Source organism: Giraffa tippelskirchi, chromosome 4 (genome assembly GCF_054371585.1).
Source record: "Giraffa tippelskirchi isolate mGirTip1 chromosome 4, T2T-mGirTip1v1.2.pri, whole genome shotgun sequence".
Lineage (NCBI taxonomy): Eukaryota > Metazoa > Chordata > Mammalia > Artiodactyla > Giraffidae > Giraffa > Giraffa tippelskirchi.
The window spans coordinates 81,702,029-81,762,976 of NC_137278.1; the positions used below are offsets into that span (position 1 = coordinate 81,702,029).

General features: G+C 40.4%; 4 long non-coding RNA genes and 1 other non-coding gene across 6 annotated transcripts; 3 read left to right on the plus strand and 2 right to left on the minus strand.

Moving 5' to 3' along the window:
- Positions 1 to 11,746: 11,746 nt before the first annotated feature.
- LOC145547214 (uncharacterized) lies at positions 11,747 to 15,622 on the minus strand. The gene is made up of 2 exons (XR_014083644.1): positions 15,085 to 15,622; positions 11,747 to 13,647 (listed from the first exon to the last, which is right to left on the minus strand). It is a non-coding gene; the product is annotated as an uncharacterized LOC145547214 (long non-coding RNA).
- A 44-nt stretch (positions 15,623 to 15,666) lies between these two features.
- LOC145547215 (uncharacterized) lies at positions 15,667 to 16,963 on the plus strand. The gene is made up of 2 exons (XR_014083645.1): positions 15,667 to 15,811; positions 16,331 to 16,963. It is a non-coding gene; the product is annotated as an uncharacterized LOC145547215 (long non-coding RNA).
- A 6,851-nt stretch (positions 16,964 to 23,814) lies between these two features.
- LOC145547216 (uncharacterized) lies at positions 23,815 to 24,973 on the plus strand. Its single transcript, XR_014083646.1, has 2 exons — positions 23,815 to 23,884; positions 24,074 to 24,973. It is a non-coding gene; the product is annotated as an uncharacterized LOC145547216 (long non-coding RNA).
- Positions 24,974 to 39,355: 14,382 nt separating this feature from the next.
- Positions 39,356 to 51,685, minus strand: LOC145547217 (uncharacterized). 2 transcript variants are annotated; one of them, XR_014083648.1, is made up of 5 exons: positions 51,462 to 51,685; positions 47,917 to 48,112; positions 43,235 to 43,391; positions 41,096 to 41,161; positions 39,356 to 39,610 (listed from the first exon to the last, which is right to left on the minus strand). It is a non-coding gene; the product is annotated as an uncharacterized LOC145547217 (long non-coding RNA). The 2 variants fall into 2 exon arrangements; XR_014083647.1 differs by lacking the exon at positions 41,096 to 41,161 and adding an exon at positions 49,030 to 49,202.
- TRNAG-CCC (transfer RNA glycine (anticodon CCC)) lies at positions 48,283 to 48,355 on the plus strand. Its single transcript has one exon. It is a non-coding gene; the product is annotated as a tRNA-Gly (tRNA).
- Positions 51,686 to 60,948: the final 9,263 nt, after the last annotated feature.

The following is a 60,948-nucleotide window of genomic DNA, read 5'->3' on the forward strand; positions in this document are numbered from 1 at the left end:
ATTCATCTTCATAACAAAATTTTATGAGGTAGGTAAATTTCATCCCTATTTTACAGAATTTTCATCCCTATTTTACAGATGAAATAGTCAAGATTAAGTTTACTTACCCAAGATCAGCTCATTGGTATGTACTTCACGGAGCTGGAATCCATGAACTATGTCACTGTATTACGTTTCCTCAGCTAAAATATAGTTTTCTATATTAAAATCTCTAAAAAGCACGTAAAATGAACTATGGGAGCCAGTAGGAGACACAGAGAGGAAGATTGAGAAGTGCTTCCTAGAGGAGAAGGTGTTTGAACATTTTCTTTATCTAGTTCCTGAGTTCCAATCTCCCCTTTCTCCCCGTAGACTCACACGACAGACCTCTCTGCCGCACAGAGGCAGTCCATAGGAGGGCACAAAGTGACCGGTAGGACAAAATGCTAGAAATCCATGTGGGCAAGAACTACCCTGAGAACTTGGACCGTATCTCTGTGTCCTATCCCTTGGGTACAACTGGTGGGGGGGGCACCTAAGACCTCCAGGAATAAATACACAAGTTCTGTCTCCATCATTCCTACAAAGAGAACCCATAATCAGTGGACAGGAGCTTTAGAGACATTGATTTCAAGTGTAATAAATGGAGTTATTCAATTCAGTGCTTGCTGGACTTCAGTCTGGATTTGGAGAAGTAGGGTGTACAGAGAAGTGCATGATCCATTTCTGTGGTGATTACTATATGTACCAAGGAGCGACTACCTTCCCCAGCATTATCCTCACACGTACAGGAAGTTTTCAAGCCAGCTTCACATCCAACATCCCTTAAATAAAGGTGACTATATATCTTACTTGCCTAATTCAAATCTTAGTTTATGTTTGTTCTGACAGTATAAGCATCAGTATCTCTGTTTTCATTTCATTCTCCAAGAGTCCTAGTTTAGATGATAAATTCTCCAGTCACATGACTTACAAGTGTTGGGGAGTATGATGTCCTAGCATGCCTGAGTTAAAATCCTACTTCTGCTACTTATTAGCTCCACAATCTAGACAAATTACCTAAATTTTCCCTTCCCTGGATTCTTCATCTATAAACTGGGGTGCTAATAACAATACATACCCCACAGGATTGTTATGAAAATTAAATGAACCACTACAAATAAAATTCTCAGAATGGTACCTAGCAGAGTAAGGAACGACTGTGCATTTACTATCAGTATTGGCTTGCATTGATTGCTGTATTTATTTGCTGGTTGATTATAATACTTTAGTGCTTCATTATATTCCTTGTCTCTTGTATGAGTTCTGGTGGTAGGAAAGAAATGCATATTCTTTTCCCCAGTTTACATCTCAGGAAATTGAGATTATGAAGGGGGTAAATTATATACTTAACATTAAACAGCTAACAAATGGCAGAGTGGGATTCAAGACCAGGAATTCCAGTATACACAGTCATTGCTCAATGTTCAAGTATGTGTTGCAAAGAATTCTCCGTTGCCAGGAGAAGTTTTAGTCTAGATTAGCATTTCTCAACAGACAGATAGTAAAACCTCCAAGATTGGTATTGCTGTTTCAGGATGTCAACATCATTAATGGTAGATGTGGGATCTGTTTCCATAGTTTTGTTTGTTTTAATTAGCAAGATAACTTTTAATAAGGTAACTTGACCTTTCATTGAAATGGGTCAGAGTGTCCACATAAATGTCAAGAGGCCCTAGCCGGTGGCTGATGGGCATCAAGGAAGGATGTTTACAATTTAGCTTTCCTCTGGTGCCCAGCTCAACTCACTAGCCATCTTCAAGATAGGTTTGACAGTCAAACACAGTTTACAGTGGTATTTATTCTTAGTCTCATGTAAGTATAACATAATAGATGGTTGGCCAAATACGGGAAGCATAATGAGCTCTCATGTTAAAAACAAGTTAATGAAAGCATAAATGTAATCATTCATGCTATAACTTTGCCTCATGATGCTATTTACTGGATTTGTTGATTGTATTCATCTTTGTATAATTCTCATCAAGAAGTCTGCACTACTTCACACTAATATACACACACAGGACTCCAAAGGTTAATGTCAGCAAAACCCAGAGAGGCAAGGTAGTTAACAGGATTGGATGCCATTGAACGGGGATAGCCAAAATATGGCCTACGGTTCATCACCTGTTTTTGTAGATAAAGTTTTATTGGAACACACACACATACACAAAAGAAATCTGCAGTACTTTAAAAACAAATTCTGAAAAAAGAAGCTATAGACACTGCATCTGATTTAGCTTATCTGGAGGAATACTATTAATACTGTTATGGCTGAAATGTGTCCCCCCCAAATTCTTATGTTGAAGTCTTAACCGCAGATACCAAAGAATATGACTGTATTTGGAGAGACGATCTTTAAAGAGGTAATTAAGATAAGAAGAGGTCATTTCAGTTTTGTTTAGTCGCTCAGTCATGTCTGACTCTTTGTGACCTCATGGAATGTAACCCACCAGGATCCTGTGTCCATAGGGTTTCTCAGGCAAGAATACTGGGGTGGGTTGCCATTTCCTTATCCAGGGGATCTTCTTGACCTGGGGATCGAACCCACGTCTGCACAGGAGGTGGATTCCTTATTGCTAAGCCACCAGGGAAGCCCTAAGATGAGGTCATTAGAGTAAGACCTAATCCAAAATGGCTAGCTATGTCCTTATAAGAAGAAGAAATAAACGCAAATGGATACAGAGGGAAACTGTGTGAAGACCCAGGTTAAGGATGACCATTTTAAGCCAAGGAGAGAAGCTTCAGGAGAAATCAACCCTTGCCCATACTGTGATCTTGAACTTCCAGCCTCCAAACTGGGAGAATATAAATTTTTGTTGTTTAAGACACCCAGTCTGTGGTACTTTGGTATGACAGCCCCAGCAAACAAAAACAAGTACATAAAATAATGCAATGTTTACTGTTCCAGGCACTTTGACAATGTTTACCACACATTTTCTCACTGAAACTTCACGACGACTCTCTGAGGGATGTTACTGCTGTCTTCTGATTGTTCAGCTGAGAAAACTAAGCATAAGCAAGGTATATAGTTTGCTCACTATCACACAGCAAGTAAACAACTGTTGGATTTGAACCCAGGTTGTCTATCTCATAGACCATGCTTGTAATCAGGAGTAAGCCTATTCCTAACAACCACATGTCATTTACAAAGAAGAATTTACAAATCTTAGCCTGAAAATCTCTCTCTGGTCTTCCTATTTAAAAACAAAATGCAAATTATTAAGAGAAACTAGCTTTTATAATAATAATAGGAAAAGTATTTCAAATATGTCATAAAATTTTTGATGACATAAAGTTAAATTCCAATTTTAATATGCTTTTGTGACTCAAATCATGTTTTCTTATATAATCAAACTTCAATTAAAAGATGAGAAAGTAAGAATAAATGAGTTAAAAAAGTTTTATATATTATACATATATACATAAACATACATATAATATTAAAGTGACTAAAAATAACATCATCATAGAAATTTGCACATTATATATCTGCCAAATAAAAAGTGACATGCTGCTGTGACATGCATTGCATCTTTATTACATCCAGATTAAACTCATTCACTTATTCATTCATTTATTACACAAATACTTACTGAGCTTAACTATGTTTTAGGCAATAAACTAGATGATGGGGATAAAAGATAACAAGAAAGACATGATCCTATCCCTTGTGGAGCTTACAGTCCCAAAGCAAATAAATACAAGTGAGAAAACCAAGCCAACCATTATAAACCGTGGAAAGACTAAATTAGGATAGAGAGCACACTTGGGAATTTTCCTCTAGATGCGGTGGACAGGAAAATCTTTCTGACATGTAAACTAACAACTAAAGGAAGAAATGGAGCTGAACTGAAGGCAAGAGCCTTTTGGGTGGGAAATGAGTGGTTTTGAGCAACTGAAGGCAGAGTGAAGAACAGTGAGAGATGAGGGTGGAGAGGTGCTGGTGTCCAGGTCACGTGGGCCCTCAGGGGATTTTGTGAGTAGTTCTGATTACAAGCTCAATGCAGTGGAAAGCCAAGACAGGCTTTAAGTGGGGGCATAATGAGTGGTGTAATCGGATGATGGGTTTTAAGGAATTACTTCTGTAGCTACATGGAGATGGATTGTAGGAAGCAAAACACCTGTGGAGAGACCTAGTAAGAGACTCTTGTAATGTTCTAGTTGGTACTGAGTTCACTACGGAGGTGGCAGCATAGATGAAAAATAGATGAATTTGAGATATACTGCGCTGGCAGAGTTCATAGATTTGATACTAGATTGAATATGGAGGAGTGGAAGAGGGGGCAAGGGAAAGGAAAGAGTCAAGGATGACTCCCAAAACTATTGGGAGGGTGGTGGTTCCCGTTCCCGAAATGGACAAGTGTGAGTGTGTGTGTGTGTGTGTGTGTGTGTGTGTGTGTATGGTAGGGGTTGTTACAAAAGGATGCAGTAGTGCTGGCAATCCATGACATCAAGTCTCAGGCTCCTTCCATCTTCCTGCTTTGCCATCTTAATGCATGATTTTCATTCTTCTGGTCTCAAGATGGCGGCTATACTCCCAGCCCCATATCCATGTTTAGAACAGGAAGATGTACTTCCCTAGTGGCCCAGTGGTTAAGAATCTGCCTGCCCATTCAGGGCACAGGGGTTCGATTCCTGCTATGGGAAGATACAACATGCCAAGGAGCAACTAAGCCTGTGTGCCACAACTACTGAGTCCACCTCCTAGAGACTGAGAGCTGCAACTACTGAAGCCCGTGCACCTGAAGACTGTGCTCCACAACAAAAGAAGCCACTGCAATGGGAAGCCTGTGCATGGCAATGAAGAGTAACCCCCGCGTGCCACATCTAGAGAAAGCCCATGTGCAGCAATGAAGACCCAGAGCAGCCAAAAATAAATAAATAAATCCTTTTTACAAAAGAAACAGGAAGATTAAAAAGGAAGCAACATGTAAGAAAGAGTGAACTTTATCTGAAAAAAAAAAAACCAAACTTTCTCTGACATTCCCACAAACTGAGGCTTATATCTCCTTGACCAAAATTATATGACGAGTTTAGTCCTTGTTACAAGGGATGCTTGGAGAAGGAAATGGCAACCCACTCCAGTATTCTTGCCTGGATAATCCCATGGAGAGAGGAGCCTGGTAGGTTACAGTCCACGGGGTCGCAGAAGAGTCGGACACAACTGAGTGACTTCACTTCACAAGGGATGCTGGGAAATGTAGCTTTACAATTGCATCCATTAAGCCCTTAATAAAATCAAGCTTCTCTGATTAGGATATTGGGTAGACAACGAGCAGTTTTTGATAGGCCATCCTCTGCCTGAGTTAGCCTATGAATCCAAGTAGACTGTAGCACTACTTATTAAATTATTTTTTAATTTAGTTGAATCTTAGTTCTTCCTGAGTGAGCACAATGCATAAATGCTGGCAAATCTGGGGCTGCCCTAGTTCTGATTTTAAAGAAACTTTTATTTATGAGAAGGAGAACCCAATCTTCTGTCACTGACTGCCAAACATCTCCCAGTGGCATCCCTTGGTGCCGAACTTTTCTCTTTTCACATTGATTATGTCACACAGAAGCACTGCCATCAGGTTTGGTGTTCTGCCACCAGTATGCTCACACCAAATGTCCTAAGAGGATGACTTAGCCAAGTTGAATGTTAGCACTTTTATCTTACATACTGCCTTCAGGTTCTTGGAAGATATTACCAGATTTAGCCATAGGACAGTCTCCTCGTCATAGTTGCCCAGGCAATTTAAATGACCCAGGTATACCAGCCAGCCCTTCCCAGTGTGTCTCTGGGATGCTGAAGCCCTTATTCTCTGTGCGTTACAGGGCCCCTTATACCCAAACCAAGAAGAGAATTCTCTGGCAGAAAGCAGAGGCCTGTCTAGAAGCTGTAGCCCATTACCCGTGCACAAAGATAGACTGTGCTCTGCTGGAATCTAATCTGGAAACGTTTAATACATTTGCAGCACAAGTGCCAGCTACTTTACTCAAGAGGAGGCGTGGTATTTTTTTCCTCTTAAAGAGAAACTTCAAACTGAATAGAAATCAACCTTTTCAATATGCCCATCATACCTGATAATGAAAGCATTCTACAGTGAGGGGAAGAACTTTGGCCAAGAAAGAAGAGACCAAAAAAAAAAAAAAAAAGGAAGAAACAAGCTTTTATTGTGTTGAATCAGAAATCAATTTCTCTGGAAGAAATTCAGTAAGTGAGTGTCTTGTCAAGTAACTCTAATGAAAACAGGACAATTAAGACAGCAAAAACCATCCCCAAATGCTCGAGGTTGGGATTTGTTGAACGTCGAAAGCTATTTTCCAAATGTTTGGGGTTTGGCACGGTCCAGGCTCACGGTTGGGAAGTTTTCCTGAAGGTCTGTCTAAATGCTCCTATTTTTATTCCATTTCCTTGTAGTTAATATCCGGCCAATTCATTGGTTCCAAAGTCTAAATTTGATACATGCTAGATATCATTAGACTTTGCACGTGCCTGCTCCCCTGCATGTGGTTGACAGAACTCCCAGAGTATTGCTTTCATGCCTGAGTAGGTTTCAGATCAGGGGCCCCAGATTCTCTTTGTCCACCATTTTTGGGGGACTGGGAAACTGTTTCAAGGTTGGAGTGGGGACCATCACATGAGGTATTGCACAAGGTTGTGGGAATGTTGGCTGCGAAAAACATCCCTCAAAAACTCAGGGAGATGTGATCACTGACCCCACCATTTGAAAGAATGGTGTATGGAGAGGGGTTAAACCTATTCTATCTGGCCCCAGAGGGGTGGAGCTGGGACCAGAGATACATGTTGGCTTAATACAAGAAAGACAGTCTCATTTTAGAGCAACCAGGAAGAGAAAGAGCTGCCTTACCTTCACCTAAAAGAGATGGGTCCTTATCAGAGGTTTGTAATGGTTCTCCATTAATCTTTGGAGCCCGAAAATGGATTAATGAAGCCATCCAAATATAGACTTAATAGTTGAGTTAGAAGACATTAAAGTCCTTTTCTTTAAAGTTGCATGCTACATACATAACACTTAGCATCATGCTTAGTACATAAAAGGTATCCAATAATGATTTGTTGAATGAACTAATGAGTAATTGAATGAAAACTAACACAGCTTTGGCAGTAACAAGCATGGTGACAACCTTGAAATATTTGGGTAGGTAGTAAGGAAGCTCTGGATGTAGTAAACATGGCCATCCTTGTCTCTGAGCAGGACCACTGTTTCCTGCCTCTGAGAGGCAAAGCCTGAAGTTTGAAGAAGACAGCCATCCTGACTCTATTCACTTCTTTATCATTTCTCCAAGCCTTGGTTGAAACTCTCCTCGTGCTGCCATGTCATGTGAAATCTGAACCTACAGCTGAGAGTATGGGGGACACACAGCCTCTAAGCCTGATTAGGCTTAAACGACACTGGTGTCCTACTGGGATTAACCAGATAATTAAGTAAAACTATGCCATGTTACAGAGCCCTCTTGAGAGGGTCCTGGGAAGTGCATTAACACTCCATCCAACCTAGCTTATTTATTCCATAACCATTTTTAAAGGCCTGCTCATTGCCAGTCCTGTGCACCCTGGGAAAGGGAGGAGATTGTATTAGGTGTGAGTGGGCACTGTTGGTGAAACAGTCTATCAGGGAAAGGCAAGGCTGAAGAAGTTAGAATGGGCCTCAGCTTTCCAGGAGGTATCAACTACATTTTCAGTCTTTAGAGCTCAAATCATCCTGGTTCAACAACAGCTTCTTCTGAGTCCCCTGGCATGGCCACATGCAGAATACGGGGGAATGAGGAAGAAGAGGAGTCAGTGTCCACTTTCCAGGGTTCATTATTGATGGTGTTGATGATGAGCACAAACTGGTTCTTACCTCCTGCAGAGGACCCGAATGCCAACCATCCTCATCACTGTGGCCAACAACACCAGCACTGAGTACTTATTAAATTCTGTGTGATATTTTAAGCACTTGTACATTTGGATCCTCATAAAAAAATCTGTGTAGGATATACTGTCATCCTGTTTACAGACCAGGAGAGGCACAGGTCATTAGCCCAGCTAGTAAGTAGAAGAGACAGTACCCCAAACCCCCTGGAGTTTGACTCCAGAGCTCATAGGATCCACTGCTATATTACATTGCTCTCACAAAACACAAATTGATTTTTAATATCTGATTCTAGAGTTTCTCTGGTGGCTCAGATGGTAAAGAATCCCCATGCAATGCAGGAGAGCCAGGTTCGATCCCTGGGTTGGGAAAATCTCCTGGAGAAGGAAATGGCTACTCCTCCGGTATTCTTGCCTGGAGTATTCTATGGACAGTGGAGCCTGGCGAGCTACAGTCCATGGGACCGCAGAGTCGGACATGACTGTGACTGACATACACACACATCTGATTCTATTTTTGCATTCTTAAAAAAAAAAACAAAACTTTTCCTTATTTAATGTAATACCCAGTAGAGCTGAGTCTTTGTTTATTACTATTATCATTATTATCATTCATTATTATTGTCATTGCCTTAGGAATTTCAGATATGATGTCAATTTGCTTTTGGAGCAGACTTTCTATATTTGGAGGGAAAGAACCAGAAAGGGCTCTTTAGTTGCATAAATAAAAAACACGTGCTCTTATTTTTCTTGGAAAAAAAGTGAAGCTATCATAAACCCGGATATAGATTGCAGCCCATCCTATTAAATTCTGTTTTGTAATAGAAATGGAATGTATTTTCAGGATGACTGTATCCTTACAGAACTAGAAAAAAATTTTGGTCCCTTAATATGGACAGGAATTGTGTGGCTGGAATAACCCACACAGTATTGTCAAGATTAGATAACCCACAACGTGGAGGGCGAACATCACTCTCTGGAGCTTCTCCTGAAGAAAACAGAGTTTCCAGTATCAGTTGTTCCATGTTAAGAAGGGAGCAGGAGAGCAGGGGAGAGACCTGGAGATATGAGCTGGGCTCTGAGCCTCTGGAACAAGGCTAGGATCTGGGGGTGGGGGGGTGGGGCAGTAGGAGTTCAGAGATTGCAGAGTGGCCTGGGAATTCCTAGTGCAACCCCTCATGGTATTAACTATGCTACTTTCTGTTATTCTTGGACTATCCCTAGGCTTTCACCTAATCTCCTGAACCTGGTTTTAACTATGCTTCGGACATTTGAAAAAAGGACCAGTGCTCACAATAAGAGCCAGAGTTGGCAGCCAGTGCCCTGGGAACTCACATGGCTATGCAGGAAGGGCTGTGGGCAATGCATGGATGTGTCAGCATGCCCCCTGGGGTCCCAGAACTGGCAAGAGGAGAGGCACCCAGCAAGAAAAGGATAACCATCTGAGAAAGAAAGAAGCTTCAGCTTTGGGAGTTTGGATATTGAGGGACATTTAGTCACAATTTAAAGAGGTCTGGAAATAAATCTGGTTTATGCTAATATAATTTCCACTCTGAACAATAGCAGAAAAACCAGCTTGATACGTAGGAGAAGATGTTCATTTTACTAGTCAGGAATAGTTCATTTTACTAGTCAGCTTCCTATAAGGAAACTTTGTTTTCTCATTCAGGAGAAGCAGACCTCCAATTTAATAATGATAATAATAATAATAGTAAATTCTGCCAATGAGCAATCCTCAAATGCCAATTTTGATGACCTACCACTTATTACCACATAAAGCTGTCTTATATGCTCAAAGATGAGGGAATCTAATACAACTATGATATGAATCGAACAGAGCATTTTCCATTGTGCATTTCATCCTCACTGACTGCAAGCTGGTATAAACAAAGAGGCTGTCTGAGTAATATATTTGCTCACTACCTATGTGAATACAGTACTCTCAGCACAATGCTGCTTCAACAAGGCTACAGGCTTTGGCATGTGCTAATTTAATTTCCCCACACCACCATTTTTTTTCTGTTGCAAAGCTTTCAGTGTGCCATGTCATTGTCCTCTATGTGATGCAAATATGAACAAAAAACAAAATTGCAAATCCATGCACTGAATGTAGCAATAACAGCATTTCATTATTATGAAGTCATTACAGACTAAATGTTCGTGTCTTCCATAAAATTCATACATTTACGCTATAACCCCCAATCTGATGGTATTTGGAGGTGATGCCTTATGAGATGACGAGGGTGGGGCCTCTATGATGTGATTAGTGTCCTCTTGAGGAGAGCCCAGAGCTTTCTCTCTCTCCACCAAGTAAGAACACAGAGAGGAGTCACTCCCTACAGCCCTGTAGAAGTGTTCTCACCAGGAACTAAATTGACCATATGTTGATCTTGAACTTTCCAGTCTCCAAAACTGTGAGAAATTTGTGTTGCTTAAGCCACCCAGTCTATAGCAGCTTGTTATGATGGCCCCAACTGATTAAGATGGTGGTCATCCAGATGATTCAGTAGAGATTTAATTTTATTAAAAGACTATCATTGAAATGATAACCCCCCCTCAACTAAACTCTTGAGCAGAATACAGAAATCCTCGGGAATTCATCTGCAGTCTCTAGTCTAAGAACCTGAGGGGTTGTGTGTGTGTGGCGGGGGGTGGGGAGTGGCAGAGGACTTAGGCTTCCGAGGCTGCTACAGCTTGGGTGTAAGAACAGGACAATGATAACAGCCATGGAGCAGTGGTCTTCTGTCCCTATCTCTACCTGCACTGGGAGGATTCTAGCCCTTTCTCAAATTCCTTGAAAATAATTCTGGGTATCCGCGGATGTCTCTCCTGGACTCTGAGAACTGGTTCTTACAGCCTTCATGTACTGTTGGCCCTGCCCCCACTTTGGCTATGGCAACACCTCTGGTCACTAAGAGGAAGACAAGCATCAGTTCTCTCCTTTGATATCCACTGAGGCCACCATCTAAGCTGTGTCTGCTTAGTAAGGGCCCCACTGCTCTATCTGCCATCATTGCTGTGTCAGTGCCAAAGCCGGAGCCTGAGTGTGAGTGGCTGAGCCGAGGGCACTGAGGTGGTGGGACACAAAAGTGTCTCTGCATTGTTGCCATCAGAGCTGATGATGCCTTCACCTCTCCGTATCCCATGCATGGGATATGGAAGGGGTGCCCATGAAGGCATAGCTTACCTTGTCATTCCAGGGCTCTCTAGAACTCTTCCCTGTGATCTTGAGTCTCCCCAGGCTCTAACTCTGTCTTCTCTATGCAGGGCCCTTCCCTGTGCTGTGGCCTGGACACTCTCTCAAGGAAACTGCTGGACAACTATAAGGCTCACCTGATTTCTTTCTCATTTCTTAGGGGTCACTGTCCTTCACTGTCTTATATTTAGTGTCTTAAAAAACATTATTCATTTAACTTATCAGATTTTTTTCAAAAAAATTTTTTACACATGCAGGCAATCTCAGTCATTATTGCTCTGTCTTGGCCAGAAGTAGAAACTCCTAAACTGTTTTAGAAAGTAGTCGTAATCTATACTTTTAATCACATTGTACAGGCATTGTTATTGTTCTACATCCTCATGAACTCTTGATATTTTCAGACTTTCTAATTGTGTTAAGGATTAAATCAGTTCACATAAGGGATTTAATGTGGTTCTTCTTACAAAGAATGTAAAATTTAAAAGAGAAGGGACAATGTTTAATGTAAAGGAATGAATCTCTCTAATCATGAAATTTCAGGCAGTAAGGGTACTGGGTGGGGGTGGGTTATGCCAGCACCAGGGAAATTTTGTCCTATACTGTTTACCATTAGAGTATTTCTATTTGTTTATTTAAGGTAAGCAAAATTGTTAACTCATTAAAATTAATAGTTCTGTGACACAGTGGTAACATTTAATGCCTACTATAAATCATAGAAAATCATTGAATTCTGTAAACAAAGAGAACCTTACAGATTCTTGATAAAAATGTCCTACTTAGAGTCCAGAGGAAGACATAAAGATTAAGTGTACACACACACACACGCACACACACACACACACACACACGGGTTGTGCTGGGTCAGAGGAACGTCATCAGCTGGCCACTTCAGTCACTTTGTAAGCGCTCCTCCCTCTCCGGAGACTGTGTGGCCACTGTAAAAAGCAGTTATAATTGTTTCCTTGAAAATGACCATATTCTCCAGAGAAACTCTGAAGGAAGAAATCTAGTTATCTTGAAGTGATTGAATTCTCTTGGTAACAGAGTCTTTTATTTCATTTTAAGAAAGGTTGTTTGGTATTATTCATAATGGACTGCTCATCCTCCCCTCTCCCACCACCGTTTGGAGGGAGAAGCAGTGGAATTCTTCAATTCTTGCTCTGCACCTGGACCTCATCAAATTCTGCAAACACCCAACACTGTGTAGAAACATTTGGTTTAAAAAAAAAGAAACGGCCAAAGCTTTGATAGTAAGCACACTCATTGAACTATAAAAAAAATGTCTATAATCTTCATTTTATTTCGTTTTTAGTATTTCTCCATCCATAGTCTCCATTCTGAAATAACATTTGTTTTGTGGTTGCTGACGAATGTGATGAAACAGTCCAAAATCTGCATTCCACAGTTCTTTACAACAGACCAAAATAGCATTCTTGTTCACGCTAGGATACCCCAGTGTTGGCATACATTCTGGCCAACTAGCAGAGGGTGAACAGAAAGTATTTAATTCCTTGGTGCTAGAATATTCTCTTGGTAGTAACAAAATTACTTCCTCCAAGGAAGAAACAAAGCTGCTTTATGCTACTTGTCTCCTTGGTCTAACTCAGGGGGTACAAGAAGTGGGAGACAAGGGTGATCACAGGCATTCATTTCTGGAAATTAAATGTTCTTACTTCCTGATAAATGTGAGCTCTAGGAGTTCACCGATGAAAATTAAGAAAATGTTTTCCAGTAAAGAACTGTATTTTGGAGGCTGTAAGACTCAAACTGCCAACAAGTCTTCCACATAATAAGCCCTATTTTGAAGTTTCTCAGATTTTTTAAGAACGGTAAACTATGTCCTTTGTGTACTCCTCAAGAAACTCTTGCAGCAGAAAGCAGTAGGTCAGAGTTGGCTGGCAGTAGTGGAGTTCTGTCTCCCACTCACTACTGATTAGGCAGGAGGAGCCAGGGAGGGGGCCCAGGGGATAGTTGAAGCAACCATTCATTCCTATTCTGGATCCTCCCAAATCCAAAATCAAGAAAGATCTTAAAAATGAATCCTCTAATCATGGCATTTCCTTTCTTCATGAGAATCCAGCACATTCCAAACTTAACTGCAGAGTCCTTTATTAGAATGAAACCACTCATTCTAAAATCTACAAGAAACATTCTTGTCAAATGGATCTGGGAGCTTAAATATTACTTATGTCTCACAGCTGCTGGAAGGAATAGCTCTCAGTGTATCCTTCCCTTCTTCCTACGTTCAGTCACCAACAACCTTGCCTTAGCACTGTCCTGTGCTCATTTCCATCTTGATCTGCTTTCCTCGGGCCCCATCATCTCTTGTGTGAATATAGGTCCCGGATGGGTTCCCCTACTTCCGGTCTCTCTTTACTCCCAGCAGTGTTGCCAGATTGACCTTTCAGACCTGCAAACAGCACTGGATTCCTTCTGTGCACAGGGATTTCTTCCTTTGTCTTACAGCTTGGCTTTGTAGGGAGCACTGACGGCTGTGCAGACTGAGCCCCAAATCTCCATCCGTCCACATCACAGGAGCTGCTCTTCATCTATCTCTTTTGTCTTCTGCAGCCTGGATGAAAGATTTCATCGAAAAGGGAGCATGTTCCTTGAACAAACAAGCAAACCAAAACACTCTACAAACCCCTGACCTTAAGATAAAACCCCAATTCATTTTCGTGGCATTAGAAAGCCCTCCATGGAGAGTCCTTACCTTTCCAGGATCCTCAACTCCTCTCATTTCTCCCCATAACCTCAGCTCTAAGCCCTCATCAAAGGCATAGCCTCTGACATGTCACGGTTCCCATGCCTATCTTTCTGAACTCATCTCTCCCATAAAGGACTTGTACACAATCTTGAAGACATGGCTCATTTGTTACTTCCTCATTGACTCTTCCTCAGTTTCCCCAGATAATTATTCCCATCTCATGCTCCCACAGTATTATGATCCTTTTGTCATCATCATCATCTACATTTTCACAGTCATTTTATTTTTCTTTCTGGAACCATGTCCCACTGACCTCAGCACCGAGAAAAGCTTTCTTGGCAGATAGGCATTCTCCAGGTAATTAATGCTCTCATGCTGTATAAAACCAAATATTTCCACCACCAATTTTATTAACGCCTGCATATGAAACCTAAATTCAGCCCTTAAAAGCAAATAACCAAACAAAAAACAATCTGCTACAATATACTAGAGAAAGAAAAGAACTTTGAAGAGTGGGGGAAATGTGGGGTAATTGAACTAAGCTAAGAATCATAGCTGATTAACTGAGTTCTGAGTTTTGCAAAGATCTGCTATTTGTGCATATGTGGAAACTCCTGGAACTTGTAGGCACCAGGGTGAGCTGGTTTTGGAGGATGAGACTAACACTTTCCCCTTCATTTTATGTACAGTTGAGTCTCACTGTGTGTGTGCTCAGTCGCTCAGTTGTTTCCGACTCTTTAAGAACCCCTGAACTATAGCTCACTAGGCATCTCTGTCCGTGGAATTTTCCAGGCAAGAATACTGGAGTGGGTTGCTATTTCCTCCTCCAGGGGATTTTTCTGACCCAGGGATCGAACCCTTGTCTCCTGCATTGCAGGCAGATTCTTTACTACTGAGCCTCTAGGGAAGCCCCCAACTAATTCAGGCTAAAGTGTGAGATAAATGAATTAATTAAATCTGTATCATAAGATGCTTTCAAAGTCACTGCTTTTTTAACACATTAGACTTAGTTTAATAAAAGCACAGGATCATTTCAATGTACACATTCATCATACACAGTAAATTGTTGATTACTTAAGTTTAGTGTTTGTATCATCAAGTCCATTACAAACATTATTTTTCAAATATAAGTCAAAGGGAAACCTCATGACACTTGGTCAGATGATCACAATTCTGCAATAGGTTCAGATGAATTATTATCATTTCAACATCATGTCACTCATCAGCAATTATGCATTAATGCATTGTATTCCCAAGACTGGAATGAAGAGCTAGGCTAGGGAGGGGCCATTCTGTACTCACTGCATGTTTCCAAATTATTTTCATGGTGAATTTAGCCAGTTTTCCATGGCTCACAAAACTCCAGGCTGGCTTGAGTTTCCTGCTTCCTTCTTTGGCAAGACTACACCAAGCCTTTTCAAGAGATGTGTTCTTACTTAGAGGAAAGGAAATATCAGATCCAAGCCATTTTACATGCACAAACGCCAAGCACCAAACAAAGCAGCTCAGCCCTTCAAAGACTTGATATCGTAACTGCAGCAACTTGAGTAAAAGCTCAGTTCTGGAATGGCCAAGTTAAATAAGGCAGAATCAGGGCTAAATTGAACTCCATGTCTAGTCTTTGTAAATCTGCATGAAGAAGTTGTGAACCAAAGAAAATAAATTAGAAGTGTGTAATACTGGTTCATGTCCAGTGGATCTGTGTGTTTTGGTGTTGCTGTGAGAACTGTCTCTTCTCAGTGCACGTTGAGTTTGATTGTGGAGGTGAAACCAAGGAAATGTTGGATTCCAGAAGACAGCACTTCAGGAGATTGAACACTTGGAATCCTTGCCTCTCAATAAGGAGGAGGGAACAGATTTCATAGATTCCTTGAGAGTCATTGTGACATCAGAGTGGCTCTAAGAAAGGAAACACAAGAGATCCACTACTCCATCTATTACTGGATGTTCATCTTAGGCAAAGGAACTGTAAAGAATCTGATGTGTCATAGATCTGACATATTTGTGGGATTTCTGGCCCCAAGTAGAGGTAAAGAACCCGCCTGCCAATCAGGAGACACAGATTTGGTCACTGAGTTGGGAAGATCCCCTGGAGAAGGAAATGGTAACCCACTCCAGTATTCTTGCCTGGAAAACCCCATGGAAAGAGGAACCTGATGGGCTACAATCCTTGGTGTTGCAAAGAGTCAGACACAACTGAGCAACTGAGCATGCACATAGAGGGAAGTTATTAAGGTATAGAAAGTGGGAAGGTTTTATTAGCATAGACTTTGATTTTCTAGCAATTGTAGTTGGTTGGGTCTTTACAATAAGTGCCGTTTGACCATAGCTGAGGACTGCTCATTGCACACCGTCACTGGGCATCACACACATATATAACATAATGTGAGAAGTGTCTCCTAGAGTCGTGCAGTGCAGAATCCCTGCTCCACAGTAGCGTATGACCCAGCCTCTTTGGCTGCAGTTGGAATCACTGGACCAGGAATGAATGAATGCTTGGCCATGCTGAGCCAATCAGAGCAAACAAATTTTTTATTTTTTTTTTTAGGAATCTGGAATTTGAATTGAGACATTTTCAACAAATTTGTTTCCTTATATGAAGACAAGTAGACTTTCACTCAGTCGTGTCAGTCGTGTCCAATTCTTTCAAGATCCCATGGACTGTAGCCCGCCAGTGTCCTCTGTCCAAGAGATTTCCCAGGCAAGAATACTGAAGTGGGCTGCCATTTTCTTCTTCAGGGGATCTTCCTGACCCAGGGACCAAACCTGTGTCTCCTGATTGGCAGGCGAGTTCTTTACCACTGAGCCACCAGAGAAGCCTGGGCAAGTAAATTTTAACCTTCTGGAATAGGGTGTGTATATGTGTTGAGTGGTGCTTGGGAAGGAACAAGCTTCTATCTGAGGTTGCATATTCTGAAGAGAGCAAAGAATGGAGACAATAATTAGAAAGAAGTAGCAGCAAGAGATAGAGATGGGCCTCTGAAGTTTCCTGACATCTTCTCTGCTCCTGGCAGCAGACCTTTCTTGAGGCTCACCTACATTTCTGTTCTTGGGCTCCATGAGATATCTATATCCTTAAAACAAAGAGTGATACCAAAACTCACTTAAATTGGTGGTGGTTACCATAACCTAAAAGTCCCAATAAACATACTAAATAAAATAGTAACATGATAAAATCAAACCTTGTTTCTAGAAGAATCTGCACTTCTTTATAATCAATGCTAGGCTCAGCAAGAACTCTATGTAGTTCACCAAATCAAGCTTCATATTTTCAAGCCCTCCTTAAGGACCTCTAAGAGCAGCCAGATTAACTGTAGAATCTGGCTTGATAGTTAATATTTCTTTCTGTGGTGAAGTTCTTTAAATTCAGCCTGTGTGCCACTAGATGCAGTTTCAACCTGTGTTTCAGCCTCCTTCTTACTGGTTCTCATCTAAGTGGATTTGGAGAATAAATGACAACCAACCATTCTTGGAATAATAATATTAAGAGCTAGACATAGAAATAGGCAGTCATCTCAAGCTAACTTGATTCAACCCTCTAATTTGACAAATGAGGAGTATGAGACCACAGAGGCTTATGTGATTTGCCCAAGGTCACGTGTGGAATTGTGGCAGAGCAGGGACTGGCACCCAGATTACAAGCTTTCATCAGAGACAAATGCTGAAGGGAAAGGCAGTCAATTTTCTGGTCATTAATTTTAACTTCCCAGTTATATGGTCTGGATAGTTCCTAACTCTGGGACGCTTTCAATATGCAAAATTCCTTGGCAAATAATTGAATGATTTCTCCATTTAATTACTGACTCAAGAGTACATAGCTAAGTCATAGGGCTTTTAAGATCATCTTGACGATTTTATACTTGCTAGGAAAAAAAATCTTCTGTTGCCGAGATACCAGTCAAATTTCAGAAATGTATGTGCTACATGAAGTTAAGGTTGTTTTAAAATAGAAGAAGAGGAAAAGAAAGAAGGAAAAAGCATTCATACTTAACTATGTGTTAATGGTGTGCTTGTGAGTCATAATGAAGTCAATTTTCAGCATGAGTTATGAGTGTGAATGGTTCTTATTATTGCTATTAAACATGATGTAGGTTTCAGGTAAAGTACAGAAACACAAATATGAGGTCATCTAATCCTGCTAAGTCTATAATGCTTCTCTAACATTGCATTATTCAGATAAAATGTTAAATTCTAGTAGTTAAATATATTATTCTTTTTTTAAAGAAATGAATGGAGTATTTTGCACTTTTGAATAATTAAAATCCCCTTTGTTTCAAATCAATATGAATTATTACATTGAAGACCTTTTTAATCTAAGGAAAAGAAGAAAAAAGTATTTAACAGCATTCAGAATAGTAGGTGCAGTGTAAAATAAAGAGAAGAGACAGAATTACTGTCATGATCTATATGTGTGTGTGTGTGTCAAGCTGGGTCTTCCGTGCATGGTACCTACCATAAAACAAGTGCTTGAGCTAGCAGATCATGGCTCTAATTCAGTAGTAAAAGGTGGAATTTCTAGCATGAAGAGAAATGAAAAGGAAAATATTCCAAGTAAGACCTAGCATGGTAGAAGAGAGAGAGAGAGAAGAAGAAATAAAGAAACAAAGAAGGAAAATAGGACAGAGGAGAAGGAGGAAAGAAAGGAAGGAAGGTAGGTAGGTAAAGGAGGGTGAACAACAGACCAAAATTAAAAAAAAAAAAAGAACCTTACTTTTGCCACTCTGCTAAGAATTTACTGTGTGATCTCTAGCTACCCACTTCCCTTCTCTGGCGCCCTTCAGGAAAGTTGAGTAAGAAAACCTGAAATCTCTACCAGTTCTGCAATTCTATGATTCTGTAATGTATATCCTGAAAACAAAAAAAGATCAGTGTTTAAGAAAAGCCATCTGATAAAAAGAAGGCACTATCCCAAAATACAGTTGGAGTATTGTCCATGACATAGTAAACCATCTACCAGAATTACATGTATTACACTCAATGGACTTCAGTCTTTAACCAGACTCCTGGTCAATTTGACCCTTACTTTCAAAATGGATAATAGGAAATGAATACAAGTCAAAACCTGAAGCTTTCCCTTGAGTTGTTTTTTTTTATGAGAAACTCGTGGCAAAGAAATCCTCAGTGATGTACAGCAGTGGGTGTCCAGAGAGAGTGCACTCAAGCACACTGCTGGATGTGGGGCTCTCCTCTCTTCAGGAGAGTGACCAGCAAGGTCATTGGCGCTTTCACCTGCTCTAGCCAAGATGCTCACTACTTGTGGCTCAGAAAGCAAGCTGAGCTCTCTAGGACCTCCATCCCTTCCATCAGCCCTTCCTTCTGTCTCTCTCTCTCTACTGTCACCCCAAGCCCTCCCCTTCCCTAACTCATAGCTCCATCATCCTCCAGGTCTCAGCTCAGTCATCCTCATCTCTCAGGAGCCTCCTTGGGACATTCAAGCCTGGACTTGCAACCCTTCCTAGATTTGTCTTCTCTGGATCTGGTATACCAGTCACTTTTGACTGCACACACAAGTAATCAAACACAACAAAAAGCACTATTTCTCACCCATCCATTGGCAGGATGGCTGGGGCACTCCGTGCTCCATGTCTCCTGTGGACTGGCAGTGATTTACTGGGACCCATTTCCTTCACGGTCATGCATAAACTCAGAAACTCAAGCCCAACCAAAAAATTCCACTCTAAGCCTCTGCCTATGTCCTATTGGCCAAAACAAGGCACGGGGCCAAGCCCAGAATCAGGACCAGGGAAGTCCATTCCACCTATGACATCAGAGAAAGGATGAATATGTAATACTAATGCTACAGGGAAGTGAAGAACTGGAGCCAACAATTCAAGTGCCCCACCTATATTAATAGCACCTACTACAGTGTATTACCATTATCTGTGTGAAGTCTTCCCTAGACTGAATCTTCTTAAAAGCAGGGACTACATTTTTTTTCATCTTTGGATTGATAATATGGTATATAAAAGGCACCTGAAAACATTTACATGAATGAATAAATGGAAATAGGCAATACTATTCCAGGCTCTCTGGTCCTTCCCAATGCCTCTCCCGTGGGCCCGCTGAATATCCTTACTCTGGTCACCAAACTGCAAAGTTGCAAAGTGAAAGTTGCTCATTTGTGTCTGACTATTTGTGACCCCATGGACTATACAGTCCACAGAATTCTCCAGGTCAGAATACTGGAGTGGGTAGCTGTTCCCTTCTCCGTGGGATCTTCCCAAACCAGGGATCGAACCCAGGTCTCCCACATTGCAGGCGGATTCTTTACCAGCTGAGCCACCAGGGAAGCCCAGGAAAGCAAAATCAGTTCAGATGGGATCTGGTTCCTGCTGGAGTCGAGAGCAAGGGAAAGGGTCTCCCATTTTAAGTCCCTTGACCAACTTTGGTCCATGTCCTTGATGGTCATCGGCATCCTCCCTGGAAAGAGTTCTCATTGTGTCTGACCCAGTTGGGTCCTGATGTCCCACCAGATTGCAGAGTAAAGCAGTGGGTCTCTAGAACACATTTTTTAAAAGTATTTCAGAATATGATCTGCTACTTGGCAATCTGATTTAGAGCAAATGGAGGAAATGGAAACATTTCTAAGCAAATACTTCCCTGATTACTTACACATGCAAATTCATGGACTAAATTTAGAGGTGCAATTAAGCATCTAGTTATTTTGGAGTCCACACTTAGAGGCCAAATCAGATGCCCAAAGGAGGCACAAGGTTGGTTTATTCCTGTGTATTTGCTTGCAGCCTTAACTCTGGGCTCTCACCTGAAAAGAAGGCACTGGCTCATAGGTCTCAGTGAGCCAGGTGTGGGCCTAAAGGAACAAGGTGGCTGAAGGGCATGCCAAGTTTTGTGATTTTTAAAGGAGACAGCTGCTCAGAATGATGTGTCTTTGGGCAGAGAAATGAATGGTGATGCTCTCCTCTTAGAAAACTGGAAATAAGGACAGAATAGGCACCATCCTCAGCACCGCTGTCACTCTTGTAAAGAACAATTCATGTTCCACTAGCCAAAGCCAATATTGGTTTCCCATGTGGCAATTAGCATTTTACATACTTTCGTGATCCTTATGAAACTGTTAATGCCGCACAATTTTGTGCCAAATGTGCTCAGATGCCAGTTTTACACATGCAAAGCAGATGAGTGGTTTGGGAAGTTTGTACTTATTGTTACTTGCAAGCAAACGGCATCACCTCCTCAGCTCCTAGTTACAGTGACCAATGGTTCAACTTTCTTTTTGCCTTGCCTTTAAAAGCATTATTTGCTTAAGAGTTTCTTCACAGAGCATTCACAGAACACCATTTTCATTACAAGAAGGAATTCTTGACTGGGAACTTGTCAGTGATGGTCAGCACATGCCCATCTATGGGCACTGATGACCCACTTTGGCCTGACTTTCTGCATCAACATTCTGGAGAAAGACCTCCTTTGACAGGCACTAAGAGAATGGCCTGTGCTGTCTGCTCTGTTTTCAGCTCTCTACCCCAACCTCTTTGGCACCAGGGACCAGTTTTGGGAAAGACAATTTTCTATAGACTGAGGCGGGCCTGGTTTTGGGGTGATTCAACAGCATTACATTTATTGTGCATTTTATTACTATTATTATTACATCAGCTCCACCTCAGATCATCAGGCATTAGATCCTGGAGGCTGGGGACCCCTGCTCTATCCCACTTCCCCACAGCTTTTCCTGTTGTAAGCTGCCCATGGAGGATAGTTCTATCACCTAGTCTCTGCTAAGTAGGAAAAGAGGTCTTCTGTGCAGAGAGTGTGGAGTTAAGAGAGTGCGGAGCCCCTGTAGTATGCATGGGTGATTGTATAAATACCACTCAGTGAGAAACTACCACATGCCAGATACTGTTATTATAAATATTAGTGTATTTGCTCCTCAGGAACAACCCTAATGGCTCTACAAGATATACATTATTATCTCCATTTTTTGGATGAGCTGAAGCAGCTTTTTCAGGTCCCAAGTAAATAGAAAATCTGGGATTCAAACCCAAGCATCTCTAAATGTAAATCCCAGGCTCTTTACCAATTATTACAGGCTTCCCCTACTATCCTGTGGATACCACAATTCAGTTCAGTTCAGTCACTTAGTCATGTCTGACTCTTTGAGACCCCATGTACTGCAGCACACCAGGTTTCCCTGTCCATCACCAACTCCCAGAGCTTACTCAAACTCATGTCCATTAAGTTGGTGATGCCATCCAATCATCTCATCCCCTCCTGCCTTCAGTCTTTCCCAGCATCAGCATCTTTTCCAATGAGTCAGTTCTTCTCATCAGGTGGCCAAAGTATTGGAGCTTCAGCTTCAGCATCAATCCTTCCAACAAATATTCAGGACTGATTTCCTTTAGGATTGTCTAGTTTGATCTCCTTGCAGTCCAAGGGACTCTCAAGAGTCTTCTCCAACACCACAGTTCAAAAGCATCAATTCTTCGGCGCTCAGCTTTCTTTATGGTCCAACTTTCACATCCATACGTGAGTACTGGAAAAACCATAGCTTTGACTAGATGGACCTTTGTCAGTAATGTCTTTGTTTTTTAAAATGCTGTCTAGGTTTGTCATAGCTTTTCTTCCAAGGAGCAAGCGTCTTTTAATTTCATGGCTGCAGTCACCATCTGCAGTGACTCTGGAGCCCCCCAAAATAAAGTCTGTCACTGTTTCCATTGCTTCCCCATCTATTTGCCATGGAGTGATAGGACAAAATGCCATGATCTTAGTTTTTTGAATGTTGAGTTTTAAGTCAGCTTTTTCACTCTCTTCTTTCACCTTCATCAAGAGGCTCTTTAGTTCCTCTTCGCTTTCTGCCATAAGGGTGGTTTCATCTGCATATCTGAGGTTATTGATATTTCTCCCAGCAACCTTGATTCCAGTTTGTGCTTCATACAGTCCAGCATTTTGCAAGATGTACTCTGCATATAAATTAAATAAGCAGGTTGAAAATATACAGCCTTAACTTACACCTTTCCCAATTTGGAACCAGTCCATTGTTCCATGTCCAGCTCTAACTGTTGCTTCTTGACTTGCATACAGATTTCTGAGGAGGTAGGTCAGGTGGTCTGATAATCCCATCTCTTTAAGAATTTTACACAGTTTGTTGCGATCCACACAGTCAAAGGCTTTAGCATAGTCAATGAAGCAGAAGTAGATGTTTTTCTGAAATTCTCTTGTTTTTTCTACGATCCAATGGATACCTAGAGAAGCCTTATAAGGCCCCAGTCCAGTTCTGAATCAAAATAATACTTGCTAGTAATTCCCTTCCTTGCAAGACATTTAATTTCTTCATTGTGAATATCATGGCATCTGGAAAAGCAATATCCTCAGTTTGGCTGGGATATTTTCTGAATGTACTTTTTTCATTGAACACCAAAATCAGGATTGTAAACCCCTGCTTGCTTCTACTTTCCCCCAAGGTAAAATAGTATGGGACTTCCCAGGTGGTTCAGTGGTAAAGAATCTGCCTGCCAATGCAGGAAACGTGGGTTTGATCCCTGGGTTGGGAGCATCCCCCGGAGAAGGAATGGCAATGCACTCCAGTGTTCTTGCCTGGGAAATCCCATGGACAGAGGAGCTTGGCGGGCTACGGTCCACGGGATCTCAAAGAGTTAGACACAACTTAGGGACTGAGCATGCACACAGGAAAAAATAATATGACTATGTTGAAATCTTATGTTCTCTTATCTACCACATTTTTAGCAGGCAGAAGCAAGTACTGTGAGAACCATGGATTGTTGTCTCCACACGATATGGTGCATGAAGCTCAAAAACATCAACTAGTGTCTTAAATAAGCCTCTAGAGAGTTATTCCTAGTGAGTTGAGAATGAAGCAGAAGGACACAGAATTTGTGACTTTTCAAAACATGTCTTGTTTCAGACAAGAAGGTTCTGTGCTTGGTTTGCAGCTACTATCTCTGTGTCTTTTAGAGCATCCTTATCTAACATAAGGATTCCTTGGGTTCCCAGTGTGATGGAACAATGGGTGGGAGGGGCTAGCCGCATCCCATGGATGTGCCGGGAGGATTTACTAACAGATGGATGATGGAGACTGCTCCCCAGGAGCTTCCAGAGTTGCTAAGAGCCTGTACCCCATGCTTGTCAGGTAAAGAGTACACTGTGTACTTCTGTTGCATTGGGGGAGGGGAGAGGAGGTGGAGAGAGTCGGGTGCAAATGTCCAGTGAAAATGGAGACGAAGTGTTTGTGGCTGAAAGAGGCATCCAGATGACTTGGCAAGGATCACCGTGCTGCCTTTTGTCAGAGCTCTGCTTTCCCTTTGTCTCCCCCATTCAGGAGTTGCAAACAGGCCTGTCTGGCTGTGACTGTTCTCAGAACCCCTGGGAAGGCTCTAACTCCTAAGACCTTTTGCATTTCTCACATTAACAACTCCTCTTCTTGTTGAAGAGAAGTAGCTGAAACACTTCCTGGGTGAGTGGCTGCATGGCTTGGGTCTCTGCTGTCTCCAGTAAATGGAAAAGCTGTACCCCTCCAATATAAATGTGTGAGCAGCACAAACATGGTGCACAATGCTCTGCTTCTGAAGATAATGTAAAGAATTAAATTAATTTAGAGAATGAACTATAGACCAAGGTGGCCATTGCACAGCTTTTGGAGTTTAAAAAAATTTTTCCCCTTTATCTTTGTTACTTTAAGCTTATCTTTTAAGCCCAAATGTTCTGTGCTTCAAATTTTTATGTGTCCAAAATTTGGTAACTGAAATGTAAACGAGATTAGCTTGAGGCCCTCGCGGACAGCGAAATCAGCTGATACATCTGTTCTACGGCTCCAACCCAAAATACACCATACTGAGGCTTCTTGGACTCTGGGTTTTCTCACTTCCGCTTCCAGAAAAATTGTTCTGGGACACTGTCTGCTTCTCATCAGCAACATTTCCATCGTGGGTATTACAAGCTGATAAAAGGATGTGCTCGGGCTTGCCATCTCCCCTGACACCCCCTGGAATTTCTGTTGGCACCAAGGTGATGATGGTGAACATTATCTCCAGGGTGTTCAAAGGGAGGATCAGCATGACTGCCATCACACTTATTTTTTCATCATGAGCCTTTCTAGTTAACTTCCAGCTTTTTCAGGAATTTGCATAAGAAGAAAGGCATTGGGAAGAAAAAGCCTTCTGTGGAATATTATTTCTCATTTATTCTCATTCTGAAAAATAAAATCCTGCACAGTCTTCAAGGCCTAGTCTCAAATCTCACCTCCATCATGAAATTTTCACCAATATTAAAAGTCAGAAGTTTGCTCTTTTTCCCCAGGGTTTCCCCAGCCATTTGAGAGTAACTCACAGCACTCATTACATTGTGTCTAATCTTTTAGTTCTTAAACTATGAATCTGCCTCTAGGTTGTAAACCCCTGCTTGGTGATAGGTCCTGTTCTACTCTATATATTGTGTGTCCAGCATGATGCCTTACATGTAGTAAGTTTTCAAGATGTTTGTTGAAATGATTGAATCTATGAAAATGTCTTTGAAATATCCTTTTCTAGATATATTAAAATGAGCTGTTTTAGTGCATCTGAGACTTTATCATGCATCAGGATGACTTGGAGGGTTTATTAAACCCAGACTACATGGGTCCCACTTGCAGAAGTCTGTTGTAACGCTGGGTAATTTGCATTCCCAACAAGTTCCCAGGTGATGCTGATGATTTTGACCCAAAGACCACTCTTCAGAGAGTGCCAAACTATTTTTTTCATGTTTCGGTATCTGTGACATCAAGCTATGTTTTAAATTTGTTGGCATGTCAGTTTAATTGACAGAATTTTTTGCAGTAGTATATAAAATAATGGTCTCACAATCAACAGTATTTTACATTAAATGAAATCTAAATAAGTCTTCTCTAACAGGTCTGACTCTACATTATAAAGCATAGCAATGAAATGTTTAAAAACTGCAGCCCAATACTAGTTCTAGAGAGCACATTCTTAAGATTGTGGTGCTTAATCTTTATAATGGCAACAGAATAAATCATCTTTAGGGCCTTGTGTGAGAGCCATAGAATAACAAATTAGCTCAATCTAGCCAGAAGCATTGAGAAAGGTAGGCATTTTCACATAAATTTTTGGTGACTGTGAAGGCCAGTCTCCTTCTCTCAAGTAAGTTTCATGAGGTCAGAGTTAATATCTGGTTTTACTCATCATTGTAGCCCTAACTCTAAAAAACTTCCTGACACAGCACTCAATAAATATTTGTTGAATGAAAATGTTTATTTTAAAAAGCCAGAATTTCAGAGTTTCTTAGCTGCTGTAAACAAGATGAATTATGAGATACGCCATGGTTTATTGGTAGAATACTCACCAACCAATGCCTGTACCGTCGACTTTCTTCTAGGCAAACAATAACAACACAACAAATCAAGAGCTTAACAACCAAGATACACACTAAATTAAAAGTATTTCAGTTAAGCAAGTGTCCCAAGGTCACAGACCCAGACATGTTGTCCCAGCTGCAATTCTTGCAGGGGTGGGCCAGGTTTGCCATCTTCCGGAAATGCTGTTTGTTGGGAAGCGGTGGTAGCAGAGGGGAGAGTTCCTTCTATGGGGGGTTTTGTCAAGAAGAAGGTTCCAGCCCAGACTGATCACTATTCCCATAACCTTACTGGACTTAAGCCTAAAGGAACTTTGGCATTTCATGTCTGAGTCAATAAATATCATCATTTAATCCTTTTCATGAGTTCGGAACCAACTAAGAAATAGACACAGGAGTCAGATAGGAAATCTCAACACAGCAGCACCAGTGATAATACTGTTTGGAGGGTGCATTTTCAGCACAGAACATGAGCTTGGTAAATGAGCCACTTCCCCTGAATTAAGCAGACCTACCCACTGTGTCTCAGCTACTGGGTCACAGCCAGCCCTGGATAACTGCCACCTCCACAGCAGGGCTACAGCCCGCCCTACTCGGCTCATTCTGTGGCCCAGAAAGCAAACAGCAGACTTTCTGCAGGATCGCAGCTCTGAAAAAAGAGAACATGGAAGTGGCAGTATCACATATGTCTTGATTCTGCTGTGTCTCAAATGGGAAGGTGGGCCAGATTGTTTCTCTAACAGAGACTCCCCAGCGTGGAAACACAAACCGCAGGCAACAAGTGTCCTCTCCTAATGGACAATCTCTCTTCATATGCCATAGGTGCCTTAGAAATATACAACTGGCTGGTAGTTTTCAAATAGTGTTTCCTGATTTCTGCAAAGCATCATAAAAACTTCAATTTTTAAATTATTCCAGTGAATATTCCTTGAATGTCTACTACTACAAAGCACTGTATGGGACTTCCCTGGTGGTTTAGTGGCTAAGACTCCAAGCTCCCGACACAGGGAGCCCAGATTCAATCCCTGTTCGAGGAACTAGATCCCATGTGCAGCAACTAAGACCCAGTGCAGCCAAATAAGTATTAAAAACAAACAAATAAACAAAAAGAAAAACAAGGCACTGTAGTCTTTCCTAGCATAGTCTGTAAGGTTATCCCAGTCAGATGAGCCTATAATCAAACCTTGATGGAAGCATCATCAAGCACCAGGACAAGTTCTCCAGTAATATCCCTAGGGGGCTGCTGCAGTAGTGGACTGTGTGTTGGGAGGGACTTGGCACTTTCAGGGTTGATGACACTGTCGGGTATGAGATAGGGATGGGCCAGCATCAAAGAATTAGAGAAAGTGGGGAGAATGACAGATGGCTCCTCCACTTTAACTCTCTCTCCAAACTAATTATCGTACATGGACAAAAAGAACAGGAAAAAAAAATAAAGGAGGGAGAGAAGCTAATGAGAAAAAAGAAGGAACCAAAGAGACCAGGAAAGAAAGTATCAGTCATTCTCAGGAAAACAGCTGTCTCTGTGACTCGAAGCCTGCAACATTGAGATCAGACTTACTCAGGCCTCTGCTCTATAATGACCTTGTTACAAGGGATCACCACTCCAGAGGAGGATTGCTTTATCCAAGTTTTGGTATTTGTCCCTGAGGGAAGACTTTGGTTGTTGGTTTGAAAGGCACAGTCAAAGTTCATATTGGGTCCCCTCTGGCTCTCCTGCCATGGCTTTGCCCACCCCACAGCTTGCTGTCTGTGTGAGTCTGTGAACTCCTCTTGCTCAGCAGTGGGCCCTCCGAGGGCTCTGCCCAGGGCTTTGAGATAACACACACCTCTATGTGGTGACCCTGTTTTGATTGTGGTTCTGAAGTGAGTTGTGATCTTCTCTGTTGGTGGCAGCACTATTATTAAAGTATCTACCATAGGAGGCCTTTGCACTGCTTTACAACAGAAAATGAGGGAACATTTGGGCAGAAGGGTGCAAAAGTCTAATAAGCACCACACCGTGACAGAAGAAAACCTTGCTGAAGCAGCTTCTTGTAAGGGCTCTACTGTTCTTGTGGTGTTTCATCTATGGGCAAGACACTGTTGCTGGCAAATGTCATGCCAGAGCACCCGAAGCCCACACATCTGTGTCATTATGACATGGAAGGACCTGGAAGCTGGGAACTTATGAAAGCAATGGAAATGGATGGTAGAAAATGCCTTGGTCCATGGAATGAGAACTATGCATTATTTAGTTAAAGCCAGGCATGGTATTTTTGAGCAAACTATAAGTCATCAGTGGATTCCTTGTATGTACCTCCAATTTCCCATCGCTAAAAACTGGTGAAATACAAAGATTGTATCCATGCTGGCCTCTTCCTGGGATGCCCAAATCCTACTCTCCCTCTCCTGAATCTTCCACAAATTTCTTTTCTCACGACAGTCTGATACCTTTGCATCAGGGCCTTCATTACTATTTGTTAAACATTCTAATTTCAACTTTTGTCATGCTGTGACCTACTTCTCTGAGTTAGAAGGTGCAGAGGGCCAGTTTCCCTTTCACTGTATGTAGTTTGTCTACAGCTTTCTTTCTCGGTCTGCCTGAATATTTCCCATACGGCCTGCTGCTTCTGGGTTTTGTTCTGATGTGATGAGAAGGATATCTTCTGGATGATGTTATGACTAAGGAAGGTTCTACCACAGTACAGGAACAGGAACAGCGGCACACTGCCTGGTATGTGAGTAGATACCCTTCCTGGTCATAAGTACTCAGCAGAGCGCTGATGATTCTTATCTGTCCTCTCACCTGTGGACTGTACGAACTTTAGACAAAATGCAAAGGAAGCATAGAACTAAAGCATTTGGGTTGATCATTAAAAATCATTATGAGAAACTATTAAAAAATACAGCTCCATGTAGGGACTGAGCATGAAAGTGGAGCTTCAGAGAAAATTTAGAGGAGCAGCTGAGAACAACTTTAACGCATGAAAAGTGTGAGCCTGTCACTCTGGGTGGGTGGGATGTATTCCCAGAGTCCCATTTTAGAGGAGAGTCAGGCTTTGGGATGGAGAGATGCCAAAGGAGAATATTAGAAATCAGGTAGGAGGAACAAGGGAAAGTCTCCAACCTTGAGTGCACGTGTGTCACAAACAGTTGCAATTATTAGTGGAGTGCGGAAAACAGTGTATTCTCTATGAAAAATCTACTCTCAAATCCAAAAGATCTATGCACCCCAAGTAGGATAAGTGCAGGGATAACCAAACCTTGGCATATCATAGTCATGTTGCTGAAAACCAAGATAAACAGCAAATGTTAAAAGCATCCAGAATGAAAAAAAAAAACCACACATTAAAATGAAGGATGACTTCTCAGAGAAACAATGGTACCCAGAATACTGAATGCAGTTTTAAAATGTTGAAAGGATAAAACTATCAGCCTAGAATTCTACAAAACTACCCTTCAGAATTAAAGTAGGATAAAAGACATTTCAGAAAGACAAAAACTGAGAGTAATCGTCTTTATCAGATGTATGCTACAAGAAGTAATTAAGGGAAAAAATGAAAAATACCAGGGTAAACACCTGGGGAAATACAAAACAATCTTTTCCTTTTATAATGATGTAGATAGATAAATGATATTTCCTCCTAAAATCAGAAACAAGATAGAGAGGGAGATAGGTAAAGCTATATAGATACAGATGTATATAGACATTCATGTAGATATATATTATATATAAACCTTTAAAAGATTATTAACTGAAGCAAAAATAATACTATATTGTGGAGTTTATAGCATATTTGGAAGTCATATATAAGAAAACAACATCACAAAGGGTGTGAGGAATCTAAAGGAAATATGCAGTTGGAAGATTCTTATAGTGATTAAAAGTATATTATTGAAGATAAATTATGATAATATAAGGATATATGCTACTAAAACAACTCCAGAAAATTACAGAAATATTACAAAGAGGTAGAATTTAAATGTCAGTACAGGAGATTAAATGGAATATTTAAAAATAAGTAACTGATCTAAAGAAGGTAGAATAAAGAAACAAAAAGAGCTGGAAGAGAAAAAAATTGCTTTGAAATATATGAAGCAAAACCAGACAGAACATGGTATATAAATGGCAGAAAAAGACAAATCTGAGATCATCATCAAATATTTTAACATCACTTCCTCAGGAGCTGATTTAAAAAAAAAAACAGTAAAATTTTGAAAGTTTAAATAACATTATCAACCAACTTGACCTAATTGACATTTATTCACAACAACAGCAGAATATACATTCATTTTAACTGCACACAGATCATTAACCATTTAGAGAAATGAAATATGCTGAGCCATAGAGCAGGACTCATTAAAATTAAAAGGATTGAAATCAAAGAGTACTACATTTTATGACCTTAATGGTATTAATACAGAGATCAATAACAATGAGATATTTGAAAACAAACACCAACTATTTGAAAGGTAAACAATGTATATCTAAATAGACTGTGATCAAAAGAGAAATCACAAAAGATATTAGAAAATATTTTGAACTGAATGATTTTTTTCACTGTATCTGCTAATTATTTATTTATCAAGAGAACTATTCCTTAGCCCAGATGTTCAAAGTTCATAGTTTCATAGTTCAGGAACACAAGAACACATAGTTGAGGAATGCATACAAACATTTGGGCAATATAGATAAAGAAGTGTTTAGAGGCAAATGTATAGCTTCAGATTTTTCAGGGAAAAAAAGCCAGGGTATGGACTATGAAGTAAGCCTCCACATTAAGAAGCTAGAAAAAGGAGAACAAATTAAACCCAAAGTAGAAAAAAAGAAAAATAATGAAGTGAGAATGGCAATTGATGAAATAGAAAACTGACAAACAAAGTCAGCAAGATTAGTTTTTCCTTTTTTTAACAAGTTTTTTTTTTTCCCCCTCAAAACATTAATAAAACCTCAGACAAGACTGATTAAGTAAAACAGAAAATACTATTATCATCATTAGGAATGAAAAAAGGAAGCATGTCTACAGGTGCTACAATCAAGTAAAAGATAGTTTGGAAATATTATGAACAACTTTGTGTGTTGATAAATTAAACTATTTACATGAAATAGAAACATAATTTGAAAAATATATCATACCAAAATAGATACTAAAATAAATAAATATTACTATGCCAATTCAAATAGCTGAATTTATTTTTTAAAATCCTTATACAAAGAAAACTTGGGACCCAGGTGATTTTTTTAAAAAACTTTTAGCAGTTTTATTCATTTTTCATAGTTTTACAGTATTAGTAAAAACAATGGTCATTATAAATAAGTATAAAATGGAAGTTGATGGAAAAATAGCCCCAAGTCTTCCTTGACCCCCCTCAAAGAAACTAGCTAGTATATGGGAAATATCCTTTCACACGTTATCTTTAGGCATATATTCACTTTGTGGTAGTCTATGGTTTAGTCGCTAAGTCATGTCTGACTCTTGAGACCCCATGGACTGTAGCCTGCCAGGCTCCTCTGTCCCTGGGATTTCCCATGTAAGAATACTGGAGTGGGTTGCCATTTCCTTTTCCAATAGAGACCCAGGTGATTTTACTAGGGAAATATGTCATGATTTAAGAAAGAATTAGTACTGATTCAACAAGCTCTTTCAAAAATAGAAGAGGATAATTGTTCACAGCTCATTTTATAAAGCAAGCAAAATCCCAATATCAAATACTGACAAGAAACAACAAAAGAAAACTACAGACAATATTATTCATGAAGTAGATAAAAAATTCTTAGCAAACCATTAGAAAATTAATCCAGTTATATATTTTAAAAGAAAATACATCATGACTAAGTGATGTTTTCAAGGAATGCAAGGTTGATTCAAAATTGGAAAATTATTCAGTGAAATTAAAGAATAAAGGGAGGAAACTAGATGATCATTTCAAGAGATGCATTTGCAAAAAGTTTTTGACAATTCGTGAAAAAACTCTGAGAAAATTATGACTAGAAAATATTTCCTCAAATCATTTAAATGCTTCTCTGAAAATCTACAAACAATATAATACTTAATGATATTTCCTCCTAAGATCAGGAACAAGTCAAAGACATCTACTTTCATCCATTTTTCTGGAGGTTCTAGCCTATGTTAATAAGGCAAAGTAAAAAAAAATAAATAAAAGTATACAGATAAAAGACACAAAGAAGTAAAATTGCCATCCTTTGCAGATGATATGATTGTTTATGTAGGAAATGCTATGGAGTAGAGAAAACAACTATGAGAACTAATGAGTGAATTTAGCAGGGTCAAAATTTAATACAAAAATTAATTCTATTTCTTTATACTAGCAATAAACAATTAGGAAATAAAAAATTTTAAAAATAGCATTTGCAATAGTATCAAAAATATCAAATACTAAGAAAAACCTAATAAAAGATACACAATTACTGTACAATAAAAACTATAAAACATTGATATAATAAAGAAGATCAGACAAAATGGTTATGAATTTGAAGTCTCAATGTTGTTAAGACATTCATTCCCCTCAGATATATTTATGGATTTAATATAAGTCTTATTAAAATATCAGCAGGCTTTTTTAAAGAAATTGACAAGCTGAGTCTAAAACTGATATGGGAATGTCAAAATAATTTTTAAAAAGAATAAAGTTAAAAGGCTTATAATACTTTGTTTCAGGAATTCCCTGGTGGTCCATTGTTAGGATTCCATATTTTGACTGCAGGAGGCCCGGTTTCAATCCCTAGTCAGGGAACTGAGATACCACAAGCCGTGGGGCATGACCAAAAAAAAAAGCTAAACATAATACTAGATGAATCAAGACATTGTAGTGTTGACATTAGAATAGGCAAATAGCGATAGAACAGAATCCAGAAATAGACACACACACATAAAGAGTCAATCAACTTTTGACTAAAAGTCAAAATTATTATCTTGATTATCTAATCAAGATAGTTCAATGAATAAAGAAAGATTTAACAAATGGTGCCAGAACAATTGGATAACCATATGAAAAACAAAAATAAATTTGACTTCTATCTCACCTTATACAATAATATCAGTTTGAGATGGATCATAAAACAAAACATAACCTAAAACAAAATAGTTTCTAATAGAAAATATGAAATAGTATATTTGCAATATTGGGATAGGCAAAAAATACTTATAAAGACACAAAAAGGATTAATTATTAAAAAAACTAGCTTTCCCCAAAATAAAAACGTTTTGCATTTCAAAACATTTATTAAGAAAATAATTAGGAAAACCAGTTACATATATTTGACCAAAGGTTTCTTTCCAGCATATATAAAGAACTCCTCCAAATCAATAACAAGACTATAATATAATTTTTTAAGATGGGCAAGAGACTGGAGCAATCATTCCATAAAATAATGTGATAGTATGAACAACAAGCGCATGAAATATTTCAACATCATTAGTCATCATGATATGAAAATTACAACCACAATGAGATATTATTTTATACTTATTAAAATGTCTAAAATTTAAAATATGACAACGCCAAAAGTTGTTGGGGATGTGGAGAAAGGAACTCTCAAACATTGCCGGTAGGAATGCAGAGTGGTAGAATCACTTTGGCGAATAGTTTATTAGTTTCTTATAAAATTAACTTCTACATATAACTTATGATTCAGAAAGTTCATACTCTGTATTTCTCAAAAGAAATGAAAACATATATCTACAAAGAGATTTATACAAAAATATTCAAAGTTTATATATCCATAATAGCCCCAAACTAGAAATAGGCCAAATGTTGACCAACAGAAAAATAAATAAACATATTGTGCTTCTTTACAATTGTGCACATTCAGAAATTGCAATAATAATCAGAAATAAAAGGGAAAAATGACTGATGATGCAACAATATCAATAAATCATAAGACTTCCAGTTATGCTAAGTGAAAGAAGCTAACCAAAAAGCTGTGGAGACTTCCCTGGTGCTCCAGTGGCTAAGACTCCATGATCCCAAAGCAGGGGGCCCTGGTTCAATCCTTGGTCAGGGAACTGGATCCTGAATGCCACAACTGAGAGTTCACATGCCACAAGGAAGATAGAAGATCCCGTATGCCGCAACTAAGACCCAGTGCAGCCAAACAAATAAATAAATTTTTTAAAAAGAAGCTAACCAAAGGTATGTACTGTATGACTCTATTTTTGTGAAGTGCAAAACTAGGTAATATTCATCCATGGAGGAAAAAATACATAAATACCAGCTATCTCATTTGGTTTATTCAATTGTCATCATACATTCAATGGTCAGAATTATTGAACAAAATGTTTAACAGTTTTTGGTGGGTTACATATAAATGACACCTCAATTTAAAAAAAAACAACTACATTTGGTGGGTATTAACTATATAAATAACTGCATAAAGTTTGTTCATCCAACAAACATTGTCAGTAACTTATTATGTGTTAAGCACCATGCTAACCTCTGGGAATAGCAAACTCAATTAGACATGTTTCCAGCACTGAAGAATGCATGGATTTACGGGTGGGGAGTCAGACGATTTCAAAATGTTGGACCAGGTGCTTTAATACAGCCATCAATGAGGGTTGAATATGGGGCGCACAGAGCAGTGAGCAAGATATTACAGTACAGGAGAGTGGTCTCTTGTCTAACCATGGTGACTGAATCATGGCTTGAGAGAATAAGATGTTGCCTTTTATGTTTTGGCCTTTAGGACTTGAAGTGATAGTTTAGCAGAAGTAAGGACTCAAAATAACTGTTCTGTAAACCCTGGGAAGAAACGCCTCTTCGCAGTAGGAGAATGGAGAGACTTTTTCATCTTGAAGATTAACAGGAAAGGGCCAAACACTTCCCGAGTATGAGGTTCAGAGGCAAGCAGGACTCTTGAGCCAGGGTCCCTATGCCACGCTGCAGAGCAGCCCACAAAACACCCCAGAGGATGTGGCTTGCTGGCCACACCCCTTGGGTCATGACAGCCTTGCCAAAGAATGTAGGGCCCCAACAAAGAATGTCCTGAAAGCCAGTTAGGAGCCTTCCAGGAAAACCACAGCCGGCAATCTACCACTTGCAATGTGTGTGGGTGGGCTCCTTTTTCTCCCTCTGTTCCCTGGCATCCCTGAACTCCCACCAAATCCCAGGTCTGCTCAAAAGGAGGTGCAGGGCCAGTACAATTTGCTTGCTGATGGTGTGGAGGACAAAGCACCTGCCCTGGGGAGCCTGCCTTCAGATCTCCTTGCAAAGCTCCAGCTCCTGAAGGACTGGAGGTGTGACTCCACAGATGGACCACCCAGAGAGAGGTGGCTGTGGGGAAGCTCCTCCATGCCCTTTCCAACCACAACTGTATTAGTTTTCTATTGCTGCTATGACAAATTACTTCAAACTTTGAGTTTTAAAGCAACACCAATTTGTTATCTTTCTGTTCTGAAGGTCTCAAATCTGAAGCGGACCCATAGGACTGCATTCCTTCTGGAAGTTCCAGGGGAGACGCTGTTTCCTTGCCTTTGCAACTTTCAAAGGCAGCCTGCATTTTTTGGTTCATGGCCCCCTTCCTCCATCCTCAAAGCTAGCATCTTCAAATCTCTTTCTCTCTGTCCCTCTGCTTCTGTCATCACATCACCCTCTCTCTGACTTTGACTCCTTCTGCACACCTCTTATAAAGACCCACAAATTTGCATCAAGCCCCTTGGTAATCCAGGATAATCTTCTCATCTCAAAATCCTTAATTTGATCGCATCTGCAAAACCTCTTTTGCCTTATAAGGTAACATTCACACGCTCCAAGAATTAGGATGTGACCATCTTAAGAGGATCATCATTCAGTCTACTTTTGCAACTCTAAGGGCTTCCAAGGTGGCACTAGTGGTAAAGAATCCACCTGTCAATGCAGGAGATGCCAGAGATGCAGGTTCAATCTCTGGGTTGGGAAGATCCCCTGGAGTAGGAAATGGCAACCTACTCCAGTATTCTTGCCTGGAACATCCCATGGACAGAGGAGCCTGGTGGGCTACAGTCCACAGGGTCACAAAAGAGTCAGACACAACTTTAGTGACTAGACAACAACAGAAAGCAAATAAAATTATCCATTTCTGGGACTTCCCTGGTGGTCCAGTGGTTAGGACTCCATGCTTCCACTGCAGGGTCCCATCCCTGGTTGAAGATCTAAGATCCCGCATGCTGTACAACATGGCCAAAAAAAAAAAAAAATTACCCATTTCTCAATTGCTTTTCCATAGCATCTTGTTCTTTTTCTTGCATTGTTTTGCGTCATGTTTCTCCTTTTCCCTGTTGTTCTCAACCTCAACAGAGGATGCCTTTCCAAGCAGAACCATTCACCAACCTAAAATCTTCCCTTCATTTTTGGAAACTGTATCTCCAAATAACTCATCACAAATTATTCAGGCATCCTGAAAGGTGAAGTCCAGAAATACCACAGCAAAGGAAACAAAAGTGGTAGCTGAAGAGTATAAATACATCACTGTGGTTTAAAAATAAAACAGAAATCAGTATCCCTAAAACAGAAGTGAATGAGGAGTTACTTTAACAATATCAACCTGGACAGTACCCATTGCCAGTATTCTCCAGTGAGGTTTATTTTTAAGTATTTTAACGTGTGTATTAAATCAGAATCATTAAATTTTTAGAAGACAGAATCTCTTTCTCTGAGATAATCCTTAAATGGCAATAGCTGATCTGTCTGTGAGTCTGTCTCCGTGATAGTTAATATTGCTGCGTTGAGCCTTTTTTTGAGGACAAGAACGAAATATGTTCCTGATTTTTATATGCCTCCAACATTGCCAGATCATGTGCTTTGGGGATTCTGGCTCACATGGTATAGATTTTTTTTTTTATTACTGCCTTCTCAGCAAATGGTTCCTCAGTATTTATTGACAAGCATGGCCGTATTAAAATCTAGATCATGAATAAACGATGTCAAATGAAATTAGGCAAAGCAGAACAGGAGAAGCAGGAAGATAATGAATCAAGTGATGGAACTTTAACACCCAAGATGTTATCCTGGTCAGGTGAGTGTACCAATATCAGCCCTGCTGGGTACCTCCTGGTGTCTGACAGGTACCCCCTGCCCCTGGCTGCCCAGCCTTGCCTTGTCACTTGGACCTCTCCCCCACCACCTCCACAGCAAGGGCCAGAGCAGGACTGCCATGGGTTTGTGTCAAAAATAGTAGAAACGTCTGGTTTTGTGATGAATCATCATAATTGAGAAATAAGTTCTCCAGATTTTTATCTTAAATAATACTTGAAATAGATTAAATCATCAGAGGATTGGATGATAGGTGAACATTTTTAAGATTTTAAAAGGAATGTCTGTGTAGTTTCAAGATTATCAGACGCTGTTCATCCTCATGCAATACTATCTATTTTCACTTGAATCTTTTCATACTGGTCTCCCTGTAACATGTTCGCATTCCCCCAAAGTGTTCTTTCCCGGACCCTGATGCTGGGAAAGACTGAGGGCAGGAAAAGGAGGAGACGACAGAGAATGAGATGGTTGGATGGCATCACCAGCTCAATGGACATGAGTTTGAGCAAACTCCGGGAGACACTGCAGGACAGGGAAGCCTGGTGTGCTGCAGTCCATGGGGTTGCATAGAGTCGGACATGTCTGAGCGACTGCATAACAATGTGTTCTACTCTGAAGTCAAAATTATTGTTTCAAAATGCAAATGTGAGGCCTTCCCTGGTGCTCCAGTGACTAAGATTCTGTGCTCCCAAAGCAGGGGGCCTGAGTTTGACCTCTGATTGGGGGAACTAGATCCCACATACTGCAAGTAAGAGTTCACACGCCACAACTAAAGATCCCACACACATCAGAGATGGAAGTTCCTGTGTGTTTCAAATAAGACCTCACGCAGTCAAATAAATAAATAAAATAAATATTTTTAAAAATGCAAATCTGATCAGACCATCCCTTCCACCCCATGTCTCTCTCTCACACACACACACGCGCGCACACAGTTTACTGTTCACCTAGTTATCTCCACCTCCTCTTCATCTTTCTGACCTCAGTTTATATCAACACTTCCTCCAAGAAGCCTTCCATGATCCCCTAAACTGGGTCAGAATTCCAGACACAGGCTCACATTGCCGGGTGGTCCATAGTGTCTGGCATAGAGGAGGCATGTGAGAAATATTTTATCACTGGTAAGTTAGCAAACAAACTTCTTCATTGATGCCAATTTATCACGAGCAAGTCAGACAGAAGGCTGTGGTTTTGAGCCCTGTGAGTGAGTCGGGGAAAGGTGGAAGAGTGATGATTTCCCTGAGGTGGCCGTGAAAGAATGTTAGAGGAATTCAAAGGTAGATTTGGATTGGTGTAGAGGTTATCTGAGGTGAAAGTCACTCCCCGAACTTGGAATGACCCAGGAAAACATTGAAGGGGGGAGGTGGGGGCGGGGGAAAGTGTCTTTGGCTGTTATCAGCTTAAGAGTTTGCTTAGAAAAAGCAAAGCAATCAAGGGAAGGGAAGGGGGAAGCAGAAGCAACTGACATTTGATAAGTTTTTTCATGTATTTCAATCTTGCTCCCAAAGGTTTGAAAGAACACTTACAAAGTTGCATGCAATACAGTTAATAAAATGTAACTCAAATAAATGATAAAAAGGAGGAAAACAATTTATATGTATGAGATTTCCAAAGAATCTCTGCAGTAAAGTTATAAAGCCATAACCACTTCAGTCATTACCTTAATTTGGAAATACGGAAAATATTTCATTGACTTCTAAAGAAGCTGCTCACAAAGAGTATGGGAGTCCATATTCATAGATACCTTTTATGTGAATATGGTAAGTGTGTTTGAATGTGTTTTAAAAGTATGGAAATGATGTGGAAGGAACACATCAAATATAACTGTGGATACTTCTGGCGAGAGAGAGATGGCATGAGAATTGGGATGTGGAAAGATTTTAATTTTTAATTTTTGCCTTATATATGACCGAACTTTGTGCAGTTAGCTTACACCCAGGAGTGGCATTTGTAATTTGAAATAATGATGATGATGATAAAGTTTCTACAAAGAAGATGATATTATTTAACACTAGAATTTGAGAAATATTCCATTATATATATAGTCATTATATGACTATATATACCTAGTCATTCACTGAGATCAATTAACAACAACATTCAAGGACTTCCCTGGGGGTTCAGTGGCTAAAACTCTGAGCTCCCAATGCAGGAGGCTTGGGTTCGACCCCTCATCAGGAAACTAGATCCTGCCTGCTACAACTAAGACCTGGTTTAAAAACAACAACATTCACAGCACTGCTCTGTGTTCAGAATGTTTACATCTATTATTGTAGGGTATCTTCCCAATAGTCCTCTGAAGCAGGCAGGGCCAGGCAAGGTGGACCCATGTTACCATCCCCACTTTAAAAAATGAAGCAGAGGCAGGAGCAGAACGAGGCAACCGGTTCTGGGCATGAGATGAAAAGAAGCAGAGTTTGCAAAGGAACCCAGGCCTTCCAACTCTTTTCTTTTGTCCTTGGTTCACAGTGTGACTGGAAGTCTTAGCATTTCCAAGCTGAAATAAAGAAAAATCTTTTGACTGCTGCACTTGATGGCTCATAAAACTGTTTCATTGTAAATACTGTCCTATAACTTCTGAATTATGCTACATAAATGGTTTGAGCGTTTCTCATTATTACAGAAGAGGAAGATTTACTGCTTTCATTTAAAATCTGAGCACTCTCTAAAGAAAAGTTGCAGTAGCCAAATGTCTTTATTACACTATTGCCCTCAGAGCTCATGTCTTGGAAAAGCTTACTGGGTGCAGACAACAGTGTTCAGAAGAAGGCGTTTCTTGATTCGGAGACTTAAGGTGACAAAGCATATAGTTGCCTTACTGATGATAACCCAAATAAATCATATTTCAGCTTAGTTGCCTCCTTAGTAGTCTCTGACAGCTACGTTTACGTTCAAGATAGACACGTGCCTAGCTGGCAGCATTTCATGTATTTCCTGGTGCCTTAGTCAGTCAAGACACTGAACACAGCCTTTCTCCTCCCTGGGGCAGCTTGCCTGCAAAAGGACTTCAACCATTGCCCCATCCCTGTACCTGCACACCACCACGTCCACACAGAGCTGGAATCTATTTTCCCTCCCTTTGAGCTGGGCTGGACTGTGACTTGCTTTGATCAATAGAATGTGATAGAAGTGACACCTTGCCAGTTCCAAGCTTAGTCCTCAGGAGCTGGCAGTTCTGTCTTTGCCTTCTTGGGTCCAGCCACTATTTAAGACTAGTATTGGATGATTGAGGTCCCACTGAGAGAGGCCCTGGAGAATGACAGGCCACCTTGGGTGGAGCTCTCACTGAGCGCAGCCTTGTCAGTGGCCCCAACCAACATCATATGTAGCAGAAGGGCCACCTGACTGAGCCCAGTCAACCCACAAGATAAGGAGAAACAACCACTTATTGTTGTTTTAATAAGTGAGTTTTGAGGTCATTTGTTACACAGCAATAGAGAATTAAAGCATGAAACATTCTCTCTTTTCACTCCCCTGCCTTCCCCTGACCAACTTAGTACATCCCTGACCATCTCTTACGTTCCTTTTCTCTACCATCATTTCTATCTGAGGAAAAAGGAGCATTCTTCTCAAGTCCTCACTCTGAGCTGGGCACTGTGTGAGCCTTTGGCAACAGGAAAATGACTAAGCATAGGCCCCTCTTCGTGTGACCCTTACATCAGTGGTGGAGATGTGTGAGAAAAATAAATAAATAAACCTTCTAACTCACACCTGCCCCTCCCAGCCTGTGACCCCACAATTTCCTCAGAGTTAACTCTTGAGTCTCCAAGGCTCATACAAGTGGGCAGTACAGAGAGTAGCCAAGCCAACCATTTTCAGCTCATTCAAAAATGTTACAGTTTATCTCTATTAGACAATTATAAGGGTATCTGTTATCAGGAAACTAATATACGAAAATTAAATTTTACAAAACAGATAAAGGGATAATTATTCACTTCATAAAACTTGACCTTTCATTTATAGATAAATTCCTTTAAATTACCTGTTGCTTAATTTATAAGACATTGGGTGGTAGAGGGGAAGCATTTTCAACTGGAAAGCAGGAAACCTGAACACAAACAATAATTCCATTCCTAAGTGATTATCATTTAGGTAAATCACTTAACTTTTCTCTCTATTTTAAAATATCAAGAATTTTGACTCAATGATCTCTAAAATGCTTTCTAGTCCAAAAGTCTCTGATTATGAGGAGGCTTAAAGAAATGGAGCTTACCTGGTAGCTCAGATGGTAAAGCATCTGCCTGTAATGCAGGAGACCCAGGTTTGATCCCTGGGTTGGAAAGATTCCCTGGAGAAGGGAATGGCTACCCACTCTAGTCTTCTTGCCTGAAGAATTCTATGGACAGATGAGTCTGGCAAGCTACAGTCCGGTTCAGTTCAGTTTAGTCGCTCAGTCGTGTCTGACTCTTTGCGACCCCATGAATCGCAGCATGCCAGGCCTCCCTGTCCATCACCAACTCCCAGAGTTTTGAGGTCGCAAAGAGTCAGACACGATTGAGCTGTGAAAACACACACACACACACGCATGTTTAAAGAAATGGGAGTGAGAGAGGCAGAAAGTAGTATCATAAAATATTAGGCTCCATGGACAAATTGAAGCTAAACTGCTATATAAAGCATCCCTGTGTGGAAACTGAAGCCAAGGAAAAGCAGGACAGTATCTTTTGAGGCCATTCCCCTTGTGATTCACTCCTTCACTCCAAAAAGAGGCAGAGACAGAGAATGAGGATTTGAAGAGCAGCCTTGAGCCTGAGAGAGGAGGGAGGCTGGCTCCAAGCAGCAGAAGACCTAGAAGCAGGCAGAACTACCTGCCATTAAGCATATCATCATATGGGACTTCTTAACCACTGGGTTAAGATTCTGAGCTTCCAATGTGGGAGCCATGGGTTCAATCCCTGGTCAGGGAACTAATATCCTCCATGTTCTGTGGCAGCACCAAAAAATAAAAAAAAAAACCTAGTTTCAAAATTAATACTAGATGAATCAAGACACTGTAGTGTTGACATGAGAGTAGACAAATACTTGGTTGTCTCTTACACACTAAACTTCCATCAGTGTCATCTTACCCAGAAACTGTTTATTAAGTGGTCACACCAAACTCAGTAACCACACTACCACTACCACCCCCACACTCTCCCAGCCTCATCTGCTTGGTTTGTATTAACCATATGTGTATGTTTGCATCTTTCTTCAGTAAATATTTTCCTGGAAGTCAGAGATTGAATTGTTCACGTTTTTTTTTTTTTTTTACATTTCCATCTGTGGATCTAGCAAAGTGACAGGAACATATTAGGTGCTGAATAAATATTTGATGCACCAAAATAATTTCCACTAAAAATGAATTTGCCAAGGTCCAATGGCCTTCATGCCTGTAGGCCTTCATTTGTTCAACAACAGAACATCTACTAAATATTTATATCCTATTTATCTAGCATCCTTGACTTCTCTACTATTTAGATATGCTGAAACTTCTTGAAATGCCTCAAATTCAGTTTCACTCAGAAGCATTGTCTCATGTGAACCACAGTGTCTGGTGCAAAATAACTGGTGGAGGTGATCTGAGAAGAAGCAAAAGTATGATAGCCCAGGTTCCCATGAATTTACAATCTGATCTGCAATATTTGACAATACATAATTTTTAAAAACCTTTCAACAAATGTAAATTAATAAAACATAAACTAAATAACTACATGTCTAGAGAACTTGGAGAGAAAAAATATTAGAACTAGGTGTAATGAGAACCAGCTGTAGAAAGTAAGGTTTGTCTTTAATATAAAGACTCGGTGAACATGAATGACTTAAAAAAATACTATTTCAGATTAAATGAATGATATGAGCAAAAGCAAGAAGATAAAAGGCCTATTGAGAAAACAGCAACCACATATCCTTGATGGAACTATGGGATCTGAACTAGGATACAGGAATTGATGTTCAGCGTGCTAGTCCTGCAGAAAATAAATCTATGAAGCTGAAATCAATCTTTAGAGCCAACTGTGCAAAGAATCTCCAAATTAATTCCTTCCTCCCTCTTTCCCTGGGGTGAGGGTAGAAATTGCTATTTCTCCTGTTATGAAGCAAAATCTATTCCCCTATCCCTTGAAATCCAGAATAGCCTTGTCACCTGCTTTGACCAACAGAATCTGATGGAAGTGATCCTGGGCTACTTTCACCGGAGGCCTGGAAGCTCCTGTTCTGTTTTGTTTTTTCCTTCTCAGAACCGCGTCATAAAGAAACTCAGTCTTCATCATTGAATTAAGGAAGTCCACATGGAGAGAGATCTGGAAAACAAAACACCATCTTGGAAGGACTGTCCAACCTCCAGATGAATGAAGTTGCTAAGTGATCTCAGCTATACCAGGTAGATCAGAAGAACCACCAGCAAGCGTAGGCTACCAACAGAGTTGTGAGAAATAAATTGCTGTTGTGCTAAGCAACTAAGTTTTGGGCTTATTGTTACACAGCAATAAATAACTGAAACATCAGCCCATTTCTTTCATCTCCTCATATCCACCTAACTTCAGACACCCTGTGTCCTCTTGCTGTCTAATAATCATCATAATCATAATCCAATCTGACCTTCATAACTTACTATCATGCCAGACACCACAGTAAGTGTTTTACAGGAATGCTCTTATTCACAGAAAACCCTAAGCGATGGTATAGTGGGTTGAATGGTGCCCCCCCAAATATATGTGATTCGTGCCCCCTCAAATATATCTGAAAACTGTGAATGTGACCTCATTTGGAAAAAGGATCTTCATAGACATAATTAAATGAAGGATCGCAAGATGATATTTTATCCTGGATTATCTGGGTGGTCCTTCTACCCAATGAACAGACTGAAGAAAGGACAGAAGCAAGGAGGAAGCCATAGGAAGACCAAGGCAGAGAGGCTGGAATGTGCAATCACAAGTCAAAGAATGCTATCGGCCACCAGGAGCTGGAAGAAGTAAATATGGAATCTCTTCGAGAGCCCCTGGAGGAAGCATAGCTTCGCTGATACGTTGATTTCAGACCTCTGATCTCCAGAACTGTGAGAGAACACTTTTTTTGTTGTTTTAAGCCACGGTTGTGGTAATTTGTTACAGCAGTTATAGCAAACTAAAACAGATGGATTCTCTTTTTATCCCCATTTTATGGATGAGGAGATTAAGCTACTTAATGAGATTATTAAATAATTTGCCCAGCATCACATGGTAATAGGCAGAGGGGTCAGGCTTGAATGTAGGCAATCTGTAGGCCTCCTTCACACCAGTTACCTTGGACCAGTCTTGTCTCCTTGCACTCTGTACCTATCTTTCCAGCCTCCTTCTGTCAAAAATGCCCTGCTTGCAGCAAAGTGTCAGGAAAAGGTCTAATAATTAATTCATATAATATCTTATTAATTCTCAATACCAGTTTTGTGTTTGAATCCTTCTGGGACGTGATAGCAATTATGTTTTATTGAAAGAAAGAACAGAGTCCACTGGAATGCAATAAAATAGTGAAGCTTTAAGTTTCAACTACAGGCGGATGGTGGAGACATTTGGCAACCAAAAAATTTTGCTTTTGTGTCTCTTAATTTAATATGTAATATTAGGTAAGATATGGGAGAAATTTAGAATTCACTAAACTGTAAGTTTTTAAAGGGCAGCATTCAGGTTTAATATACAGGTATTTCTGCTGCAATGCAACAAATACATAGCTGAAAAACCTGAGGTCTACCAAAATTATGCACGAAAACATATGGTGATTATGGGAACAGCTAAGGAACATGTGACCCAAGGAATGACATAGAAGTGAGTTCCCCAGGTTTTCTGTTTACTTCATATATCCCAGACATGGAGATGAAGAAGCCAGTAGTCCCAGAAATGCCAGTGAGTGCATACAAAAAAAAAAAAAAACACCTCAAACAAAAGCCTTGAGCCAAAGGACCAGGAAAGGAAAAAAACTCAAAAGAGAGAAATTAAAAATGCAATACTACTTACAATTGTTCAAACGAGTGAAACACTTTGGTATATAAATATAACAAAATATTCATAGTACTTATATGCTGAAAACTACTAAATGAAAAGAATCAAACAAGATCTGAATAAATGGAAAGATATATTCTGTTCATGAATTGGAAGTCTCCATGCAGTACAGATGTCAATTCTTCCCAGGCTGATATACAAGTTTAACACAATTTCTATCAAAATTCCAGCAGGTTTTTTTTGTAGATATACTTAAGATTATCCTAAAATTTATATTCAAAGTTAAAGCAACTAGAATAGCTAAGACATTCTTGAAAAAGAAAAGAATAGGAAGAATCGGTCTAATATCAAGATAAGTAATCATAGCCACAGTAACCAAGACTGTGTGGTGTTGCTAAAGGGACAGACACACAGATCAATGGAACCCAGTAGAGAACTCAGAAACAGACTTGCACAAATATGCCCAACTGATTTTTATGAAAGTTTAAAAAAAAGTTAATGGAAGAAGGATAGTCTTTTCAACAAATGGTGCTGGAACACTTAGCAAAAAAATGAAACTATATACATTGGCAAAAAAATGAAACTAGGACATAAACTTCACACCTTATACAAAAATTAACTCAAGATGGATCACAGGCCTAAATGCAAATGTAAAACTATAAAACTTCGATTTAGAAAAATATAGAAAATCCCCAGGATCTAGGGACAGGAAAACAGTTATCATACATGACTCCAAAATGCAATCCCCCAAATAAGAAATTGAATAATTGAGCTTCATCAAAACTTAAAATGTTCTCTTTACAAAACACTGTTGAGAGATGAAAAACTACAAAACTACAGATCAGGAGAAAAAAAAAAAACCCAATTAAAAAACAGGCAAAAGACAGGAAGAATATTTTCACTGAAGACATTCAAATGGCAAATAAGCAGATGAAAAGATATTCAATATCATCAGACATTCAGTTCAGTTCAGTCGCTCAGTCGTGTTCGACTCTTTGCAACCCCATGGACTGCAGCATGCAAGTCCTCCCTGTCCATCACCAACTACCGGAGTCCACCCAAACCCATGTCCATTGAGTCAGTGATGCCATCCAACCATCTCATCCTCTGTCGTCCCCTTCTCCTCCTGCCCTCAATCTTTCCCAGCACCAGGGTCTTTTCCAATGAGTCAGCTCTTCGCATCAGGTGGCCGAAGTACTGGAGTTTCAGCTTCGACATCAGGCCTTCCAATGAACACCCAGGACTGATCTCCTTTAGGATGGGCTGCTTGGATCTCCTTGCAGTCCAAGGGACACTCAAGAGTCTTTTCCAACACCACAGTTCAAAAGCATCAATTCTTCTGTGCTCAGCTTTCTTCACAGTCCAACTCTCACATCTATACATGACTACTGGAAAAACCATAGCCTTGACTAGACAGATCTTTGTTAGCAAAGTAATGTCTCTGCTTTTTAATATGCTGTCTAGGTTTGTCATAACTTTCCTTCCAAGGAGTAAGCATCTTTTAATTTCATGGCTGCAATCACCATCTGCAGTGATTTTGGAGCCCAGAAAAATAAACTCAGCCACTGTTTCCACTTTTTCCCCATCTATTTGCCATGAAGTGATGGGACCAGATGCCATGATCATAGTTTTCTGAATGTTGAGTTTTAAGTCAACTTTTTCACTCTCCTCTTTCACTTTCATCAAGAGGTTCTTTAGTTCTTTTCACTTTCTGCCATAAGGGTGGTGTCATCTGCATATCTGAGGTTATTGATATTTCTCCCAGCAATCTTGATTCCAGCTTGTGCTTCATCCAGCATTAGACATTAGGGAAATTCAAATTAAAACCATAATGAAATACCAATAAACAGCTATCAGAATAACTAAAATAAAAAATATTACAACGCCAAATGTCAGCAAGGATGCAGAAAAACTAGATCACTAATGGGAATGTAAAATGGGACAACCACTTCAGAAAACAATTTGACATTTAAAAAAAAAGTCATGCAACTCTCATACAAGCCAGTAATTGCAATCCTAGACATTTATGCCAGAGAAATTGAGTTATTTTCACACAAAATCCTGTACACAAATGTCTATAGCAGCTTCATTCATAATAGTTAAAAGCTAGAAGCAACCCACGTGTCTTTCAACTGACTGGTTAAACAGTGTGGTATATCCATACCCATGGAATACTACTCAGGAATTAAAGGAATAAACTAGCATCTCACAGACACAACTTGGATGAATATCCAGAAAATTATGCTGTGTGAAAAAAGCTAATCCCAAAAGACAGCATACTATGCTTCCATTTTAACATTCTTGTAATGACAAAATTACAGAAAGAAACAACAGATTAGTAATCACAGGGATTAAGGGAGGGAGGAATGAAGTAGGTGTGGCTATAAAAGGTCCCCATGAGGGATCCCTGTGGTGATGGAAAAGCTCTGTATACTCATTCTATCAGCATCAATATTCCAGCTGAGACAGTGTGTTACAGTTTTTATAGGCTATTACCACTGGGGGTAACTAGGAAAATGGCACAAGGCATCGATTATTTATACAACTGCATGTTAAAAAAAATACACAAGGATCAAGAACTCTCCCAATATTAAATCCTTCCAAGAAAAACCCTTCCAAGTCAGAGCCTGCAGCCAAATATGGGAAGAGCAAACACACAGTGACTGGGCATTGTGCACCATACTGGCTTGTTGCATTCAGCTCTTACTGTGTCCTTTGTGCTGGAAGTGTTCAGTACTAATATTTAGTGGCACAAAATATAAATGAATGTTATTATTTAGTGGTGCAAAATGTTAATGTCATATAAACCAACATGACTTCTGTGTTATTCTGATATCATTCTTCTACTTACCACTCATAACTTGTGTTACAGAAATATGTTCTTTATTTCCAAGTAACTGTGCTGGCATCAAGTAGGTAAACAATATGTGGGGGGGGGGGCAGCGCATGGAATCTGAATGAATGAATACATGAACTGAAGCCAGAGGTATGCGGATAAAATTGGAAAATCATGTTTGAAGAAGATTCAGTTAGTGGCTTACTGTAAGCTGTAAAACATAAAGCAGAGACAGAAAATATAAAACAATCAAGGTTTTTGTTCAAGTCTAACTAGGGATATCAAAGGCCTAAATGGGAGTAAAACTGTAGGACTTTACATGAAAAGGAACCAGCAGAATCAATAAGGGATTGGATGTAAAAAAGGCCCTAAATTGGGACTTCCCTGGTGGTCCAGTGGCTAAGACTCTGTGCTCCCACTGCAGGGGGCCTGGGTTTGATCCCCAGTCAGGGAACTAGATCCCACATTCTGCAACTAAGACCAGGTGCAGGCAAATAAACAAATATTAAAGAAAAAAAAGGCCCTATGTTTTTATTTAGGACACCAGGAAAATCCAAACAGTTCTCTCGACAGTAATGAAAAAAATCTTTGAAAAGTGACAACTAGGAGAGAACTATCTGAGTTTATTTAATTAGCTAAATACAATGTGTAAAGATATTCAAATAACATTGTCCTGCAGACAAATAGAGATGTGGGGTTGAAAAGGGGGCATGAGATAAAAGCCACTTAAACAGTGGCATTAGTTGTTGCTAGAGATGAGGAAAAGCTCCCGAAGCAATGATTCATCCATCATCCTAGATAGGGGGTGTGTAGGACTGGATTAGGGTTCAGTCCCCCTACCCAACAAGAAGAGAAGGTTTTGATAGTGTTGAACTCATATGTGAAGATAAGTTACTTCATTTTTTAAGGTTAGAGGAATAGATGAAGCAAAATGCAACAGAAATTTATAACAACTTTTCACATGCAATGCAATTGATGCCAAATTCCCCATCTTTCCCCTCACCAAGTGTCCTGCCTAATTATATGATATAATTGGAAGCATTGCCATAGACTTGCTCTAATTTTGCAGTGACAACACTATCTCAGGCTCTGCTTCCTCTCCCCACACCCAAAGTGGTTAATTCTTACTTTTGCAGCTATCTCCTCTCAAAAATAGATCCTTTGAGACCACCACAGCTACTGAAAAATTCCTCATTTAAATGTAACACCTACTACAGCAAGTCCATCCACACATTCTCTAGATAATTAGTTTCATGGAATTCTGCTTTTGCTGGAACATTCTGCCAATAACTCTAACTTGCCTAGGAAAGAAATAAAGAACAGGTGTTTGTCTTGCCAACACTCTCACCACAAGATTATTTTAACAATTAATAGAAAGCAAAACACAATAGTAATATCCATATTTTTCTACTTCATCATAGTAACTGATGAGGTGGAAAGATTTCCCGACTGGGCTTCTATAGCATTCCTCTGATGGACTTCTCCTGGTTCCCACCCTCTCCTTTAACCTTCAATCCTTTTAGAATACAGGCATAGCATTTCTGAGAAAGCCACACATGACGGCTCAGATGATAAAGAATCTGTCTGCAATGTAGGAGACTTGGGTTCGATCCCTCAGTTGGGAAGATCCCCTGGAGAAGGAAATAGCAACCCACTTCAGTATTCTTGCCTGGGAAATGCCATGGACAGCAGAGGAGCATGATGGGCTACAGTCCATGGGGTCACAAAGAGTCAGACACCTTTGAATGACTGACACATGCATATACACACATATATACTCAACCCTCCAACCCTGAGAAATCTGCTCTTCCAACATCTTAATGGAGGGTCAGGTAGAAAGCCTCCTTTCTTTGATTTGTGTAACCTCAGAGGACACTTCTGTTACACATCACTCCAATTCTCATCTGCTTTTGCAGTGGTCCAGCACTGTGGCTTGCCTCTCCCAGATCCACCCTGGCTACTCACTGCCAGTTCTCCACTTAGATTCCCAGGGGCTCTGTCCCCTCCTAGAGGGGATGCTGGACACTGACCTCAATAGAAGGTTACACTCCCCTCTATTGTCACATCTTTAATCTACCTTATTCCATCAACAACAGAAGCTTTGTACTTGACCGAGGGTTGGGAGATGGAGATGATAATAATTTTAACACTAAAAATAACCCTACAACTGATTCACTTTGCTGTGAACAGAAACTAACACAACATTGTAAATCAACTACAGTCAAATAAAAAAATTTTTTAGAGACTCTAAACATCACTGTTCCCGGAGTGTATGAAAAAAAGTAAAGGTCAAGTTAAATTCTTCACATAAATCCTCTCATTGGGTCAACTGGTTCCCAGCCTTGACCCCTGTCCATCCTCAGCAACAGGAAAAGAACGTTCTTAAATCCACCATGTTGCAAATTTTCCCCTCCCTCTAGGAAACTTTATCCCTCTACTTAAGGAGGTTAATCTTATTCTAAAATATGATCCTCCACTTCCAATTAGGGAAACCCATAGCTCAAGTAAGATCTCCCCATAAAGTCTGAGTTGTTCAATTTGGAACAACACTTTGGACTTTCAGCCAAACAATGTACATGCTCATCCTTCCCAGAACAAGTGTAATCAAAATTCCTTTTAAAGAAAAGAAACACTTCTATCAAGGCAACAAGATCTTCAGAGCTTGCCCCAGGTCACTAAGGAGATAGCATTTTCATGCTATTAACAAAGATATGAATCCCCCTTGCTCAGTCTCCTGTTCCCAGACCTTATCTAGGCTTTTCACTTTGTAAACCAACCAATCAACCAACCAAGGAGACCATGACAGCACCTTTGAGAATAGTGCCATCAACTTAATTGCTACTCTGTAGTTCTCTTTGTTGTTGTTTAGTTGCTAAGTCATGTCTGACTCTTTGTGACCTCATGGACTGTAGCCTCCTAGCTCCTTCTGTCACAGATTTTCTAGGCAAGAATACTGGAGTGGGTTGCTATGTTCTCCAGAGGATCTTCCTGACACAGGAATTGAACTCTCATCTCCTGCATTGGCAGGTGGATTCCTTACCACTGCACCACCAGGGAAGCCCCATAGCTTTCCTCACCTTGGATCAAATCCTATCCTAGCCAAGATTTCCTCCCATTCTAGGACAGTGTTCTTTGGTATCCTTGAGGTATTGGTTCCAGGACCCCCTGAGGAGACCAAACTCCACAGATGCTGAAGTCCTTTATATAAAATGGTATAGTATTTGCATTTAAGATACATACATCTTCCTGTATACGTTATATCATCTCTAGATTACTTGTGATACCTAATACAATGGAAGTGTTATATCAATAGGTGCCAGGGCAGCAAACAAATTTTGCTTTTTAGAGCTTTATGAAATTTTTTTCTAAAGTATTTTTGATCCATGGTTAGTTGACTCCGTGGAGGAAGAATTCACAGATGTGGAGAGTCAGCTGTACTGAAATAGGACTAACATGGAGATAGATATTCCACAAAGCCACCCATTTTTTTCTCTGCAGCATTGCTTTTTTCCTTATTTTACTAGGATGTTCCTTATTTTACTAGGATGGAGTTAATTTACCTTCCCTGCAAAGCTCTTTCTCATTAGTCCTCAGATCTTCTGTCCTCCCTGGGTTGTACCTTGTCCCTCATCAGTGAGAATTTGTGGCTAATCTGTTAGCCTACTGGTTACTTCTAGTTAGAGTGAAGTTACTTGTGGGAGACCCAGATTTGATCCCTGGGTCGGGAAAATCCCCTGGAGAAGGGAATGGCAACCCATTCCAGTATTCTTGCCTGGAGAATTCCATGGACAGAGGAGCCTGGCCAGCTACAGTCCATGGGATCACAAAGTGACTTTCACTTTCACACAAGCTTTTATTAGTGTAGCTTTTTCTTTAGTGTGTGTTAGTTGTTCAGTCAGGGGATCTTCACCACCCAGGGACTGAACCCCAGTCTCCTGCATTGCAGGCGGATTCTTTACCATCTGAGCCACAAGGGAAGCCCATAGCTTTTCTTTATTACATTTCTCTAAAATTGAAGTGGTTCCATCAAAAGCCGTTCGAAATCTTCTGCCAAAGTCATCTTCTGTCTCTCACATTATAAATCCCTAACCTTCTAAATCCACATTCTCTAAATCCCTTTACTTGTTCCCATTTCCTTGTCAGATTTCACTTCTCATCCTCAGATAACTGATTTCTTCCACCCCCTCTGCTCACATCATTTTTAGTTCCTGGGATTTCTCTTTTCCTGTCCTTTTTGTACTCCACATCTGTACATTTTTTCAAGCCACCCCACCTCTCACGAGAATATCTTCTCACTTCTCATCTGACAAACCAGCTCTCTCAGCTATTAAAATATGGGAAATTTTCCAACAACTCCTACATACTCTAGAACCTATAGTGACAGATTCACTACTGCTGTCAGGAGACAGTTCTCAGGGCCGAAAATAAACACTCCTTAATTGATCAAGAACTTATGATTATGTTGCAGTGGCATAATATATGCATTACTTCAGCCACCTGATAAACTAGAAATGTCCTCCAATGACATTGTTCATTAAACAGCCTTGTGAGATAACCCAAGAATCTAACCACCATTTATAACCTTACTTGTTTGTGAAAATGAGGCCTCCATTCTAAATAACCACAAATGAACTTTTGAAACATGAATGTTCCACATGTGGCATCGGTAGACATTGATGTAATTTGCCATCCACGTGCAAGCTTCATCCAATGCAGGAAGCCACAGCTTTTCTGTTTCAAGGACCCAGAAGAAAGGCATTGCTGCACACTGGAGGAAGCCCACTTATTGATGACAATAACAGTAAAACATTTATTTCTGTGTACTTTTACCTTTTAATCACGTCTAATTTTTAAAACCGTCCTTAAGATTTTTAGAGCCAAAAGCACAGATTTGAGCAAAGAGTTAACTATTTGGAGACAAGGAACCTAGATCAAAGCCTGACTCTACTGTATACTAGATAAGTAACTGGCCAAGTCACTTAATCCTTCTGAGCCTAGTTTCCTTAAGAATAGAGCAACAGAAGTAACAATACTATTTTCCCTATCAAATTTCATGACTCTTCAGTAAGGCATGGCATCGGGACTAGTTGTGAGCAGGGGTGGAACTGTTGAGACAAGTAGGGGCTAGGGTGACCACAGAAATTCAAACAAACAAATAGGGGATAGCAACCAAGGGAATGAAGCAATGCCCAAACATAAGGCAGGCAAACACCAGGTTAGACGGCAGAAGTAGCAGGATGTCCTCACTTGTGGTCAAAATCTGGTGAAGAAGACTGAGTGGGTGGTATTCACCATCCTAGGATTCCATTGAGGTCTTTATCAAAGCCAGTTTCACTCTCCTGGGAAGAGAACCAAGCAAGCATTTAAAATTATAGGAAGATGGACAGAATGTTAATCCAAGGGAAGCCCAGTTCTATGCAATGAGCGGGGCAACAGACACTTGGAAACAGGTGGCAAACTATGATGATACTGTAGAGTGGCTTCACCAGAACTCAAGACAAAGGATTCTAGAGGTCATCACTGAGATGCTATGCCCAGCAGCAAAATAATCTTGGAGCATGACACCAGAGCTCGAACATTATCAGGGAGAGGAATGTTTTTTTTTTTTTTTTTTACATTTCAAGTCGCTCAGTCGTGTTCGACTCTTTGCCACTCCATGGGCTATACAGTCCATGGAATTCTACAGGCCAGAATACTGGAGTGGGTAACCTTTTCCTTCTCCAGGGGATCTTTCCAACCCAGGGATTGAACCCAGGTCTCCTGCATTGCAGGCAGATTCTTTACCAGCTGAGCCATAAGGGAAGCCCAAGAATACTGGGGTGGGTACCTATCCCTTCTCCAGGGGATCTTCCCAACCCAGGAATCAAACCAGGGTCTCCTGCATTGCAGAGGGAATCTTTACCAACTGAGCTATGAGGGAAGCCAAAAATCTGACACTTGTAGTTTGTTTCCTCCTGCTGCTTAAGAGAGAGAGAAAAAACATCGGATACTTGCAGCCTATTTCCTCCATTTGGAGACCCCTAGCCTTCCTACCTGTTACCCTCTCATTCCCTCCTTGTCTTTTAGGAGAATTACGTTGCCTAGGGAAAGGGGTGTCATCTCTAAATGGGTGAGGCAACATATTCTCCTAACCCTCATATTGAGGGTCTCTGATCCAGGGGCCCCAAGTAGTAGTTGGAGGAAACTGCCACAGTGGCAGGAGTTTGAGCAACCATTTGTAACTGAGTCTATAGCAAGGTACACTGAGGGGGCAGAGGGTGGTTTGACAAGAAACATCTTCCAGTAGGATTAAACTTGACTTTGGCTCAGTTAGTTCAGTGGGCTGGGACTTTGTGTGCTTGGTTGGGCATTGGAGCAGGTGAGTTCCTCTCACTGCCATGTGACCACAGGCCTCTTCTTAGCTCCTGTCAGTTACTCTGTAAATGCTGGGTGCCAGAGCACCATGGGGGTAAGGCAGATTGGCACCACAGCTGATGCTCAACAAGTGTCAGAATAGTACATGGACCGAGGACTGAATAATGAATTTGTTGTTGGTTAGCTGCTAAGTTGTGTCTGACTCTTTGCAATCCCATGGACTGCAGCACACCAGGCTTCCGTGTCCTTCACTATCTATCGGAGTTTGCTCAAAGTCATGTCCATTGAGTCAATGATGCCATCCAATCATCTCATCCTCTGTTGCTCCCTTCTCCTCCTGCCCTCAATCTTTCCCAGCATCAAGGTCTTTTCCAATGAGTCAGCTCTTTGCATCAAGTGGCCAAAGTATTGAATAATGAATGACTCAAGTTAAAGTGGCTTGCCTCATAGCTCAGTTGGGAAAGAATCTGCCTGCAATGCAGGAGACCCCGGTTTGATTCCTGGGTTGGGAAGATCCGCTGGAGAAGGGATAGGCTACCGACTCCAGTATTCTTGAACTTCCCTGTTGGTTCAGCTGGTAAAGAATCCACCTGCAATGCGGGAGATTGGGTTCTGATCCCTGGGTTGGGAAGATCCCCTGGAGAAGGGAAAGGTTACCCACTCCAGTATTCTGGCCTGGAGAATTCCATGGACTGTATAGTCCATGGGGTGGCAAAGAGTCGGACACGACTGAGCGACTTTCACTTTCAAGTTAAAGTCCATGAACAAGAGGCGAGGATTCAGACATAGGAGCATTTTGTACGAAGAAGTGCCTGTACTTTTTCTCTCCTGCAGAGGAACTTTAAGGACAGTGTCTCATTCCTCTTATTACTAATTAAGCCTGTGGACTTCCTTAGTCCTGTGCTCTCTTCACTTCGGAAGGTACAATGCAGCCCTCTGAATGCAGAGCTGTGTAGGAAAAGACAAGCTTAGAAAAATTCAATAAAAGATGAGAAGCCACTTGTCGACAAAATTCAGTGTTCCTGATTGAAGCCAGTCAAAAACACTAAATAAAAAATGTGTTAGGCAACGTGAGTTAATCACTTAGTAAATACTGTAACATCCATGTGGCAGTGACTGATGTACCAGTCCTGATATATCTCCCTTGCAATGCATTTAAGGAGTGGTATAATATAGGGTGCAATCCAAGGTGTTGTGATCTCGGCTTACTGGCAATTATGTAAAGAGTGCGGTCTAGATGGGTAAGGTCTGCCCTGTGTGCATGGTGCGTGCTCAGTTGCTTCGGTCATGTCTGACTCTATGCAACCCCATGCACCGTAGCCCACCAGGCTCCTCTGTGCATGGGATTCTCCAGGCAAGAATACTGGAGTGGGTTGCCATGCCCTCCTCCAGGGGATCTTCTTGACCCAAATTGAACCTGGGTCTGTTACATCTCCTGCATTGGCAGACGGGTTCTTTACCACTAGTGTCACCTGGGAAGCCCGAGTTCTGCCCTAGAGCCCTGCAAACCCGTGTGTGAGCCTCAGGAGTTCCTACCATGGGGAGAGGCCTGTGGACCTGTGTTTCCTCGGCTCTCATCCCCAGCAAAGGGACCTTCACATTTCCTAATTAGGTTATATTCAATGTTCACAGGCTGCTGATGGATGAGATACTGAACTGTAATCACAGCTGATATTATTCATGTCCCAGGAATGTGCAGCGGAGGCCGCTCAGCTTGCTCCAGCAGGAAACAATGGTGTAATTGACAGGGCTTTTTAGTTTCAGATTCTGGTCTGACTTTATTCCTTCTGTTTGGTCATGATTGCAGAACAGGTATCTAGAGAGGAGAAGTAAACATGCTGTGAGTTCCTTTTCCTTGTTGTTTTAAGCTCATTGAGTCACATAGAGACTGGCATAGCCTGTCCAGAAATGGGGCCAACTGGGGAAGCTTTGAGTTGTTGCCTAGAGGCCATAGTAACCACAGAAGGACAACTACCTTAATGAACAGGTGTTGTGCCAGGCATTGTGCTAAAATAAAAGGTGAAGATAAGCTGCCTGAAAAGGTTGGCAATGAGATGAAAAAGCAGACAAAATATGCCAACAATTAACACAAGTCAGATGCAACTCAGTGCTGTGATAGAGGAAAAAGTCTTAATGACTCACCGGAGCAGGGGAAGATGAACTCTGATTAAAGGGAGATTTTCTACCAAAGGAGAGTCTTGAAGGATGAGTAACAGAACATGAAGGAGTTAGGAAATGGGACAGAGTCATGTGCAAGAAGGTATAAAAACACGGAAGAGGGACAGTAGTCCAGCCTACAGGACCCCAGAGCTGGGGGCCTTGAAGGACAGGGAGGTGATAGTCAGGTGGAGCTGGAGAGGATATTCTAGAAAGAAGAGGCAGCACTGCACATACAGAGCAGTGAAAGAATGTGGTAGCTTTGAATACCACAAATCAGTCAGTTTGTTTGGAAACTGAGGAGGATTTAAAAGATGAGCTTGGAAAAGTAGGCAAGAGCCAGAGCACAACAGAAGTTATTTTTAGCCAGCTGAGCACTTTATATTTTACTCTGATGGCTATGAGAAACCACATAAGGTGGTCCAATCTTTCTGACTCAGTGACAAATTGGATCTGGGGAGAAAGTAGAGATGGTGCCAGGATCAGTATCTAAACCAAGAGCAAGTCCTTTAACAACTTGCTGTGCAGAGAGGTTACTTTCTGTGTCTTCCTGCACTTCCTCAAGACAGTTGTGGCTGTGAGAATCAGTGTGAAGTGAAGACTTCAGAGCTGTCCATCTTCTCAGGGATGGTGGCCACAGAGTCTATATCATTTCCAGAGGATTCCAAACACAACCAGACATACACTTGCCAGTGCAGCACAAAAGTGAGCAAGAGTTTCTTATCAGAATTTCAAAATATCCACTCATTTATTTACTGATACTTAAGAGTTCATCAGGTTTCTCCCACGTCATTCATTTCCAATCTATATCCAGAGCCAGCAGTATTTTGGATACTGAATGTATATATCAATATAGACTGTAACTAAATTTAAAATTTATGTTTGTCATGGAACTTTCATGGTTGCATTTCAGTAATGCAAACCAATAGTCAATCATCAACCCTTATTATCAATATAGAAAAAAAGATAGTGTCTTATACTTTTGTACCCTTTTCTTTTGCTGGCTTAATTGTCTACTTCTAATTTTCTGTGAGAGAGCTCTTTATTCATGATGAATCAAAATTTATTTATTATTTATAAAGTTAAATTTCCAAGCTCTAAACTGTAAAGGAAAGAGTTAAAGAAACAAAAGCCAGACAAACAAATTAATTAAGCCCAGATCCTCTTCCCAGCACTTTTTTAAAACTAAACTATTTTTTATTTTAAAATAGTTGTAGACTTACAGAAAAATTACGCCAATGATAGAGTCCCCATATACCATTTCCCTGTTATTACCGTTTTACATTAATATGGTACATTTGTGACAGTTTGTGAACCAATACTGATACATTATTTTTAACTAAAGTCTGAATAAAATATTTTATTCACATTTCTTCACTTTTTACCTAATATTCTTTCTCTGTTCCAGGATCCCATTCAGTATGGCATATTACATGTAATTGTCATGTCTCAAGACTCTTCTTCATTGTGAGTTTCTAAGGCTTTGTTTTAATGAATTTGACAGTTTTGAGGGGAAGTGGTCAAGCATTTTGTAGAATGTCCCTCAATTAAGAACTGTCTGATGTTTTTCTCATGATTAGACTGTGGCTATGAGTTTTTGAGAGGACAATCACAGAGATAAAATGCCATTCTCATCTAATTATTTCAAGACTACATACTATCAGCGTGATCTATAACAGTTGATGTTGACTTTGATCACTTGGTTGAGGCTGTGTTTGTCAGGTTTCTCCCGTCAAGTTACTTTTCCTTCACCTTTTCATATTGTATTCTTTTAAAGGAAATCCCTATATGCAGCCCACAATGAAAGACTGAGGAGTTATACTCTACTCTTTGATAGAGAAATATTTACATAAATTATTTGGAATCCATCTGAGGGGGAGTTTTATCTAGTGCCCTTTATTTATTTATTAATTCAATCATTTATTTATATCAGTGTGGATTCACGGATTTATTTTATTTTATGCTTTGGGTTTTAAGCCAATATTTATTTTAGGCTTAGCATTATAACCCAACATTATTTCGTTGCTCAAATCATTCCCACTTTGGCCATCCAGAGTTGTAACAGTTGGTTCTTGCATACCTTAAGAAATTCCAGTCATTGTGAGGTTCTCTTAAGCTCTTCCTTACCTTCTGGGACTGCAAGATGCTCCAGGCTCATCTTGCATATTTCCTGCCCTAGAGTCAGGGATTTCTTCATGGAGCCATAGTTCTTTTTATGGGAGATGGTATTAGAGACCATACTCTGTGTATCCTGGGAGTTACTGGGGGTGTTGCCACTTCTAGGTCCTCTCAGCTAACAAAGAATATATGTGTGTCTATAGTAACAAATGTATATACACGTATATCTATAAATATTTTGTATCTAATAAGCTACATATAGGTTCATATTGTTGTCTCCAACTCTAACCCAGTACCATATGGATAATCCTAGTCTTCTCTCCATGCTTGTCTAGATCCTCTCCCATACAGCAAGAAACCTGGATCACAGCCTCAGCCAGCCACTGCTTAATTGCTTGATTCCAGTGTGCTGCAGAGTACTTACATGATTGCTAACCCATAACCTCATAGAAAATGACATAAACCAAAACACTTGTGTACAATTATTTTGCCTTTAACTTTACAGATTCAACAAATTTCTAAAGGTACTTAGGTCAGCACTTTCCCCCAACCCCTTACAGTGCAATTGTTCATGCATTTATAATACAGTTAAATTCTTTTGTCATATTTTGCATTCCATCCTGGGATCTTGCAACCTCCTAAATGATTTTTTAATTTGCATAATTGATGTTCACCCTTCATGCTGTTCACCAGGGCTTCCATGGTGGTGCAGACGATAAAGAATCTGCCTGCAATGAGGGAGACCTGGGTTCGATCCCTGGGTTGGGAAGATCCCCTGGAGAAGGAAAGGGCAATCCACTCCAGTATTCTTGCCTGGAGAATTCCATGGATAGAGAAGCCTGGTGGGCTACAGTCCATGGGGTCACAAAGAATCAGACATGACTGAGCAACTAACACTCACACTTCATGCTGTAAATTTCTATGGGTTTTGATATGCGCATAGTTTCATGCATCTACTATTTTTACAGCATCATAGTTTCCCCACCCTAAAAAAATCCCCAATCAAATAGATTTACCTATTCAATTCTTCTCTCACTCCAAGTCCCTGGCACCATTTATCCACCACCTCTGTAAGAGTTTTGCTTTTTCCAAGAGGTCATAAAAGTGAAATTATACAATATGTATCTTTAAAGACTAGCCTCTTTCACTTAGGAACATGCATTTAAGATTCATCCATGTCTTTGGGTGGTTTGATTGCTCTTTCTACTGTATGACTATACCACCATTTAGTTTAGTCATTCATATATTGAAGGTTGCTCTTTGTTTTAAGCATTTATAAATAAAGCTGCTATAAACATTTCCATGCTGGTTTTCGTGTGAACTTAACTTTTCAACTCAGTTGGGTAAAAACGTAGGAATGTGATTGCTTGATCCTGTGGTAAGACTGGGCTTCCCTGTGGCTCAGCTGGTAAAGAATCTGCCTGCAATGCATGAGACCTGGGTTTGATCCCTGGGTTGGGAAGATCCCCTGGAGAAGGGAAAGGCTACCCATGCCAGTATTCTGGCCTAGAGAATTCCATGGACTGTATAGTCCATGGGGTTGCAAAGAGTTGGACACAATTGAGTGACTTTCACTTTCACTTTTCATGGAAAGACTAGCAGTCACACTCTTATGTTTTTACCAAACTGAGTTGAAAACTTATATCCACACAAAAACCAGGGTGGTAATGTTTATAGCAACTTAGGTCGTGTGGTAAGACTGGGCTTCCCCGATGGCTCAGTGGTAAAGAATCCTCCTACAATGCAGGAGACGTAGGAGATGCCGGTTTGATCCCCAGGTCAGGAAGATCCCCTGGAGGAAGAAATGTCAACCCATTCCAGTATTCTTGCCTGAAAAATCCCATGGACAGAGGAGCCTGGCAGGCTATAGTCAAAGGGTCACAAAGAGTTGGACATAACTGAGCAACTGAGCACAGCACAGGAGGAGAGGTACACCTCTTTGTTGCTGTTCAGTTGCTAAATCATGTCCCACTCTTTGCAACCCCATGAACTGCAGAATACCAGGCTTCCCTGTCCTTCACTATCTTCCTGAGTTTGCTCAAAATTATGTTGTTTGAGTGAGTGATACCATCCAACTATCTCATCCTCTGTTGTAGCCTTCTCCTCCTGCCTTCAATCTTTCCCAGCATCACGGTCTTTCCAGTGAGTTGGCTCTTCACATCAGGTGGCCAAAGTATTGGAGCTTCAGCTTTAGCATCAGTCCTTCCAATGAATATTCAGGACTGATTTCCTTCAGGACTGACTGGTTTGATTTCCTTGCTGTCCAAGGGACTCTCAGGAGTCTTCTCCAACACCACAGTTCAAAAGGATCAATTCTTCAGTACTCAGCCTTCCTTATAGTCCAACTCTCACATCTGTACATGACTACTGGAAAAATCATAGTCATGATGGACCTTTGTCTGCAAAGTGATGATGATT